The following is a 72,089-nucleotide window of genomic DNA, read 5'->3' as shown; positions in this document are numbered from 1 at the left end:
TCATTTTTGGTAAAATTAACTTTGATCCCATGGTTAAGATGATATGTAGGCCAATATACTTTTATATCAATTGTTTCTTTTCTGGCAATGATGATATGATAATAATAACTTTATTTATTTATTTATTTTTGATACGGAGTCTCGCTCTGTAGCCCAGGCTGGAGTGCACTGGCCTGATCTCAGCTCACTGCAAGCTCCGCCTCCCGCGTTCACGCCATTCTCCTGCCTCAGCCTCCGGAGTAGCTGGGATTACAGGCGCCCACCACCATGCCCCGCTAATTTTTTTGTATTTTTAGTAGAGACGGGGTTGCACTGTGTTAGCCAGGATGGTCTCTAACTCCTGACCCCGTGATCCACCTGCCTCGGCCTCCCAAAGTGTTGGGGTTACAGGCGTGAGCCACCACATCCGGCCGATAATAATAACTTTAAAAATAGTAAGCTCCAGCCAGGCATGGTGGCTCAGGCCTGTAATCCCAGTGCTTTGGGAAGCCAAGGCAGGAGGATCACTTCAGACCAGGAGTCAGAGACCCTCCTGGGCAACATAATATGATCCCATCTCAAAGAAGAAAAAGAAAAAAAAAATCCTAGAAAAAATTAGCTGGGTATGCCAGGGGCGGTGGCTCACCACTGTAATCCCAGCGCTTTGGGAGGCCGAGGCGGGTGGATCACGAGGTCAGGAGATCTAGACCATCTTGGCTAACACGGTGAAACCCCGTCTCTACAAAAAATACAAAAAAATTAGCCGGGCATGGTGGCGGGCATCTGTAGTCCCAGCTACTCTGGAGGCTGAGGCAGGAGAATGGTGTGAACCCGGGAGGCGGAGCTTGCAGTGAGCTGAGATCGCACCACTGCACTCCAGCCTGGGTGACAGAGCCACACTCTGACTCAAAAAATAAAAATAAAAATAAAAATAAAAATTAGCTGGGCATAGTAGTGTATACCTGCAGTCCCAGCTACTCGGGAAGCTGAGGTAGAAGGAACATGTGAGTCTGAGCTGTCCAGGCTGTAGTGAGCTATGATCGCACCACTGCACTCCAGCCTGGACCAGGGAGTGGAGTGAGACACCTATTCGGAAAAAAAAAAAAAAAAGACCACGTGTGGTGGCTCACGCCTGTAATCCCAGCACTTTGGGAGGCCAAGGCAGGCAGATCACCTGAGGTCGGGAGTTTGAGACCAGCCTGACCAACGTGGAGAAACGCCGTCTCCACTAAAAATACAAAATTAGCCGGGTGTGGTGGCCGGCGCCTGTAATTCCCAGCTACTCAGGAGGCTGAGGCAGGAGAATCGCTTGAACCTGGGAGGCAGAGGTTGCGGTGAGCCGAGATCGCACTATTGCACTCCAGCCTGGGCAACAAGAGGAAAACTCCGTATCAAAACAAAACAAAAAAAAAAAAATTAGAATATGATAAAGGTGGAATTTCTAGGGAAGGGAGGAAAATCATGTTAGAAAACTAGAGGTGTTGGTGGGAGAGAGGAAGATTATCTGTCTAGCACATACACCCTATAACACATACATTTCACCTAGACTTTTGGCTTAACATTTTTAACACTAAACCAGCAGGAGTCTAGAGAAAATACAAAATAATTTTCTTATCTACTTTACTCTAGACAAATTTAAAATCTTGCTTTTAGAAAAAAACAAGCAAAAACACACTTAAAAAATACATTTGTTACGTATATGAAAGAAATGGTTTGTTGACTTCATTTAATTATCTCTTACACATTTGTAAGAATATTACACTATCATAAAAATGATCTATGAATATGAAGGGTAAGTAATAAAAAGGAAATGCAAATGAAGAATAAATATGCAAAAACAGTCCATAAACTACAAATTAAAAATGCAAGTGTTTGTTTATTTATTTATTTTTTGAGACACAGTCTCGCTCTGTTGCCCAGGCTTGAGTGCAGTGGCTCAATCTAAGCTCATTACAACCTCTGCCTCCTGGGTTCATGCGATTCTCCTGCCTCAGCCTCCTGAGTAGCTGAGATTACAGGTGTGCACCACCACTCTTGGCTAATTTTTGTATTTTTAGTAGAAATGGGTTTTGCCGTTTTGGGCAGGCTGGTCTTGAACTACTGACCTCAGGTGATCTGTCTGCCTCAGCCTCCCAAAGTACTGGGATTACAGCATGAGCCACCACACCCAGACAAAAATGCTAATGTTTAAATACAAGTTTTGGCCTTTATAGTCAGCAAAGATTATAAAGAAAAATGATATCTAGGATGGGTATCAGTTTGGGGAAATGTTAATTCTCATAAATTATTTTTGGAATATAATTTCTAAAACAAATTATATTTGTTGGAGGCCACTCCACATCAAGATTTACAAGGAGCATGCACTTTAATATAGCAACTCTAGCTCTAGTAATGTGACCTAAGGAAATAGTTGTCCAAAGATATGTGTGTAGGTACGTTTCTTATAGTTCACGTTAACAGCAATACATTGTAAAACATCTAAATGTGAAGAAAAAGATAAAATAACTTGTAGGAACCTGTAAGGTGAGATGCTAGATGCCCATTAAAAATTATTTAATGCAGGTGACTTCCTGCTGCCAAGGATAAAAAAGAAAGAACAGGGCCAGGCACGGTGGCTCACGCCTGTAATCCCAGCACTTTGGGAGGCCGAGGCAGGCAGATCACAAGGTCAGGAGTTCGAGACCATCTGGCTAACATGGTGAAACCCTGTCTCTACTAAAAATACAAAAAATTAGCCTGGTGTGGTGGTGGGCGCCTGTAGTCCCAGCTAGTCGGGAGGCTGAGGCAGGAGAATAGTGTGAACCTGGGAGGCGGAGCTTGCAATGAGCTGAGATCGTGCCACCGCACTCCAGCCTGGATGACAGAGTGAGACTCCATCTCAAAAAAGAAAAAAAAAAAAAAGGAAAAAACATATAACGCAGGGATATTCTAAGTGATATGGGTGGAGTTTACAGTTTTTTTAAATAAAATGTACTTTACACACAAAAATAAGACATTGATTTTTTTTTGTAAAAATAATGCATATTTCCTCAGGGTTTAAAATATATGTAAATACCAAATACAGGAAAAAATTGAACCAAAAGCAAAATTAAAAATCTACTTCACCCTCACACATAACGATAGTGCAGTCTATGCCAAGATTTTGTTTACAAAGGCCTAGGAAAATTCAAAACCTGCATCATTCAACACTAATATCCCCCTAAGAATAGACATCTGATAGAAAGGAGGCATTCTCAGGGGCATAAATGTACATCCTTTGTGGAATATGTCTACGCTAATGCTGCCTTTGTAATTTTCTCAGCTTTAGCTCTGATGTTGTATTGAGTGTTCTCTACTAACCTAACTGTACAGTGCATTGTGGTGTTTAAGTGTCATTGTAGTACATTCTAACATCTAATTGCCACTTCAAAGTAATTGATCTTCATGAATTTTTTAAAATCCTCTAAAAGCTCTACTATTTAATGAATATTTGGATGGGACTGGTGTAGTAATTAAAATACTTAAAATTTTAATAAAAGTAAATGTTAAAATAACTATCCATGTTACAAAATCATTTAGAATATTCTAAAGCGTTAGTAACAATGTGTTCATCACAGGACACTAGCAGTCATGGATTTGATTGTTAAATGGGTCTATTTTAGTTTATATGCTAAAGTGATATGGCCAGGTGTCATTGACATAGCCAAAATTGACAATTAGTGTTCTTTACTGCTTATAAGTGATATGACTCCTTACAAATTTTGGAAACTTTGGGAGAACTGCATGATATTGAAATTTGTACCTAATGTTGATGTGGGGCAGGCAAGCCTCCAGATTAGATCTTAGCCCGGGATGGCTTTTGGTGAGCTGGTGGTGTTGGACAGCAACTTTTACTGAGGCGGTGGTGCACAGCAGCAGCAGAAATACTGTTGTGGAGCAGGGCTCCCGGGTAGGTGGTGTGCCCAGAGTAACAGCTCAGGGGCACTTCTCCAGTCATGTTTATATCCACATTTTTATTTTTATTTTATTTTAGATAGAGTCTCACTCTGTTGCCCAGGCTGGAGTGCAATGGCGCAATCTCAGCTCATCTCACTGCAACCTCTGCCTCCTGGGTTCAAGCAATTCTCCTGCCTCAGCCTCCCTAGTAGCTGAGATTACAGGCAACGGTCATCATGCCTGGCAAATTTTTTTTTTTTTTTTTTTTTTTTTTGTATTTTTGTAGAGACAGGGTTTCACCATGTTGACCAGGCTGGTCTTGAACTCCTGATCTCAGGTGATCCACTAACCTCAGCCTCCCAAAGTGTTGGGATTATGGACATGAGCCACCGCCCCGGACCTATACCCACTTTTAATTATATGCAAATTAATAGGCAGAATATGCAGAGATATTTAGAAAAAGGGTGGTAATCTCCAGGTTGTCAGGCCATTGCCATGGAAAGAGGCTGTAACTTCCAGTGTTGCCATGGCAATGATAAACTGACATGGCCCTCACTGGTGGGCGTGTCTTATGGAGAGGGGCTTTTGCTTCTTCCCTGCTTTAGCTAGTCTTTAATCTGGTCTGCAGTCCAAGCCTGCCTCTGGAGTGGAATCCCACCTCTTACCTCAATATGAGACACAATTATTAATATGATCATTCTTCGGCCTCATTTCAAATTTGTCTAATTGAAATTCATTTACTCTAGGTGGCACTGTACTAGGTATTTTCTATAGTTTCATCTAAAATGTATAGATATGAATACTTGGAAATAAAGTCCAGAACAGTACACGCTGACCTGATGACAGTACTTACTTCTCTAGAGATGATCAACTTAAATGGGACTTATTGCCAATGTTTTACTTTTTTTAATCAACAAAAACGTGTACTCATTTTATTTGATATATAATTAAAAATTGACCATGTGAAAATAATGGTATCAGTAGACAACACTATACCTGTAACAAGAAAAACCCAGAATCATAATTGAAAGCTATCCCCCCAAACTGGGAGGGAGCCAAGAGAGCAAAAAATGAGTTAGCTTGGCAGGTAGATGAGTTTGTTAGGACTTACATACGAAGCATTCCTGGATGGTAGCGGGACAGCTTTAGAGATTCACCCTACCTCTCAGCCCTAAGCTACTTTTAAGCAAATTTTCTGGCTCTTTGCCTACCATGTGTATGCAATGAGACTGTTTTCTTGTAGATTCTTAGATACCCTCTGGGAGGCTCGGGTTCACAAAAACACCTGCTCCTTGCCTGGGCACCATGACCTTGGCTCATTGGCTGGCCTTCAGAGTTCAGGCAGCAGACATACACCCTTAAGTAAACTGATGGGGGGCATATCACACTACAGTACCACACTTGCTTATCCATATTATGAATGGGTTGGAGAATTCTAAGCTGTCTTTTCCCCGGCTAGTGACTTCTCAGATCATATCTCATCCTTACAATTGCTATCCTTAAAATAGGGACAAGATTCACCCCACTCAGGCTTTTGTATTTAAAATAGTAGAGCTCCCAGAGCTCCTAGGACAATGCCCATCTAATATAAAATAGGCACTCCATAAAAGAGAGCTGAATTTCAACTTCTCTCATTTTACAGAGAAAGAAACTAGTGCCAAAGAGGGTCAGTAAGTTTTTCAAGGCCCTACAGTAATTTTTATGAGCTGAGGCTGAAGCCTAGGTCCCCTGGCTGGCTGCCAATTCCCTCCCACTAGAAGATCTCCCACCACCCCCTTATTGGCTCCATCTTTCCTCTTCCTACCTCATCTTCCACCCAAATGGCCCTTCAAGTGAAGCAAGCACTGATTCCAGGTCTTGGTTTTCTCCTTCTCTGTCCCTTTATGTGCTCCACTGAGGTGACCAAATTGCATTAGTGATTTCAGCTGGAGGAAATCACTCTGTGATGTGAGGCTTTCTGTGGGAGAGGGAGGAGGGATGCCTTATGGCCAATGGAGTCTAGAACACGATCTCAAGGTATACTACAGGTGGGAATCACTGTAGCCATTTTACCAGAGAGGAACCCAAGGGACAGAGTGGGTTGAGACAGGTCCAAAGATAAACACTATCCTTTTATGCTAATTATATTCTACCTTTTCTTTACACGTTAACCACCCAAGCATGCATTCATAAACACTCTATTGTATGCGTCCATAAACACTCTATTTTAGCTTTGCCTGTTACTTGAAGTCCAGGTAAATGGAAAAACACTTTACATGTTATCTTGTGTCTATGTTTGTGACATTTGTCCATGTTATCATGTCTAGCATGTTATTTTTGTTACTGTACAATATTTCAGTATATGAATATACTGCCATGTAGTTATCCATTCTACTCCTAATGGATGTTTGAATTTTTCTAGTTTATGAACATTATAGTGCTGCTATGAACATTCTTGTACATAAATTCTGGTGAACAAAAGCCTAAATTTCCATAAGATATTACTCAGGACTATAATTGCTAAGTTACAGGGTACAGATATCTTCAGTTTTAATAGATAATGCTAAAATGTTTTCTTTTTAGAAACTGTAAAAATACACTCTTCACCAACAATGTGTGTGGTTCCAGTTGTTCCACATTCTTGACAAAACTTGGTATTGTCAATCATCTTAGTTTTAGCCAATCCTTTTAATTTTAGGTGGTTGTGTGGTACTGTCATTTTGGGATTAATTAGATTTCTCACAACTACTGATGAGACTGAGCACCTTTTCTATATCTATTGTCCATTTTGATATTGGTTGTGTGTGAAGTGCCTGTTCAAGTATTTTGCCCATTTTAAAAATTGGGTTGTCTGCTATCAATTCAAAAAGGTTTGTGCATATACAGTATAAGAATACTGTGTCAGGTATATTTATTGCCAATACCTTCTTCCATGCTTTGGCTTGCCTTTTTTCACTTTTTTAATGGTGTCTTCTGAGGAACAGGTGTTCTTAATTTTAATGTAGTCAAATTTATTAATCTTTTCCTTTTTTGTTAATGTGGTTTTGTCCTATTTAAGACACCTTTTCCTACTTTGAATTCATGAAAATATTGTCCTATTATATCACCTAACTCTTTGTTTTACTTTTCACAATTAGACATAAATTCAGATGGGATTGGGCCAGGTATGGTGGCTCACACCTGTAATCCCAGCACTTTGGGAGGCCAAGGTGGGTGGATCACGAGGTCAGGAGTTCAAGACAAGCCTGGCCAAGATGGTGAAACCCCGTCTCTACTAAAAATACAAAAATTAGCAGGGTGTGGTGGCAGGCACCTGTAATCCCAGCTACTTGGGAGGTTGAGGCTGAGAATTGCTTTAACCCAGGAGGTGGAGGTAGCAGTGAGCCAAGATTGCCCCACTGCCCTTGAGCCTGGACAACAGAGCGAGAGTCCATCTCAAAAAAAAAAAATGGTGAAAGGTAGATTGATTGAAAGGTAGATTGATTGAAAGGTAGTCCATCTCAAAAAAAAAAAAATGGTGAAAGGTAGCAGTGAGCCAAGATTGCCCCCCTGCCCTTGAGCCTGGACAACAGAGCGAGAGTCCATCTCAAAAAAAAAAAATATGGTGAAAGGTAGATTGATTGATTTATTTTTCATGTAATTTCCCAGATGACTCAACACCATCTACTGAAAAGACCATTCCTTCCTCACTGCTTTGCCATATGGCTTTTTTCACAAGCTATATGGGTTTATTTCTGGGTTCTATATTTTGTTTCTTTCCTTTAGTTATCTGTTCTTATGCCAATACCATACTTACTTAATTACTGTCATTTAAAAATAAGTCTTAATATCTGGTAGTGTAAGTCTCTTAACTTTGTTCTTCAAGATTGGCTGGGCTGCTCTTGGCCTTTTGCATTTCTAGGTACATTGTAATGTCACTTTATCAATTTCCACAAAAAAAAAAACTTGCTAGGATTTTGATAGGGGATTGCATTGAATTTATCAGTTAACTTGTCGATTCTTGACATCTTTACAATATTTAGTTTTCCACGGACATAGTAATATTCACGGACATAGTGATCACTGCATTTATTTAGGTCTTTAGTTTTCCTAAGCCCTCCAAGTGCTCGCTCATGTCTTTCTAGCATAATAGCCAAAGTCCTCACTTTGACTTATGCGGCCCTAAATGATCTGTTTCCTGTTAACTCTTCTGACCTTCTCCCCTGCTACTCCACCCCTTGCTGAATATAGTCCAGCTATGGTGGCCTCCTTGCTGTTCTAGACCCTGGGGAAACAGCAGTGAACATATACAAGAAGCTCTCCCCTTATGAAGTTCCCCATTCCAATGAGGAAAACAGATAATAAACCATATCGATAAATAAAATACATAGTAAGTTACATGGTGATGTGTAGTAGAGAAAAACATATACAGTAGGGAGAAGAAATACAAATGGCAGGAGGTTAACATTTTGGACTGTGTGGCCAAGGAAGGTCTGAGAAGATGGCTTTTCAGTTCATATTTTAAGAAAGCGAGAGAAATAGCCATGTGGGTTCCAGGAGGAAGAGTCTCCCAGGCAGAGAAATCAGAAAGTGCAAAGACTCTAGGACAGCCTAAATAGCTCCTTGTGTTCAACGATTGGTAAGATAGCTACTGAAGCCGAAAAAGAAGAGAGCTAAAGAGCTAACAGGAAAATAGGTCAAGTAGGTAGGGCCTCATAAGGAAGAATGAAGACTTAGGTTTTTAATCTGGGTCACATGGGGGCCACCTGAACGCTTAGAACAGTGGGTGACTCTGTCTGAACTCTGTTGTAAAGGGATTACCCTGACTGCATGGAGGCAAGGGTGGAAGCGGTAATCCAGATGAGAGATGATGTTGGCTTGGACCAGAGTCACGTCAGTGAAATCATGGGAAGAGGTCAAATTCTGAATATATTTGGCAGGTAAACTGACAGGACTTGTTGATTACTAGAAGTGGATGTATTAGAAAGAGAGAAGTTGGGGTTGACACCTCAGTCTAAGCAACTGATTGAATTCTTTCAGTAGTTGTAGAACTATTCACATTTTCTATTTTTTTCTGGATCAGTTAGTCAGTTTTAGCAACTTTTATTTTCTAAAAGTTTATTTGGTCCACTTTTATTGGCATAAATTGTTCATCCCTCTCTTTTATGATATTTTAAATGTATGCATCATTTGTAAATAAAACTTATTTTTAGTTGAAAAGATTCTTTTCTTCTTTTTATTAGGCTACCGTCATATTCCAATATTCATTATTTGTACCTTTTCTCTTCTGTTCTAAGTAGGTTTCACTAGTGTTAATTTTATTAGTCTTTTTAATAACTGAATTTTGACTTCGTTGCTTCCTTGCATTGCATGTTTTCTATTTCAAATTGCTATTTGGTATTTCTTTGTTTATACTTTGTTTTGCTGTTCCAACATCTTGAGATAAGTGCTTCATTATTAATTTTTTCTTGTATTCTTTTCAATTGCATGCATGTAAGATGATAAACTTCTCCCTAAGAACTGCTCTAACTATACCTTGATAGACAGTTCTTTCTTATACTTCAGTTCAAACTATCCTTTTATCTCCTTTAGTTTGATAACAATCCCATTCAAGATCATTTATTCTTTGTTCCCTTCTTTCCTCACTTTCCCAGATTTTAATCATGCATTTAAAAGTGGAGAGCATATTATCTAAATACAGGCTCCTAGCTGCTAAGGATACATTCATCAATGAACAAGACAGACATATCCTGCTCCCTCATGGAGTGTACATTCTAGTGAGGAAGACAACCCAATTACAAATCTACAGGGTGGCTATAAAGTTGGGAAACATGAGTAAATATTTCACTTTATGTGACCATGTTTTATAATCAATTAACACCTGCACTTGACAGGGTAGGGGAAGGTCACCCAAAGTGAGTCTATTGGGATTGCATGTTACCCCATTATGCCAGAATGCAGAGGGACTTGTTCGATGATTAATTTTCAAAGATGGATTGGGTGATATGGCCACGTGGAATTGGCTGTGCATTCTCCAGCTCTTAAACTCATCAATTACTTCTTCTGAGGGATGCTAAATGCACTGGGGAGCCTTGTGAAAATCAGAGTCAAAGCACATTGAACCACACATTCTAACTAGGGAGAAGAATTTGAATATATCACATAAGCCATTGAATATAATGTGTCTTGGAGCATCAGTAAACAATTATATATATGTGTATACTCACCTAGATCCAGAATTTATGGCCACCACGTAGACTGATGAAGAGTCGATAGCCAGAATAATTAGATCATGCTGATTCATGTCCACACCTGTAGGAGTTTAAAGTCTTGTATAGAGGCCTGCCACCTCTGCAAGATGCTTGAAGTCTTTTTGCTCAAATTCTCCCTTTGCATGTTGGGGCTAAAGCAAATCTAAGACAAAGAATTATTGTTAAGGCTAAGTGTAAAGCATGTGAAATATAAAGAGTAAAGTGCTAAACAGAGAAAGTCTTTGATAGATACAATGACTGCGTAATGTATTGCTCTAACCAGGGCACCTTTGGGGGCAAATGGGGGTGCAAATAATTTCACCAATTGGCATAACCTTCATCACCTTGGTTAAATTAGGAGCTACGGTAACCCCATCAATAAATGGTGGTTTAGTGAGAGAGACAGAGAGAAGAGAAGAGGGGGTGAAGGGATGGAAGGAAGAGAAACAGAGACATAGATAGATTATTAAAGCTGACAGGAGCTTCCAGTATCATCCAGTACTTATTCTCACCCTGTCATTTACATGCCCTAAGGAACCTGTGGATCTATTCCAATGAGTAAAGTAAACCACAGGATTTTTTTTTCAGATAAAATATTATAGGTTTATTTAAAACTTAATTCTCACCTTGAGTATGCAAAATACAAACTCCACAAAATGTTCATTTTACTTTGTAGTTTACAAATATATAAGATAGATGTTTGCTTAAATTTATATTACATATTTATTAAGGCAAGGAACTATATAGAAAAACACATTTGTTCTGCTTAAGGCATACTTGGGAATAAACCATTGTACAAATTATTGCACATCTGAAACCACAGTGCATAACAGACTGTCTGCATAAAAATGCTAAAGAAGTCAACCAGGTATATTACCTGACTTAGGTCGTAAATGTAGATAGGAAGACAAATATAGATATTCCTTGTCAAAGTATGCAGCAGTTTGAAAACTTTGGCTTCCTTGATTGGTACCTTTAGAACCAAGACTCACCAAGCACCATCATTTAGGCTACTTAAACATGTTTTCTGTACCTGAATTTCTTCCTCTTCTTCTAACATCATAATAATGGCGTTTAGAAGGTAAAGAGAATACAAGGTGATCTTTTGTGCTTATATTGCATCAATACACAATTCAAGGGAATTCTGGTCTTCCCTCCCCCAACTCACGGATATAATTTATACCCTGATATCCACAACTTCCAGTCACCCCCTTGGCATTTTGTAAGTCCAGGAAAATTCAAGTCTGATTTAGAATTGGAATGATAGAAGATCCAGTCACAGACCCCATCTGTTCTTTGATTTTTGTCCTTTGGATTCTTCATTTTTCCTGATTATCCACGCACAAGATGACTCAGTTGGGAATTTGTGATGATTGTAGTGCTTTCTGGCTGGGCTCCTTCTCTCATCGGGAAGACAGTGTGAAAAGTAAAAATTACTGAATTCTCTTCTGGCAGTGTGGGTCATATCCACTGTTTGGGATTTAAAAATGCCTCTTCATGTGTAAGGCGAGGTGGTCCGACCTGGAAAATGCTCGGTCGCATTTTTGGCACTGGAATGGGCAGTGCCCAGTGTGTTTACGGTAGTGCCTGGTCAGTTCATCCGAGCGGGCGAATTTCCATCCACAGCTGTCCCAGACACAGTGGTAAGGTTTCTCACCTGTGTGGGTTCGCAGGTGTGCCTTGAGATGGGAACTCTGTGTAGGTTTTGCCGCAGCCCGCGTAATCACAAGTGTGGGTGGCGGCCCTTTTCGGGGCCACGATCGTCTTCCCCTCTTTGGCTTGGGCTCCTCAGGCATGCAGGAACCGGGTGGCATGAGCTCTTGGTAATGGAGCGGCGGGACTTGCGGCTGCATCTGGTCGGGCAGGAAGGATGGGTAATTGGGCCCCGGGTGGGGATGGAAGCCGGAGGGGGAGGGGGGAAGCGGCAGGGCAGGGTGACAGTCCCGGCTGCTCAGCACTTCCTCCAGACCCAGGGTCGGGGTAGTCCTGCTGGGGAGCTGCCGCCCCAGGGGGAAGTCGTGTGCAGCCGGCCGGTGGCCATTGCTGAGAGGGGGTCCAACGCCCAAGTGAGTGCACGAGGAGACCGCCTCCCGCTTGATCTTGGGGCATGTGCGCGGCGGCCCGCCTTTGTAGGGCGCCACCACCACCGGGTGGCTGCCGTCAGGGCTGCCTTTGCTGACGCTGATGACCGACGGGCGGGCACACTCGCTGCCAGGGGCGCTCAGCGACGCCTTCAGCACGAACTTGCCCATCAGCCCGGCACCTGGCGGCTGCGGCTGCTGCGGCGGAATGTACACCGGGTCCAATTCTGGCCGCAGGAGCTCGGCCACGAAGCCGCCCGAGGGGCTCACGTCGTTGATGTCCGCCAGGTTGAAGGGAGCCGTCGGAGGGGGAGCGGACTCCCTGCCATCAAGAGGTCTCCGCCCGTGCCGCCCGGCGCCACGCCCGGGTGTTTCCCGGCCCGGATGGGATCGGTGAAGCTGCAGGTGGGGGGCGCGCTGGCAGGGCCGCTGCTCGACGGGGACGACGAGGAGGAGGAGGAGGCTGACGCTGACGAGGACACGGTGGCGGCCACTGACTCCGGAGGATGGGTCAGCGAATTGGAGAGGATGAAAGTCCAGGTCCAGGAGATCGTTGACTCCTCGGTCTCTCTCCGAGGTAGGGGCGCCAGGTTGCTACCGCCGCAAGCCGCACCGGCTCCGCCGCTCTCCAGGTCTGTGGCCACGGTCGCCGCCGCCAGGTCATAGGGGCGGCCGGGAAGCACCGGGGGAAGTCGCTCCATGTGGGAGAGCTCCTCCCGCCAGCGGTTATTCGGGGCACCTGCTTGACGCAGTGTCTTCTCCCTTCCCGCCGGGCCAGACGCGAACGTGGAGAAAGATGGGAGCAGCGCGTCTCTGACAGCCATGTCAGACTCGCCAGGTGGCTGCCTCATTAATGTGGGGGCCCAGAAGGTCCTCGGGAGCCGGAAGCAGCTGGGGCACCCGAACCCCGAAGTCAACGAAGAGAAGAAACGAAGCCAAAACCCAAAACCCCAAATTGGCCGAGACCTTCTTCTTTGGATTAAATATAAATTGGAAGCGTCGTTTTTAAAAAGTTCCTTTGTATACAAAAGTTCTTAGAAAAGTTGTAAACTCAAAAATAGACAATCAGCAAGGCGAGTAAGTAGGTCCGGTGGCCGGGCTGCGCTCTCTTCCCCTCAGCAACGTCCCCCACCACTGTCAACGTCGCCTCGAGTGCTGCCGTGGGCGCAGGGGCTGTGGCCGGGGCGGTGGGCGCAGGGGCTGTGGCCGGGGCCGTGGGCGCAGGGGCTGTGGCCGGGGCGGTGGGCGGGCGGTGCCGCCAGGTGAGACTGGCTGCGGTGGCGCGGAGCTGCGAACTGGTCGGCGGCGCAGGGCGCGGAGTCCGGGGAGTTGTGTGGAGCGCGCGCAGCCGTGTTCGCGGGACCCGGGCGGGTGGGAGGGTGGGGGGCCAGAGGGGCGGGGAGGGTCACTCGGCGGCTCCCGGTGCCGCCGCCGCCCTCCACCGCCTCTGCTCCCCGCGCTCCCGCAGACACGCAGACACATTCCTTCTCTCTGGTGGGGGAACTGCCCAGGATTTACTTGACATATCTCCTTGGAGGATAAATTGTATTTAATGTCACATAATAGAAGTCATTACTAGTCTATGAAAAATATAAATATGGAGTAAATCAGAAAATCATCCGTTTTAAAAATAAAAGCTAACCTTTTCAACAAATGGTACTGGAGCGATTGGACATCCACAAACATAGAAAACCAAACCTTGACTTAATTCTCAAACTTTATACAAAAATGAACTCAAAATGAATCATGGATGTAAATGTAAAACTGTAAAACTTTTAGGAAAAAATAAAAATCTTTAGACTGGAAACAAAAACATGATCCATAAAAGAAGATATTTATAAACTAGACCTCATCAAAATTCAAAACTTTTGCTCTGTGAAAGACAAGTGAAGAGAATGAAATAACAAACTACAAAGTGGGAGAACATAATTGCAAACTACACACTTGACGAAGAGTTGATATCTAATATAAAGACTTCTCAAAACTGAACAGCAAAAAAAAAAAAAAATCCAATTAGAAAGTGGGAAAAAGACATGAAAGGACATTTCACTGACAAGAATATACAGATGGAAAATAAGCACATGAAAAATGTTCAACATCATTAGCCAGTAAGGAAATGCAAATTAAAACCACAGTGTGATATCACTACATGCCTATCAAAATGGCTAATGTAAAAAATAGTAACCACTAAGTGTTGGCAATGATGTGGTGAGACTGGATCACTCTCACATTGCTGGTGGGAATGTAAAATGGTGCAACCACTCTGGAAAATAGTTTGGCAGTTTCTTATGTGCAATTACTCTACAATCTGGCAATTTTACTATTGAACATCTATCCAAGAAAATAAAAGGATATGTTAGCAGAAGAACCTATACACTAATTTTCATAGTAGCTTTATTTGTAATAGCCCCAAACAGGAAGCAGCTCAGATGTCTTTCAAGGGTAAATCACAAAACACGTGGCATACATCCATACCACGGAATACTTCTCAGCAGTAACAAGAAGCAAATTATCAATACATATAGTGACTTGGATGAATCTCCAGGGAATTATGTTGATGATAAAAGCCAATCCCAAAGTTATATACTGTATGATAATATTTATATAACATTCTTGATATGATAACATTTTAGAAATGGAGAAGAGATTAGTAGTTATCTGGGACAGGAGAGAGGGTGGGAGGGAAGTGGGTGTGGTTATTGAAGAAGTCTATGTGGGTAACACCAGAGATCCTGGAGGTGATGAAAGTGTTCTGTAACATGACAATGGTGGTGAATACTAGAACCTACACATGCGATAAAACTGCATAGGATTAACACACACATACAAATGAAGTAAACCCAGGGAAATCTGAATAAGATTGGAGAATTTTATCAACCTCAATATCTTGGTTTTGATACTGTATTATAATTTTGCAAGACGTTACCATTAGGAAAAACTGCATAAAGGGTACATGAGGGCTCTATTTTTTCTTGCAATTTCGTGTCAATCTACAATTATCTCAATACAAATGTCAATTATACAAAATAAAAGTTAGACTTAGTGTCTTTCTTTTTTATATGTGCAGTCTCAGGTTATACCTGCAGAACCTCAGATATACTTGTGTTATGCTGCTGACAAAAAATGCCAAAGAACCCAAGGCCTTCATTTTAAAGATGAGTCACATAAAGGTTAGGTGACTACCCAAGCTGATAAAGCTTGTTTATATTAAGCATTTATCATAGTTTCTGCATTTCTATAGTTACAATGATGGGGAATTTTATGACAACTGTTAAGATGTCCAGTCCTGGGTTCAGACAACTTTGGGATATATCCTATCAGTACTCAAACGGTCTCACCATGTGATCTTAGAAAAACAATCTGTTTGCATTTTCTACTCATTAAAATTAGATAATTCATGCTGGCACGTGGGTGGGTGAGAGGAGACTCTCAAAACAATGCCTGTTTTCTGGCATATTAAGTGCTGAACACTAGAGCTAAAGGCTTTGAATACAAAGAGATAAAAGATACAGTTTCTGCTTCCATAAGCAGAGTCTAGGAGATGGAATAAAATAATATAAAGATAACTGCACAGAATAAAATGTGAAAAATAGGAAATACAGGGAATTGGTGGTTAATGAGGCTGGATATGTAAATGTGGCAGGTGGGGAAGGCACCTTTTTAGGAATCTGCACTTTGGCTAGGTTTATGTCATCAAGGGTAGTGCAAAAGAGTCTAACAGCCTGGTCTTTTTTTTTCCCCCAAGCGACAGGGTTTCGTTCTGTTGCCCAGGCTGGAGTGCAGTGACGTGATCATAGCTTACTGCTACCTCGAATGCCAGGGCTCAAGCAATCTTCTCACCTCAGCCTCCCAAGTAGCTTGGACTATAGGCACATGCCATCATACCTGGAATTTTAAAATTGTTTGTAGAGACAAGGTTGCCCAGGCTGGTCTCAAACTTCTGGCCTCAAGCAATCCTCCTGCCTCAGCTTTGTAAAGTGCTAAGATTACAGGTGTGAGCCACTGTGGGGCTGGCCTAGAGCCTGGTCTTTTATAGTCAGATGGATTTGAGGATGGAGCTCAGTGCTATCCCTCACCAGCTGTGTTACTGTGGGCAAAGTTCCTTATTTTTCTAATCCTCCCTTTTCTCATCTAAAAAAATAGGAAGATTGCAATAGAATAATTCCCTCTAGGGTGCCTGTGTCAGTTAATGAGATCGTGAATATGGACACGCTTAGCACTCAGTATCTTCCTGCAGCTTGCTAAAATAGCCACAGTGTATGCAAAAATGTAAATATCTTCTGTATAACTGGGCTACAAACGATGGTAGAAAACATAATCATACCACTCCAAGGTCACTTTACATCTTCATGTTTAAAGCAGAGACTATTCTGAAAGTGTCATTTGACTGATAAATTAAATTCTCTGATTTCAACATTCATATGTGCTCTCTGGCATGTTCTCTCCTCTTAAGCACTCCCTCTCCCTTTCCTTTGATTTTGCCTCAGAATTATAGTTGTCGATGAAAAGAGTCCAACTCTGTAAAATATTTGAAGAGATTTATTCTGAGCCAAATATGAGTGACTAATGGCCCATAACACAGCCTTCAGGAGATCTCGAGAACATGTGCCCAAAGTGGTCAGGCTACACCTTGGTTTTGTACATTTTGGGGACTCAAAAGACATTAATCAATACAAACAAGATGTCCATTGGCTCAGTCTGGAAAGGTGGGACAACTGGAAGCCAGGGGCGTCCAGGTCATAAGCAGATTCAAATACTTTCTAATTGGCAATTGGTTGAAAGGGTTAAGTTATTGTCTAAAGACCTAGAGTCAATGGAGAGGAATGTCTGGGCTAAGATAAGAGGTTGTGGAGACCAAGTTTTTATCATGCAGCCGAAGTCTCCAGGTAGCTGGCTTCAGAGAGAGTCTGTTGTCTCAGTAATTTCAAAAGGAAGGAGGGCATAATGAGGCACACCTAAACTAGTTTTCAGGTTAACTTTGGAATTTATTTTGCCAAGAGCAGGAGTTCATTCTGGTGGTTGGAGGGCTTAGAATTCTATTTTTGGTTTATATAGTCTTTGTGCAGGGGAGCACTTAAAAAGTGAAGGAGCAAGGGAATATGTGTCAGGTCTGGGTGCTGGTGGCTGGGCCCTGCTGGCCTCTGTAGGGACATTTCACCCCTTTGGGTCTTTGGTTTAGGCTTCAGTCCTGCTGCATCCCCTGCTGGGGTTGTTCGGTCCCCCTGGCCTTTGGACGCAAGTGAGCATCTGGGCCCACTGTCCACCTTCATGGCCTTTGGTCCCGATGCCCTCACCCTGCGCTCACCTCACCCCATCCCTGGCCACCCTCAGTCTCTGGCCTTCTGTGTCAGTTATCTATTGCTGCTGGAACAAATGCCTGCCAACTTAGTGGCTCAAAATAACAAAAACTATTCATAGAGGTCTGGAGGTCAGAAGTCCAAAGCGGGTCTCATGGGACTAAAATTAAGGTGCTGGCGAGACTGCGTTCTCTCTCTGAAGGCTCTAGGGAGGAACCTGTCTCCTTGCCTTTTCCTGCTTCTGGAGGCTCCTACCTCTCCTTTATTATCTGATTTTCTTGCCTCCCTTTTTGTTTGTTTGTTTGTTTTTCAGACAGAGTCTCGCTCTGTCACCCAGGCTGGAGTGCGGTGGCTCGATCTCGGCTCACTGCAAGCTCCGCCTCCCGAGTTCACGCCATTCTCCTGCCTCAGCCTCCCGAGTAGCTGGGACTACTGGCGCCCACCACCACACCCAGCTAATTTTTTGGTATTTTTAGTAGAGACGGGGTTTCACCGTTTTAGCCAGTATGGTCGCCATCTCCTGACCTCGTGATCCGCCCACCTTGGCCTCCCAAAGTGCTGGGATTACAGGCATGAGCCACCACACCCAGCCCCAACAATGTTAGACTTTGTTGGGATAGAGATCTTGGGTCTTGGAGATGGTAGACAGTTCCATTGGAAACAATGATGAACAAATGTCCTAATCTTTAGTCCTTCAGGAGAGAATTCTGGGAGCATTCCATATGCTTCTCAGAGTTCATGGAAGAATCAAATCCCTGTTGTCTGTAGCAGGGACCTTAATTGCACCCACTTAAGTTGGCGTTTCTCCTTCTTTATCTCATTTTCTCTAGTCCCTCATCCCTGGAAAGTGGATGCCATGCTGCTGTCGCTGCTTCTAGGGCCACTGAATAATGGGTACCACTGCTGTTGTTGCTGGCATAAAATGAATGCGTAAAAGACTGCATTTTCCCAAATCCGCTCTTCCAGTGCATTTGTATTAGTTAGTTGGTAGAGGCATCTGTTTGTCTGAACTTAGGTCACATGGCCCAAGTCCAAGTGCCAGGGGGCAGAGAAAACAGGTATCTGGCTTTTCAGGTTTCCCTAGTGAGAGAAGGTGCCTTGCCTTCTAGCAAGATTTACACAGTGGATGAATTGCCATACACAAAGGGGATGATCAGAAGTCAGGTAATTAGAAAGAATGAATAAATGAATACAAATAAAATGTCTAGTACAACTTCTGTAGATCTCAGATGCACTCGTGTCATTTGATAGATGATGCACAAGGAAAAATACTGTGGTGCAATGAGCAGAGTTGTCCAAAAGCGTCCCCTGCAAGTTCTCACGAGGTTGCCTGGACCTTGAGCCAGCTGGGTCATTGCAATGGACCGAATGTTTGTGTCCCCCCTAGAATTCATATGTTGAAATCTTAACTCCCAGTGTGATGATACAAGCGGTGGGGCCTCTAGGAGGTGATTAGGTCAGGAGGATGGAGTCCTGTCAATTTTCCTTTTTTTTTTGTTCTGGATCACTTGGTCTCAGGTCCCTCTTTTTAGGGGAAAATCTTTCAAGAACTTCATCAACCACACTGAAGTTTCAGGGACTCAGTCAAATCCTTCTCCCAAGGACATGTGTGTATCTTGGAAAGGCAATGCTTAACAACTTGCAATAAAGCACCAAGAGTGACTTGGTGTCACTTGTGGAGAATAAGTAGAAGTAGATTGTTTGAGGAGAGGGAGTGTCCCAGTTCCTTAAATTGAAACAGGGACACCCTGCTTGTTAGTAAGTCTGGTCCTGGTGGTCTTTCACCATCCTCCCTCCCCATGCTAGCAAGCTGGATGGTCCAAGAAGCCTGGACCCAGGGCTCAAGCCCGGGTTAGACCAGGCAGGTGCCTCCAGGTTTCCACCTAGTACCTCCTTGGGCTCGTCAGCCAGAGTTCCAGTGCCAGGTTGAATGCAAACACCTTTCTCCACCTGCATCACCTGAGGCTAGTTCTGCAGGATTTAGTAGGACTGACAGGTAAAGGGGAGGAGGGCTGGGAAAGGGCTAGCAGCTCTAATGCCATTTGTCATCATCTTGACTGAGCTGCAGCCAGGGTCACATTAGCCTTCTGAATTTCTTATGGAGCCTCCTTTGGGAGCTGAGACACATCAGCTGGGATGAAGCCATCAATGCAGATGGATCAAGAGGAGAGAGTGAGATACAGGCTGGGATGGGGAGCTGGCTGGACTTAGCGAGGTGGAGTTAAAGGCTACTGGGTGCTTCCCTCAACTCCTATATGAAGAAAGAGAGAGAGAGAGAGAAAGAAGAAAAGGAAGAAGAAGAGGAAGAAGAAGGAGGAGGAGGAGGAGGAGAGGTTGTTGCCCTCTTACATCTAGAAGAGTGCTTGGCACATATTAGGTGCTCAATACATGTGAGCTAAATGGATAAATTGAATGAATGAATGAGTGAACCAGACCCAAGCCTTTCTGAGTTATTTTCATCTTCCCCACCCTCCCTCAAACCTCAAACATGTATCCCTCCCCTCTAGCCCACAGGGGAAGGTCTGACAATGTCATTTAGTTGAAGGTGTGAGTGTCTTAATGGAAGGCCCCTACGAGAACACCAGAAAAGAGAAAGCCACAAAGGTCATGAGCTAATGGTGGAATTTTAGGACTGAGGAACAGAAGGTGAATGGGGTGGAAGCCTCTGAAGTGACCTAAACTGGGGCATGAAGATTTTGGAATCTGTGCAGAGGGCAGCCAGATCTGAGTTATGTCTGCTGACAGGGAGAGATTACTAATTACTAGTAAGTCTGGAGAAGCCCCAGCCAGTAGTAGGGCCTGGTTTAGCTCAGTGCCTGGTTTAGCTCTAGTGTTGCATGGAGGTGCCTCTGGGTGTATATCCATTAGAAGGCTTCCAGTTATAAAAACAAACCCAGTTCAACTGGGTTTAGACAATACTTACTGGCTTACAGAACCAAGAAATCTCAGCAACAGGATAGGTGGGACAGACATTGTGGGTTGCTGACCAAAACAGCTATTCTTCCCTCTTTCCCTTATTTACAGATATCTGATTTTGTTTGGGCTACAATGTGTCCTGGAAAGGTGACATCTCTCCCCAGCCATAGAACATGAACTATGACTGGTCTATGTCAATCATGAAAATCCCACTTTCCCGTGGAAGTGATTAGTGATTGGTTTAATGATGGGCACAAGACCAGTTCTGGCCAATGAGAGGTAAGGGGAAGTCAGCTGAGGAACTTCTGGGAAAGACATTCCTCTTGGATGAGAACAGAATTAGGGAATGAGTAAGCTTTACCTTATGTTTCTGTTTGCTTATTATCATGTGATGCACAGAGCTGCTGCAGCTAAATGTGATCATAAGGAGAAACACTGCTGACGCACTGACTAGTCAAAAAATGAAAGTGCCTAGATTATTTGGGATGTCACTGAGCCACTGAACCAGCCATAAAACTGCCTGCTCCAAGACTGTTAAGTGAAATAATATAACATTCTGTTATTTAACTCAATTTTAGCTGGATATTCTGTCACTCACAGCCCAAAACACCAAATCAATATGGGAACTTCAGGCACAGTATGATCAGGTTCTGGCTCTGAGCCTTTGGATTCTTTAGACTCTGCTCCCTCTATGTATTGGCTTCATGCTCAAGCTGGTGTCTCTTACAGTTGCAAGCTGGTTTCCAGAAGCATCCAGGGATACCTGTGTCTTGACTCTCATCTGGGAGGAAACAGCATGTTGATTCAACAAACAGCAAACAAAAGTCTGGAGCCAATTGCACGGTTGGGGGAATTCCATGTGCTATTAACTTCGCCTGATTTATGTACCTGGCATTGCCCTGATCAGTGAGTCAAAGAGATGAGAACACCCCTTGGCTAAGGCCAAGCAGGCCTAGTCCCTGGAGCTGGGGTGGATTCGTTCTACCCAATCAGCATAGCTATGCTGTGATACAATGGGAAGGGCAGTGTAGATTCTGGGGAAGTCACCACAATGTCCACCGCAGCAGAGAAGCACAGGGCTTGGGCTCTGCCTCCCCTTACCTCTTTGACAAGAACACCTCCACTTTGATTCCACATATAATTTCATTTTTAAAGGGCTGCATAGCTTCAACTTCTACTTTAGGGAAAGAGCAGAGTACCTAATGGTGTCCAGAATCCAGGTTCTAAGATCATACAGACTTGGAGTTCCAGTCTTGGCTCCATCAGTTTACCTGTCATGTGACCTTCAGGGAGTCACTTAATGCCCCCAAGCCTCAATTTCCTCACCTGAAAAATGTGGGTGCAAATAGCACCTATCCTTTTGAGTTGTGAGGAAGACTTGCGGTGAGCTTTTACATAACTCTTTTATAACAAGAGTTAGCACAGTGCTGGATACAAAGGACATCAGTGTCAGCCATCACCACTAATGACTGCTACTATCATTGTTGTATAAAACACAGGGCTTTTCTCTTTTTTTATTATACTTTAAGTTCTAGGGTACATGTGCACAACATGCAGGTTTGTTACCTATGTATACATGTGCCACGTTGGTTTGCTGCACCCATTAACTCGTCATTTACATTAGGTATATCTCCTAATGCTATCCCTCCCCCAGTCCCCCACCCCGACAGGCCCTGGTGTGTGATGTTCCCTGCCCTGTGTCCAAGTGTTCTCATTGTTCAGGTCCCACCTATGAGTGAGAACATGTGGAAACACGGGACTTTTCAAGGTGACTCAATGGATCCACAACACTCTGCTAAAACAATCAGGACAAGACTGTACCCCAGGAAGTAGGGGCTTAAAGACGTTTATGCAGAGTTTGAACTGAGATCTTCTCCGATGGCTTTGATGTCCTTTGAGCCACATCAGGCTGACTGTGTTGTGAGTGAGACCCAGGAGGCTTGAAAAGTCACTGCCTCCAGAGCTAGATGATCCAGCAGTGTTCGCAGACTGGCAGCCACAAACCTGCTTTATTCAGTCTGTACTTTTCCTCCTTTTTAATAGAGTCAATATTTTAAAGGAGATAAGTTGCACATCAAAATCCATTCTGATTTTTTTAGAAAACAAAAGACTGGGCCCCACTGGTCCTGCATTTCCCAGAATAACAAGTGCCTGGAGCGGGAGGAGCACCTCTAGGCAGTCACGCTCCCTCCCCCAGGTCTCACTTTCCTCTATTACCTTCCTAGTGTCTGTCTGATCTTCTGTGTGGCCACAAGGCTTCCCCAGGTTTCATTGACTCTTTTTATTGATGAGAATTTTTTTTCATGACAACCAAGGCCAGGGGAATTGCAGGTAATTTCCCAGCGTGTTCCTGGTCCAGTGCCTTCCTGACTGCACTCTCACTGGTTGTGGACCTTTCCCATGCAGTCCTCCTTTGCCTTGCTCCCAGTAGGCAAGTTCGCTGCCATCATCATGTCTTTACTGAGGCCCTTCTACATACAGGGCAGCCTGCTGGGCATCGTAGGCACTACAAACATAATGCCAAGAGGGTCCCTGCTCTCAGAGCTCCCTGTTAGGTTTTGAAGGGAAGGCGAGTGTTAAAGAAAGACACACACACACACAGGGGGTGGCTCAACAGCAACACAGGTATATTGCAAAAAACCTGCAGAAGTAGGGGATCAGCTTAATGCCAGAGCTCTCTGCCGCTTACAGGCTGGGGTACTTATAGGTATGGGCGGGAGGGGTCTGGGCAATATGGCTTGCTGCCCAGCAGGATATTGAAAAGATGTACTTATGATCAGGTGGTTTGGCCCTTTCTCCAGTGGGATGTGAATAGGGTTTTCCTTGGACCTTTGCCCAGCAGGATATAATAGGGATGTCCCTTCAGTTAGGCCCTTGCCCGGTGAGGTATGATAAGAATGTTTCTAGAGGTTTTCGAGGAAGCATGGCCCTACTGACAGCTTAACTTTGGACTTCAATCCTCCAGGACAGCAAAATAATTAACTCCTGTTGTTTTAAGCCATTCAGTTTGTGCTAATTTGTTACATCATCCCTGGGAAACTACAACACATGACGTGCTCCTTCCTGCCTCGGAGGTTGAGTACTTGCTACCCTCTACCTGGACCCCTCTTCTTCTGGCTTGTTATATGGCTGGTTCCATCTCACCGCTTCAGGTCTCCACTAAAATCTCATCTCTTCAGAGACAGTTCCTCCAACTATTCCAGCTAAAGTCTCTCCCTTAAGTTACTCTGTGCCACAATGTCTTGTTTAATTTTCTTTATAAGATTTATCACTTTAAAATTATTTTATGGATTTTTAAAGTATGCTTGTGCTGTCTGTTTCATCCCAAGAGAATGCAGCTTATATAAGAAGCACAACTGTATTCCCAAGACCCAGACATGTCCTTTATATATTGGAAGAATTCAATAAATATTTGTTACATGAACACATCAAGCAAAGACTCACAATGGTCAAAAAAATAAAAAAAACTTACACAGGGTCACACCACTAGGAAGCCACAGACTTTTTATTTAAGCACAGGCTGTCTGAGTCCAGAGCACAGGCTCATAACTATTATGCAATAACACTGTACTAACTTTGATGCAAGTGAGAAATAAATACAATTTGGGATGAGGTCCTATGAATAAGGGAGGCGACAGGAAAGACATTAATTCTACTTCAGTTATTGGGGTTGAGATATTACACAATCAGCTGGAAAATGAAGTCTGCTTTGTGGAGAAGCCCTGACCTGGAAGATCAGCCCTAATTTAAGGCCAGAAGAAATCTCAGTAGAACTGTGGGTAGCTGTCTTTGACCCCTGGTGCTGAATTTAAGGTTGGTGCTTGAAAAACCCGCTTCGCGGCTTTTGTGTACAAGATCTGAAGTCATTCCTCCTGGGTACTCAATTCCCCTCCACTACCTGACCTTGTTGGGGCAGCTCTTCCTTCATTGCTTTGCTTAATTCCTGAGCTGGCTTATTTAGTCCACTGGGCATCTTCCCTGTCCCCTGTCCAAGCTTCAGTCCAGTTTGGGAGAGAAAATGCCACTTCACAGAATATCTATAAATGAACTTATAAAACATTTGAATCTCTTGGTATATGATAGGATTCAGTTTACAAAGGCATTAGAGAGAAAAATAAGAAAATGTTCACCACTACTGGACATCGATCATTGATTTAACTTCTGGTTTTTCTTTCAACAGGAGAAAAGCACAGCAGTTGTTTTCAGAGAAGTTTGACAATATCTCCTTGCTGACAAAGCTCTTGCAATTTCAGCTCTTCCAAGTGCTTCAGATCCCCTGAGGGTTTGCTGGGACCCCTATTTGGTCTACATTTCAGTAGCCCCTACTATAGGCCTTGGATATAAGATCCCTTCACTCCCCCAACCCCCTGCCAACTGAAAGAACACCCAATGGTCAAAGCCAGAACAATTTGGTAACACAATAAAGTGGTATTAGATTATAACCCAAATTATGAAATAAATATCTATGAGACCATACAGATAAAAAATAAGTGACTCAATAATAAATAAATGAGGAGAGAATAGACAAATCTTATGTGCAGAATTTCAAATCATTTATGCAGCTACTTCTCCCTCAAGGAGGTAAAGCATTACTCCCCACCTCTTAATGTGGGCTGTGTCTAGTGACTTCCTCCCAAAGAGGAAGGCAAGGAAGGAAAAGATTAACTTCACAGTGAAGGAACCTTCTGTCAAACACTCCCTCAGCTAGATGATGAAGGCTACATCAGCAGTGGTAAGTCATGGTGATAATATGTACCCTTGATATGATGTGTTGAGAATAAAGTCTCTCCCTTTATGGGGTTACAACCTTATTACTTTGCAGTCTGTGATCTTCCTCAAAAAGATCCATAACCCCAGTCTAATCACAAGAAAAACATCAGACAAATCCCCATTGAGGGAGAATCTACCTGCGCAGTATGCCTCAAAATCATCCAGGTGATCAAAAGTAAGGAAAGTCAGAGAAACTGCCGCTGCCAAGAGGTTCCCAAGGAGATGTGATAACTAAATGTAATGTAGCACCCTGGATGGAATCCTGGGACAGAAAAAGGACATTAGGTCAAAACAAAAGGAACCTGAATAAAGTATGGGCTTTATCCAATAATAATGTATTAATGTTGGTTTGTTAATTATAACAAATGTAACATAAATGTAATAATACAGGAAGCTGGGCGTGGGGTATATAGGAGCTCTCTCCACTATCTTCACAATTTTTTAAAAATCTAAAACTATTCTAAACTTTAAAAATTTATTTTGAAAAGGGGGAGAACCTTATTATCTCAGCTTAACAAGGAGTCTGAAGTAGGCAATGGCAGAACTGGCCGAGTCAGTAAATTATACTATCAAATACTCAAACTCTTCTCATCTTTCCCCTCATCCATCCTTAGCTTGTTCATTTTTGCCCTCAAACCTGTCTTCTCATGATTACAAGATGGCTGCCACAGTTCCAAGCATCATATTGACATAGAGTCATGTTTAAAGGCACCAAGGACCATTTCTCTTTATATGTCTCTATCAGGAAGAAAAATCTTTTTCCAGAAGCCCTTCCAGAAGATTTCCTGTAGGCTCCACTGGCCAGGATCGGGGCACATACCCAAGCCCCAGCTGCAAGAGAAGCCGGAAGAGTGAGAACCAGGAATCTCCAACCTCCACAATGGGAAGCCATTAAGAAACAATTTGGGGATGGGGCAGGTAATGGTGTTGATTAGGCAACCATCAGTGTATACCACACATGGGTTCTCCTCAGTATGCCTGAGTTTTCTATTGGAATTTCTATCATCACCTTCTACCCATTGGGCTGAGTTATAGATAACTGAAAATGTTGGTCTCTCTCTTTTTTTTTTTTTTTTTTTTTGAGACGGAATCTCTCTCTGTCGCCCAGGCTGCAGTGCAATGGCATGATCTCGGCTCACTGCAATCTCTGCGTCCCGTGTTCAAGCAATTTTCCTGCCTCAGCCTCCCGAGTAGTTGGGATCACAGGCGCCAACCGCCACGCCCGGTTAATTTTTGTATTTTTAGTAGAGACGGGGTTTCGCCATGTTGGTCAGGCTGGCCTCGAACTCCTGACCTCAGGTGATCTGCCCGCCTCAGCCTCCCAAAGTGCTGGGATTGCAGGCGTGAGCCACCGCACCTGGCCTTGGTCTCTTCTTAAGAATCTAGATAGTTTTGAGGAGGTGCCGGCTGCTGTGCAGCGCTGCCCATATTTGAGTGTATGGGAGAGTGAGTGAGTTTGAGCGTGTGTGTGAGCTCGTGAGGCGTGAGTGCGCGTGTGCGAGGACGAGAGCCCGCCTGGCCGTCCCGCCGCTCCCACCGCAGCAGGAGCAGAACTCGCGCGTGGCGGGAGAGAGTAGCGGAGCCGGCGCCCAGGAAGCCCGCGGGGACAATGGCAGAGACACCGCTCCCCACCCCCAGCCCTGGTCCCTCGGCTCTCCTTCGCGGGGGGGATCCTCCCCGTTCCTCCACCCCAGCCAGCCTCTACCCTTCCGCCCCACTGGATGTCCCCGGCGCTTTCCCGGGGCCTCTTCCTGCTCTTGCCGCATCAGTCGGGCTGGTGCTGCCGCCTGGGGGCGTAGAGCGGGCGGATTCCCGGGGACTGCGGCTGCCCGTGCTTCCCCGGTCCCCACCCCTGCCCCCGGTCCCCCGACCCAGCTCTCCCGGCCTTGGAGGCTGTGACAATGGACTATGACTTTAAAGTGAAGCTGAGCAGCGAGCGGGAGCGGGTCGAGGACCTGTTTGAATACAAGTGCTGCCAAGTTGGCCAAGGCACTTATGGTCACGTCTACAAAGCCAAGAGGAAAGATGGGAAGGATGATAAAGACTATGATTTAAAACAAATAGAAGGAACTGGGATCTCTGTGTCCGCGTGTAAAGAAATAGCATTACTTCGAGAGCTTGAGCATCCAAACGTCATTTCTCTTCAAAAGGTGTTTGTGTCTCATGCTGATAGGAAGGTGTGGCTTCTGTTTGACTACACTGAACATGACCTCTGGCATATAATCAAGTTTCTCAGAGCTTCTAAAGCAAACAAGAAGCCAGTTCAGTTACCTCGGGGAGTGGTGAAGTCACTATTATATCAGATCCTAGATGGTATTCACTACCTGCGTGCTAACTGGGTGTTGCACAGAGATTTGAAACCTGCTAATATTTTAGTTATGGGTGAAGGTCCTGAGTGACGAAGAGTAAAAATTACAGACCCTGTCAGCACTCACTCTAGTGCCCTCAGAAATGCCTGTTAAGTCTTTACATGTGCTTTTAAAGAAGTTTCTCCAGTCCATTTTGGTGGCATCAAATTCAAATCTGAAATGGGCTTTGCCCAATTATTTAATTCCCCTTTGAAGACTTTAGCAAATTTGGATCCAGTGGTTGTTACATTCTGGTACCGAGCCCCTGAACTACTTCTTGGAGCAAGGCATTATACCAAAGCTAATGATATTTGGGCTGTAGGGTGTATATTTGCAGAACTACTAACATCAGAACCAATATTTCACTGTCGACAAGAGGACATCAAAACTAGTAATCCTCATCACCATGACCAGCTGGACAGAATATTCAATGTAATGGTATTTCCTGCAGACAAAGATTGAGAAGAAGTAAAAAAGATGCCTGAACATTCAACATTAATGAAAGATTTCAGAAGAAATACATATACCAACTGCAGCCTTATCAAGTATATGGAAAAACAAAGTTAAACCAGATAGTAAAGCATTCCATTTGCTTCAGAATTGCTTACCATGGACCCAATAAAGCGAATTACCTCAGAACAGGCTATGCAGGATCTCTATTTCTTAGAAAACCCACTTCCTACATCAGACGTTTTTACCGGTTGTCAAATCCTTTACCCAAAATAAGAATTTTTAACGGAAGAAAAACCTGATGACAAAGGAGACAAAAAGAACCAGCAGCAGCAGCAGGGCGATAACCACATGAATGGAACTGGCCACCCAGGGAATGAAGTCAGCAGTCACACACAGGGACCCCTGTTGAAGGAAGTGAGAGTTGTTCCTCCCACCACTACCTCAGGTGGACTTATCATGACCTCAGACTATCAGCGCTCCAATCCACATGCTGCCTACCCCAACCCTGGACCAAGCACATCCCAGCCGCAGAGCAGCATGGGATACTCAGCTACCTCCCAGCAGCCTCCACAGTACTCACATCAGACACATTGGCACTGAGCTGCATCGGAATCTTGTCCATGCACTGTTGCGAATGCTGCAGGGCTGACTGTGCAGCTCTCCGCGGGAACCTGGTATGGGCCATGAGAATGTACTGTACAACCACATCTTCAAATGTCCAGTAGCCAAGTTCCACCACCTTTCACAGATTGGGGTAGTGTCTTCCAAGTTGTACCTATTTTGGAGTTAGACTTGAAAAGAAAGTGCTAGCACAGTTTGTGTTGTGGATTTGCTACTTCCATAGTTTACCTGACATGGTTCAGACTGACCAATGCATTTTTTTCAGTGACAGTCTGTAGCATTCACAGTCTGTGAATGTGCTAGGGGTAAGCATTTGTCTTTGTATGTGGGGAATTTTTTCAGTGTAACAACATTATATGACCAATAGTATACACACAGACACAAAGTTTAACTGGTACTTGAAACATACAGTATATGTTAACAAAATAACCAAGACTCAAAATGAGATTATTTTGGTACACCTTTCTTTTTAGTGTCTTATCAGTGGGCTGATTCATTTTCTACATTAATCAGTGTTTTCTGACCAAGAATATTGCTTGGATTTTTTTGAAGGTACAAAAAAGCCACATAGTTTTTCCAGAAAGGTTTCAAAACTCTCAAAGATTAACTTCCAACTTATAAGTTTGTTTTTATTTTCAATCTATGACTTGACTGGTATTAAAGCTGCTATTTGATAGTAATTAAATATGTTGCCATTGATATAAACCTGTTTGGTTCAGCAAACAAACTAAAATGATTGTCATAGACCGTGGTTTATTTTTCCTGTTGGTGTTGCTGATTTGTGAGCATGCTTTAAGATGAAAAAAGCATGAATGATAACTTCTGTAAAAAGGTGTGGCATCCAATCCAAATATTTTCATCCTGTTTTTAAACCTGGTTGGTGTAGTGCTATTAAAATTTTGTTTAGTTAATTTTCCTTTTGAAAACTTGTTCGCACATTGTTTATGGTGCCCTTACTTCAGCAAAGGAGAACGAGTAGGAGAGCCTTAGAATTTTTGAGGAAAAAAAATCTATAACATACAGTGTACTGTATTTTACATGAATGACACAAGTATTCTGAATAAAAAATAATTGAACATTGTTAAAAACAAGGTATTATATAATAAATTTATTTTTCATAAATCAAAAAGAAAAAAGAATCTAGGTAGCATCTTCACTAGTCTTGCTCCCTCCAAATCTCTCTCTTTCGCTTTCCTGTGCTTTTTATTCATATTAAAAGGCTCTCCACTTCCCCTTCTTGTCTGTTATGGATGCCCCTTGTGTTAGATCCTAAGTTCCCACACTCCAGCCCCAAAATTTAGTCTTAAACTCACAAAATTTAGTCTTAAACTCATGAAGGCTTCAGGAAACCAACTTTTCTTTTTTTTCTTTTTTTTTTTTTTTAGATGGAGTCTTGTTCTGTCGCCCAGGCTGGAGTACAGTGGCGTGATCTCGGCTCACTGCAAACTCCGCCTCCAGGGTTCAAGCGATTCTCCTGCCTCAGTCTCCTGAGTAGATGGGATTACAGGCACCCGTCACCACACCTGGCTAATTTTTGTATTTTTAGTAGTGACGGGGTTTCACCATGTTGTTCAGGCTGGTTTTGAACTCCTGACCTCAGGTGATCTGCCCGTTTTGGCCTCCCAAAGTGCTGAGATCACAGGTGTGAGTCACCACGCCTGGCCCCAAATCAACATCTATGAGAGGGAAAGTAGATTCAAATAATGCAATTCTGTGAGCTAGGTTTAATTACTCAGGATTCTTTTATTGCAAGTGACAGAAACACAAGTCAGATTGAACAAAGCAAATCAGCTCATGTAACTAGGAAGGACAATGGTAAAGCAGGCTCTGGGAAAAACTGGATCCAGAAACTCAAACAAGGTTGTCAGAATTCCTGGTATCATCTTTGTCTGGCTTTATTCTCTCGTGTTGCAAGCTTTCTACATGTGAAGGGGACACAGCTGCCAGAAGTTCTGTGGTTACAACCTTATTACTTTGCAGTCCATGAGGAAGAGAGAAATTCTCCCTCCCAGCAGCTGTATACTCTTCCCAGCAAAAGTCACTCACCAAGCTGGTTTCGGTTAGATCAGTGACGCTATCCAGAGAAATGGGGAACCAGCACTAGGATTAAGGTAGGCTGACTGAGGCACCTCAGTGCAAAGTTTAATGAGGCACTCACTCTTGAGTGCATTTCATGATTACCCTAGTGAGTGGCTCCTTAAGAGTAAGGCACCTGGGGCCTCAGGTTCATGCAAGAGTGTGCACCCCCTTAACTGCTGTGCCCTAGGCTTCTGGCTTCAGCAAGAAGCTCAAGCCCTCTAGGAAACTGTGGTTGGCCAGACCTACGGACAGGAAATGACAAGGTCCTGGGATTGGGCATCAGAGTTACATGAAACAGGTATTGGTGGAATAGTGGTTCCTCTGCGGAAACGTTGAATGATGTTACAAGAAGTGGGAAAGTATGCTGGGCAGAGAAAAATAATAGAGGTCCACTAGAAAGGTATCTTTCTAATCCCCATTTTGTAAATGAAAAGAATGGGACTTAGAAAGTGACATGGATTGTCCTAAGTCATAAAGCTGGTAAACGACTGAACTAGGAGCTGTAACTTTCACATTAATGCAATTGATTCCAAAGCTCATGCTCTTTTCATTGCACAACACAGTGTGCAATATATGTGCAGGGAGGATGTCCTGGAGGAGGGGAATTATGAGTTTGGTTAGCTTTTGACAAAACCATCTGGGATGCAGGAAAGGGGTAGCCTCAGACATGTCTGTGTGATGAAGCATGGACAGCGTCTGTTTTCCTACAGGCTGTGCTCTGAGTGACAAGATCTCTTCCCTCTTCGCCAGCTTGCAGTTGGTGGGGGACTGCGTGTGATAAGGGCTGAGGAAGGGAGAGAATCCTTGTGCTGCTTCTGCCCACTTGTCCAATGACCATGTAGAGGGTATCTGTCCCCTGCCCCAACCTCACCAGTTCTGGTGGGATTTCCATAACAGATAGAAATCCATCTCAGCACAGCCTGGTGCAGCTCCAGGCTTTAGCACATAGCTAAAGTTAAATATACTTAAGAATACAAAGAATATCAATTTTTAAACCACGCATTTATAATAGTAAAAATGGTATACAATGCAAAAGAAAAATCTTAAAGACAATAATACACAAATGACTCCAGTTTGGGAATTGTTCACCTAAGTCTTCATGTGACTAACAGTCACCTATCTAGGCTTCACTCACCTCAAACGCCCTCTCTTCCTTATTTCTGCCCCTGCCCTTGCCTCCCTCCCCATTCCTGGTATCAACAGTTGTCACCCAAGGTGACACTAGAAGTGACATAAGGAGCCTGAAGTTGCCACCCATCTTGGCTCCAAACAGAATAGACATACTATTCTCCCAGGTGGGTGTGGAGTTAGAGTCACTGGGAAATCTGTTTCCCCTTGATGACAGTAGCCGGCAAATCACCAATGTCCACCACTGGATCCTTTCCTAGGGTAGTTGCTGTCAGTAGCCTGATGTTTGAGAGTCAGGTCAGCTTCTCCTAAAATCACAGTTTCCTCAGCTCAGGGCCCAGCCCAGATGCCCCCAGTCCAAGGCATGTGATTCCTAGGGTGGGAATGGAGGCAACACCTGGCTGGGGATAAACAGAAGCTGTGCTGCCCTCAGAGATTCTCCATTCACTCAGTCATTCAGCAAACATGCACTGAGCATGCTGGACTCTAGGAATGCAGAAATGAACAAGATCGTCATTAACTTGTTCACTCACACAGTCATTTATTCACTCACTAAGGCATTCTTCCCTTCCGTAGACATTTACCAGGGGCTTAGACACATTGCAGTTTTACAGATAGCTCTTACTCCCTTGGCTTTGTTTAGATAAACACTGAAGTGACAAAGTCCCTGAGAGATGATGTGATATCTCAAATTCACCCAGTTCTCAGTGAGTGAGCTAGGATTTGAATCCAGCTCAGGCTGACTCAAAACAACATTGCCAAGTTATACAATATTATTTCCTTTCCTCCTTCCCCTTCTTCCTGGAGTGGTTTCTGGAGATTGCAAACAGATAGACAGCCTCCTCCACCCAGCCTTTCCCAGCTAAGTTCAGAAAGGCTCCTGATCTTTGAAAGCCAAAACCTTCATCTGGCTCCTCCTGCTCCATTGTAGCAGATCACCTTTTCCAAGGATGCTCCAAAGATAGACCTCACACGCTCTTTTGCAATGTGATCTTGACCTTACCACTGCTAGTCAAGAGGCAGGTCAATGTCTTTACCCCCTTGAATCTGGGTGGGTCCTGGGACTCCTTTGGTGAAAGCCATGTCTAGACACAGATGCTATGCCAGATCAAAGTGTAGCCCTGAACTGGCCTGGCAGCTTTTGCTTCCCACCTCTCAGAGTCTCAAGTTGCCATGCAAGATGTTCAGGGTACTCTGTTCAGGCCATGTGAAAGAGTTCTGGGGCCCAGACACTGTGAGTATAGAAACTATCAGGGGTGACCAGCCCAGTCACGCCTTCAAAGGGCCCTAGTCCCTGACATTCTCTGTCTGTTCCCATATGAGAAACCCCAAGCGAGAATCACCCAGCCAAGCCTAGACAACCCACAGAACTGTGAAAATAATAATAAATTATTGCCTTGAGTCTCTGTGCTTTGGGCAGTGTGCTACCCAGTAACAGATAACCAAGCACACTCATCCTGCAACAAGGCGAGCCTGTAATAGAGAAAGGATTAGAAATAGCCTCCTAGCCCCCTGCCTCCAGTTTACGGAGATTTTGGTTTTGCTTTCCTTCCCTTTAATGTAGCCTAGGACAAGTCAGGTGTGGAGAAAGGAAGACATCAATAGGGCTTAGAAAGCCTGATGAGGCCTAGGCCGGGCGCGGTGGCTCACGCCTGTAATCCCAGTACTTTGGGAGGCCGAGGTGGGCAGATCATGAGGTCAGGAGATCGAGACCATCCTGGCTAACAGGGTGAAACCCCGTCTGTACTAAAAATACACAAAATTAACCGGTGTGGTGGCAGGCGCCTGTAGTCTCAGCTACTGGGGAGCCTGAGGCAGGAGAATGGCGTGAGCCCAGGAGGCGGAGCTTGCAGTGAGCCGAGATTGTGCCACTGCACTCCAGCCTGAGGGACAGAGCGAGACTCCGTCTCAAAAAAAAAAAAAAAAAAAATCCTGACGAGGTCTCATGGGGCAGGATTGCTCTTTGAGGCCCTGGTATGGGCATTTTTTGGCAGAAAATTTCAGGCAGAGTAGGAGGTGTCAGCATTTTCCTGCATTTCAACATTGCTCCTCTCTCTGGAATATGCGTTCTGTAGGAGCAAAGAATTGTCTTGACTTTATCAGTCAAGGTGACCAAGTAAATTAACTGACTGAAAGTTGCTTGGCCTGGCAAGATGGCTCACGCCTGAAATCCCAGCACTCTGGGGAGGCTGAGGTTGGCGGATCACAGGGTCGGGAGATCGAGACCATCCTGGCTAACACGGTGAAACTCCATCTCTACTAAAAAAATACAAAAAAATTAGCCAGACGTGGTGGCGGGTGCCTGTAGTCCCAGCTACTCGGGAGGCTGAGGCAGGAGAATGGCATGAACCTGGGAGGTGAAGCTTGCAGTGAGCCGAGATGGCACCACTGCACTCCAGCCTGGACGACAGAGTGAGACTCCATCTCAAAAAAATAAATAAATAAAAGAAAATTGCTTTGGCATAAAGTTACTTCATTATCTCATATAGAAAGAGGCCAAGAGGTAGGTGATTCTGAGAGGAAAGCAGCAGTGAGCATCCTCATCAAGCGCCAAGGACTTCCCTGTCTTTCTGCTCTGTCATCCTCTGTGTGTTGGCTTTACCTTCTTAGGCTCATCCCAAGACAGCTACCGCAGCTCCAAAGGCAATGTCCCTGTCAACCATGCTCAAGACAGGATGAAGGGGCAAGAGGTTGATGCTAGAAAGAGCATCTTCCACGTCTGCCTCATTGTCAGGTAGCAGAAGACTTCCCAGCAGCCCCCAGGAGACGTCCTTGCACTGCATTGGTCAGAAGCACATCACGTGGCTACTCCCAGATGCAAAAGAGTCTAGGAAAAAGAGTTTCAGGCAAAGGCCATTGAGACGCCTAGATTTGATTGTCCTAGACCACTAGCCCTCAGCCCTGGCTGTACATTACAATCACTGGAGGAGCTTTTATCTTATTTTCAATTTTTCTCTTAGAGACAGGGTCTCACTCTGTCATCCAGGCTGGAAAGCAGTGGTGCGATCATAGCTCACTGCACCCTCAAACTCCTGGGCTCAAGTAATCCTTCCACCTCAGCCTCCTGAGTCTCTGAGACTATAGGCATGCATGACTACACGTGGCTAATTTTTACTTTTTAAAAAATAGGTATCAGGTCTATGTTGCCCAAGGGGGTCTTTAACTCCTGGTCTCGAGCAATCCTGCCACCTCATCCTCCCAAAGTGCTTGGATTATAGGCGTGGTCCACCGAACCCAGCCATGAAAAGCTTTACAAAGATATAGGTGCCTGGGCCCTACTCTGGATTAACTAAATCAGAATTACCAAGAATAGACCCAGGTGTCACTATTTTTTTTAAAATACCCCAGATTATTCTAGTAAATACTAGTGTGTCTGGAACTGGTGGGTTCTCAGCCTCACTGACTTCAAGAATGAAGCCACAGACCCTCAAGACGAGTGTTACAGCTCTTAAGCAGGCACATCTGGAATTGTTCCTTCCTCCCATATGGACTTATTCATTTCTCCCAGTGGATTCGTGGTCTGGCTGGCCTCAAGAGTAAAGCTGCAGACCTTCAGGGCGAGTGTTACAGTGAGTGTTACAACTCACGTGGACCCAAAGAGTTAGCACCAGCAACATTTATTGCAAAGAGCGAGACAATAAAGCTTCCACGGCATGGAAGGGGACCCAAGAGGATTACCCCTCCTGGCTCTGGCAGCCTGCTTTTATTCCCTTATCTGACCCCACCCACATCCTGCTGAGTGGCCCATTTTACTGAGAGCTGATTGGTCCATTTTACAAATTGCTGAGTGGTCCGTTTTGATAGGGTGCTGATTGGTGCATTTACAATCCCTGAGCTAGACACAAAAGTTCTCCAAGTCCCCACTAGATTAGCTAGACACAGCACACATTGGTGCATTTACAAACCTTGAGCTACACACAGGGTGCTGATTGGTATGTTTATAAACCTTGAGCTAGACACAGAGTGCTGACTGGTGTATTTACAATCCTTTAGCTAGACATAAAGATTCTCCAAGTCCCCACTAGTTTAGCTAGACACAGAGCACTGACTGGTGCATTTACAAACCTTGAGCTATACACAGGGTGCTGATTGGTGTATTTACAAACCTTTAACTAGACATAAAAGTTCTGCAAGTCCCGCCAGACTCAGGAACCCAGCTGGCTTCCCCTAGTGGATACCTGGATCAGGCGCCAGGACCACCTGCCCGCCAGTCCCGTGCCTCGAGCTTGCACTCCTCAGCCTTTGGGTGGTCCATGGTACCAGGTGCCAGTGAAGCAGGGGGCAGCGCCCGTGGGGAGGCTCCGACCTCGCCAGAGCCCACCTCCGGGGGCTCAGGCATGGTGGGCTGCAGGTCCCGAGCTCTGCCCCACGCGGAGGTGGCTGAGGCCCGGCGAGAATTCTAGCTGGTGGGGGTGGGCGGCAGTGCTGGGGGACCTGGTGCCTCCTCCGCAGCTGCTGGCTCAGATGCTAAGCCCCTCACTGCCCGGGGGCCGGGGCGCTCAGAGTGCGGGACAGGCCGAGCCCGCGCCCACCCGGAACTCGTGCTGGTGTGCAAGCGCTGTGTGCAGTCCCAGTTCCTGCCAGCGCCTCTCCTTCCACACCTCCCAGCAAGCAGAGGGAGCCGGCTCCGGCCTCGACCAGCCCAGAGAGGGGTCCCCACAGTGCAGCGGCAGGCTGAAGGGCTCCTCAAGCGCGGCCAGAGTGGGCACCGAGGCCGAGGAGGCGCTGAGACCCAGCAAGGGCTGCCAGCATACTGTCACCTCTCACTAGGATTGAGAAGCACTGTTTTAAATCAATCATGATTCAGCTCCTGGAGCTAGAGAGGGACTTAACATTTCCTACATACCAACCTCCTCATGATATATATATAGGGAAATGGAGGTTCAGAGAGGAGAAGGATTTGTTTAATATCACACAGCCAGGTAATATCAGGTCTCCTTGATCTCATACGGTTGCTCTTTCCACCTGGGAAGCATTTTCTACATTGTGGAAAGAGGACACTATACAAGAAAAGTCGTTTGGCCTTGCTGAGAAGTTGTCATTCCCAATGGCTTCTCCCAAACTTGGCCCAGATCTAGGCTCCAAGCCAGTTTCCTCCCAAGAGGGGAAACATCCGTCTTCTGGGGGAAGCACAGTGCTTGCAAGCTGACACAGGACCGGAGCCAGAGGGAAACTGCATGAGGGATGGGATGGGGTGGGGAGGGGACTTCAGCTGCTGTCAAGAAAAAGAGCTGTCCTACATGAGATTTGTGTTTGCTGCAGAGCATCTGTTATTGCACTGTTTGGGGGAATCAACATCCTAGAAGGAACTCGAATAGCCATCACCTGGAGCTGAGTCTCCAGTCCCAATTCCCAGTCTCATCCCAGCCCTAGCCATCATCTTCCCTCCCCAGAGCTAAACAGTACTCTGAACTTGGGGTTTTTAGTTCTCATGCTTTTTAACAAAAAATTATGTGTGTATCCATACAATATGTATATTTTTTAACAAAAGATTATATATATCCATACTATGTATATATCATATTATATTCCATGCTCTTAAATTTTCTATGCAAGCCATCACATTGTATATATCCTTTGGCAACTGACTTTTCTTTCAGCACTGTATTTTTTAAAGCTTTGTCTATACTGGTACATGTAACCCAGGTTATATCATTTCAGCTGTTCCGCAGCGATAGTTCTGCATCTTGGCTGCATGTTAGAATCACCAGGTTTTAAACACCCTGATGCCCAGGCTGCACCCCAAACCACATACATCAAAGTCGCAGATGGGTGGTACTGAGTTTCAATGCTGTTGTTGTTGTTTTGTTTTTGTTTTTAACTCTCCAGGTGATTCCAAGGTGCAGTCAAGGCTGAGAAGAAATGAAATAAATGATAATTTGATGGTCCATTCTCCTATGATTGGCTACTTAGTTTGTCATGCATTACCTAAAAATCATGCAATAAATACGATAAATAAAAATATATAAAGTATAGTAAAACAGATACCCAGATACCTACCACATAACTTCTTAAATAAAATGCTGCTAATGAAGGTGAAACTCATCCCTCGTTCCTGACCTCACTCTTTCCTTCTTGACGAAACATAATCACTAAACTAAGTTTAGTGTTTATTATTTTGAAGCATTCCTTTATACTTTTACTACATGTATACATGCCTCTGGATTACAGAACTATACATACATATATGGCATTGTTAAAAATTATTTTAAACTTTTTGTAAATGGAATCATACTCTGTATTTTTCTAAAACTTGCTTCAAAAACATATTCGTGAAATTCATCCATGTTGATACATGTAGCTCTAGCTATTAATAATTTTTCTGCTATATTTTTTCATTCCATTGAGTTAAAAATAACCAATTTTAAGCCTATTCTATTGTTGAATATCGGCAGTTTAAAAATAAATATTTTCTTTTAAGTATCTTGAAATAGCCATGTAAGCCAGCAATGATTACATTAGGTTCATTACAGTTCTCACTTTTTTTGATATATATTTGAAAATTTCCAAAAGAACAAATGAGAGAGTAAGAATGATCTTGATCTTTTCCTCCTGTGTAACGAGTCACTGAGGTGTGGTGTAATGAGATATACATGAGTCTGGAGTTCTGGGTTAAATCTTAATTCTAACTTACTAGCTGTGTAAACACAAGTTGCTTTGTTTCTCTGAGCCTCACTTCCTTGTCTTAAGAATTGGAACAGATTCTACCACTGAGAGTTGTTATGTGTATGTCATGCTTGCAAAGAACTTAGCACACAGCCTGGCCACAGAAGGGGCTCAGCAGACGTCTATGGAATGAATGTTGGAAATGCTAGACATTAGTTCCCATGAACTTGGAAGTCGGATTGAGTGCTCCAATCCCTGAGGCCTACGTGAGGCCTCTCTGCCTACCTGCAAGAAGGTCTGGGAAAGTGAGAAATAGGCATTCTTAGCTTTTCTCATGGGAGGTGGTCCCAGCCTCATAAAGAGAGGGGTTGCTGTGGGTAGCAAAAAAGAAAGGCCAAAGTCCTCTTCAGTTCATTGACCTTGGCCCAGTTGGCTTCATTCTCCCTGGATCTCAATTTCTTCATCTGCAAAATGGAAGAAATAATTGATGGCAGCGCCCACTCCAGATGGCCTGCCACTGCCATCACGCTGGCTGCAGCTAGATGCTCCTGGCACCATAGGCTCAGTGGAGCCTGCAGGAGCTGGGGACAAGCAGGAACCCTGACCCTTCCAAGGTGGGGCAGGAGCTCCCTGGGTGCAGCTGCAGCCATCCAACTAGCCACTGCAGACCCAGGCCTCCTGCTCCCTGGGCAGGGATATCCCTGCCCTCCTGGGGACAGCTGCAGACTCAGGCATCCATGCCCTCAGAGGCTCAGAAGTGCCTGCTCCCACTGCCTGGCTTCTCCCTGCTGTGAGCACCCACTCAGACAGATCTCAGAGCAAAGTCTGGCTGGTACCATGAAGACGTCAGGAGGCAGATGGATTCCTGGGAGGAAGGAGAGGGGTCCCTGGCAATGCTCCACCTTCAGGCCAGGCAGGGCCTGAAGTCTGGGGGCCAGGCTGCCAGTCCCATGGACCAGAGTGGGACTTGTGGTGGCTTTCACAGCCCTGGCATGGCCACCCATGGACCAATCCATGGGCACTTCCATCCTTCTGAGGTTCATAAATGCCCTGGGCTCAGCCAGAGCAGGGAGAGGACTGAGAGGAAGGGATGACCACTGCAGACAGAAGCTACCCTCTCCAGGGCCTCCTCTCTGCTGAGAGCTGCAGACGTCGGAATGGCCTGCCTATGGAGAGGAGATACCCACTGTGGGTCTCCTCTGAGCTGTTCTAACACTCAATAAATCTCCTCTTCATTTTGCTCACCCTCTACTTGTCTACACACCTCATTCTTCCTGGATGCAAGACAAGAACTCAGGCAAAGGCACCACTGGCCACAGAGGTTTCTGGCCACAAAAGCAACACTCCAAAGACCCCATAACATAATGACTTTGTTTTTATTGTGAGGTGGAGCATAAATGAAATAATGTTCTACCACATAATAAATCTAAGTGGTAGAATCTGTTATTTCCATTCTTAAAACAAGGAAGTGAGGCTCAGAGAAGCATAGCAACTTCAGCTCAAATAGCTAATAAGATGCTTAAAATAAAGCTATAGCAATCATCACAGTGTGATATTGACTTAAGGATAGAGAATTCAATCAATGAAACAGAATAGAGATTCCAGAAATAAATCTCTACATGTATGGTTAACTTATTTGTGACAAATATGTAAAGGCAATTTACTGAGGTTTTTCTCAACAAACTGTGTTTGGTAAATCAGGTATCCATATATAAAAAACAAAAACTTAAAGACTCTTATTTATATCATACACAATAATTAACTCAAAATGGAGCATGGACAGAAAATGAAGAGCTAAAACCATGAAACTTAAATAGCTGGGTGTGGTGCCACATGCCTATAGTCTCAGCTACTTGGGAGGCTGAGGCAGGAGAATCACTTGAGGCTGGGAGTTCAAGGCTGTAGAGTGCTATGATCATGCCTGTTGAATAGCCATTGAACTCTAGCCTGTGCAACATGGTGAGACTCTGTCTTAAAAAAAAAAAACTTATAAAAAAAAATATTCAGGACCTTAGGTTAGGCAAAGATTTCCTAGATAGAACAGCAACAGAACAATCTACAAGAGAAAAATAATAATAAATTAGACTTTATCAAAATTAACACTTCTGTTCTTTGAAAGACACCACCAAGAAAACCAAATGACAAGCCACAGACTAGGAGAAAATATTTGCAAATAATGTATTTGATGAAGGATGCATATCCAGAATATATAAAGAACACTTACAACTCAAAAATAAGGCAAACAACCTAATTGAAAATTGGGCAAATATTTGGATAGGTATTTCACCAAAGAATAGATATTAAGCACATAGAAGATGTTTATATTATTAGTCATTAGGGAAACGCATATGAAAACATCCACTAGAATTGCTATAATTTAAAAGAATGATCACATCAAATGTTGGCAAGGATATGGAAAAACTGGAAGCCTCACACACTGCTGGTGGACATGAAAAATGGAACAGCCGCTTTGGAAAACAGTCTCATAATTTCTGAAAAATTTAAACATACACTTCCCCACTACTCAGAGATTTCACACCTGGGTATCTATCCAAGAGAAATGAAAATGTACATCCACACAAAGACTTGTATGTAAATGTCCACAGCAGCAATATTGATAATAGCTCCAAATGTCCAACAACTGGTGAATAGATAAATTGTAGCATATCCATACAATGGAATACTACTCAGCACTAAAAAGGGACAATCTACTGGCATAGGCTACAACATGAAGAAACCTCAAAAACATTGTGATAAATGAAAGAATCCCGACACAAAAAACTGCCTATTGTAGGATCCTATTTATACGAAATGTCCAGAAAAGGCAAATCTGTAGATAAAGAAAGAGATCAGTGGTTGACTTGGGTTGGGAGTAATAGCAGAGGTGAATGGAAATAGGTATAAAATAACATTTTAGGATCATATAAATGTTCTTAAAATGGAATGTAGTGATAGTTGCATAACGCCAAAATTCACTAAAAATTATCAAACTGTGTAATTACAATGGGGAGATTTTATTATACGTTAATTATAGCTCAATAAAGCTGTTTTAAGGATACTTATACAGTGTGACCATAAACAAGGGCCATTCTTCTCCCACCCTTTCCACTGCCCACTATCCCTACTCTTCTGGGACTTGACTTGGCCACCCTCAAACTTAGGCCTCAGGACCCCCAGTTCACACTTGGAAAAGCTGAGAGGCTGAGCAGCTGAGGAATGTGCTGACATTGTTGCCATAGCCAGCAAGCGCTGGCGTGGGGATTGGAACCCAGTACTTGGAACTCATTTCCAGGCGAGGAGCGAGGTGGGGCAACAGGGGACTGGAGCCTGCCATTTTTTCTACATAGGCCTCACCAACATAGCATTTTTGCTTTATAAAAGCATGCAAGCCAAAAAGAAAGCAACAGAGAAAGTTTGCTAGCAAGATGAAAATTATGATTTTACGTAACTTAATCACAGAAATGACATCCCATCACCTTTGTCACATTTGATGAGCTAGAAGAAAGTCAAGGTCCTGCCCCTGTTCAAAGAGAAGGGACCACACAAGGGCATGAATACCAGAAGGTGGGGATCCTTTGGGGCTATTTTAGATGTCTCTTCACCATACCAACTAACAGACATCTAAAAACTAAAATCTCAAAAGTAGCCCATGTTGTTTAGGAGTTCTACATCTGTTCTAAGGAAAGCTTCTGATGTAAACAAGAAGCCATGCACAAAGATGTTCATTACAACATTTCTTATAATAGCAAAAACTAGACACCACCTAACCATCTACTAATGCAGGAACTGCTAAATAGCTAATGACGTATCAATGCTCTTTAACAATAAAAAGTAGGGGCCATGGCATACTGTTGAGGGAAAAAACAATTTGCAGATATATATACATATATATATATGGTATCATGTTATTTAAAACTCAACAAACAATATTATATATTTCTATACTCTATTTACATACACATGTATATGCAGAAAAATATTTGAAGAGCACCCACCCAATGACAATCCTGGTTATGACTGTGGAGCCAAAGAAGGCAAACTGACTTGAGTGTGGTTGTCAAAGGGGATTTTACTCTTATTTGAGAGACCAGTTAATTTCATGAAACATGGCAGCTAGACTACTCAGGTTTAAATCCTGGCTCTGCAGCTTATTGGTTGAGTGACTTTGGGAAAAATACTTAACCTCTCTGAATCTGTTTCTTCTCCTCTAGAAGAAGGATGATAATAACGCCATTGTTAAATTAATTTTAGCCTAAGGCTGCCTCCTTACATATTTTAAGTTTGTCTTAAAGGTTTCTCTATACATAGTGAACTGTAACCTACCTGGATGAGTAAACAGAGTGTAACCTACTCTTGTACCAATCACTGAGTTTCAACCAATCAAAGGTGGCCAACTGTTCAAACTGGGTGCAAATAAGGCAAATGCCAAGCTGTAACTAATGCAGCTGTTTCTGTACCTCACGTGTGTTTTCTGTACATCTCTTTCCTTTTTCTGTCCATAAATATTATCTGACCATGTTGCAACCCCCAAGAGTTGCTCTGAGCCTATTCTGGCTCTGGGGGCTACGTTCTTTGCTCAATTAAACTCTGTTAAATTTCATTTAAGTTTTTAACTAAACAAGTATTTGTTGTTTATCTGAAATTCAAGTTGAACTAAGTGTCCTATATTTTAATTCGGCAATCTAATCCTGGCATGGAAAGACCCTGAAGCAATTTGAGGCAGAGGAATAACATAATCTAATTTAAGACTTAATAAATACATTTATTTATAAAATTTAAACTCTGGGCTACTATAAATGAGTTTAGAGGATTTTGAGGCATATAAATAAGTCCCAGGAGCATTTAGAGAAATTCATGATGCAAAGTCTCCATCTAACAGGCAGAGCAGTTGGTGCAGATGAGATGAGCCTGATGTCCAATCGGCCTGCAGGAGCCATGAGCTGTCTGGCACTTCCTTGACTGCACCTTTGCATGGTTATTTATATGTTATGTTATCCAGGCCTCTCATGCCCAGTATCTCCTTCCGTCCTGACCACATCCTTGCGTGGAAAGTAGGTCAATGGTAAATATGCAGTCGTTATGCAGATGTAGAAACCGAGGCTCAGAGAGGTGAAGTGACCTACCCAAGGTCACACAGGGAGGCGGCACAGGGCCAAGGTTACAACTCAGGTCCCTGCAACTCCAAAGCTCTTTCCCCTCTTCCTCACTGCTCTGGGTTCTTCAAGGCATCCAGCCTGCAGTTTATCCACGCCGGAGGCCTGCAGGCAGGTCTGGGTGTGGGGCGCAGGAAGGAGCCCCCAGGGACAGCTGCTGGCCTTGGTGCCTGTCTGTCTTAGCTGAAGCCTGGCGTGCAGGTGGCGGACCCTCCTCGCCTCCTGGGCTGTGAAGAAGGAAGCGGCGATGGTGTGCTGCAGGCGGCAGGCGCAGGCCTCCAGGAGCACCATGGACCCCGCCCCGCCAGGAGCTGCAGGGCTCCCGCAGCCAGCGGGGCGGCCGCGCGGGGACGCGGGGACGGTAGCAGTGGGCACGAGCGGAGCTGTGGACAGAGACGAAGGGGCTCTCCGGAGGCGGCTGGTTGAAGAGGAAAGGGATGAAGCCCAGGACGGTGTATGCCACCTTGGGAAAGGAGAAAAAGGTACCGTCAACTCAGGGCCCCTCTGGCCACTCCCCACCTCTAGAGGAGGCTTGCCCAGCTTTCCCTGCCTTCAACTGCAAAATGGGTACAGAAATAACCCGTTTCCCAGGGTTTGAGGAAGACCCAATGAGACTAGGAGTCTGAAACAGGTTCTTTTGCCAAATAAAAATCACCATACAAATGTTACTATCGGTAGTATCTTTGAGCAGAATATTTTAGAGCAAACAAATTGTTGACTCTTGCTGAGTCCTTAGTGAATACTTTAGATGTCCTATTCCATCCAATATGCACAATTCTATGGGTCGAGCCCAGGAGGAGCCTAATTTAAAGGATGGGAAGTGGCCGGGCACAGTGGCTGATGCCTGTAATCCCAGCATTTTAGGAAGCCGAGGCGGGTGGATTACTTGAGGTCAGGAGTTTGAGACCAGCTTGGCTAACATGGTGAAACCTCGTCTCTACTGAAAATACAAAAAATTAGCTGGGTGTCGTGGTGCATGCCTGTAATCCCGGTTTCTCGGGGGGCTGAGGCATGAGAATAGCTTTAGCCCAGGAGGGGAGGTTGCCGTGAGATTGCACCACTGCACTCCAGACTGGGTGAAATAGCAAGACTCTGCCTCAAAAAACAAACAAACAGAAAAGATGGGAAGCCCAAAGCCACACATGGGTTACATGTGCTGACCCAGGGGTCAGTCTCAGCCAAGGTGGGTGCCTGTGTCCTGCTTATAAGCACTGGGTCCTGCAGTTTCCATGGGTATGTCCAGGTGAGGAAGAATGGTATTTAGAGAGGTAGGGAAGAAAGAAGGTCACCATTTAAACTTTGGAACCAACCTGAGTTGGATTCTGCACTAAGCCAGGTGCAGAAGGATAGCCTGCCACACCCCAAATGGTTCAACTGAATGCAGGAGAAACTCCCAAACCTTTCAGAAAAGATGAAATAATGTCAAAGCAATGAGCGGGCCTAGCCAATTTATGCTTTCCCAGAGCGTCAGAGAGTGCCAGCCACAAAACTTGCAGAGTGAGGGCCCGCAGCTTGCGAGAAAACGCTGGAAGCAATGGTGGGGCATCTCAGGCTTTGGAAGGCACAGAGAATGATATTGCAGGAAAATCCTCAGAGACTGACTCCTTGGCCAGAGTCTTTCAGAAAAGTCGGCTTGAATGTTTTAGGAAACCCATCAGATTACCTCCCTTCCTCCCTCCCTCCCTCCCTCCCTTCTCCCTCCTCCCTCCCTCCCTTCCTTCCTCCCTCCCTCCCTTCTCCCTCCCTCTCTTCCTCCCTCCCTTCCTTCCTTCCTCCCTCCCTTCCTTCCTTCCTCCCTCCCTTCCTTCCTTCCTCCCTTCTTTCTACCCTCCCTCCCTCTCTCTCTCTCTGTTCTTTCTTTTCTTTTCTTTTCTTTTTTGGAGTCTTGCTCGCCCAGGTTGGAGTGCAGTGGAACAATCTCAGCTCACTGCAAGCTTCGCCTCCCAGGTTCAAGTGATTCCCTCACCTCAGCCTCTTGAGTAGCTGGGATTACAGGCATGCATTACCACGCCTGGCTAAGTTTTGTATTTTCAGTAGAGACGGGGTTTCACCATGTTGGCCAGGCTGGTCTTGAACTCCAGACCTCAGGTGATCCACCCACTTTGGCCTCCCAAAGTGCTGGGATTACAGGCGTGAGCCACCATGCCCAGCCCCCTATTTTTCTTTTTATGTATACACGAGAAAGATACGACAGAATAAACCTATGTTAAATAATAAGTGAACTGTTTTATACAAATACAATTAAAATTCTAAGTGATAAGAAATCATTGTGTCAAGATTGAATTGGCAGCATTTTCTGCCCTAAGGATACATAAAATAATGGTGTGACTTGTAATTGATGACTATCTGAGATTTGGTGAAACACAGTCAATCAGGGAACATGCTTAGAACATTGCCCTTTACTGTGAACTATGGTAAGAAATGCATTACAGGCATGGCGGCTCATGCCTGTAATCCCAGGCATGTGAGGCTGAGGTGGGAGGAGTGCTTGAGCCCAGGAGTTTGAGACCAGCCTGGGCAACATAGTGAGACCCCATCTCTAAAAAAATTAAAAATTAACTGGGTGGTGGTGGTGCCTGCCTATAGTCTCAACTACTTGGAAGGCTGAGGTAGGCAAAGTCGGAGGCTCCTTTGAGCCCAGGAGGTCAAGGCTACAGTGAGCTGTGATTGCACCACTGCATTCTGGCCTGGGCAACAGAGTGAAACCCTGTCTCAAAAAAGAAAAGAAAAGAAATGCATTTTACATCACCTCCAAAGCACAGATTGTATTGTAACTGAAGAAAATACTCACAAAGCCATACACTCCCTTATTGCCTACAACATAATCTTATAATTTTCCAGTCTATTCTATTTCATTAAAATCCTGTCTATGATGCCTTAAATTGATTAAATTGATTTTTTGCAGTTTGAAAAACATTTTCTTAGTGTGTAATAAGTACTTGATAAATATAAGCTGTTAATATTATTAGCTCAGGGTCTGACACTTTGATATGTTTTATGCAATGGACTTTTGTGTGAGATCTCACTATTAAAAATAAAAAATAAAAAGATCTGTGGCAAAAGAAAGGATTGAAAAACAGAACTCTTGATCTGATAGTAATGTATCTGATTATAGGTTGACAGTAAATATTTTCTATATCACTGTTAAAACAGTAAATGTTTCAAGCTTTGCAGGTCATACAGTCTCTGTTGAAACTACTCAACTTTACAGCCACAGACAATACATTGACAAATGGCATGGCTGTGTTCTAAAAAAAAAAACTTTATTTACGAAACAAAGAAGCCATTGGATTTGTCCTGAACGCTGCAGTTGGCTGCCTCCTGATCAAGGCCATTCCAAAGCCCTCCTCCAGTCTGATGTAGACAGATGTGAGCTATTAATAGCAGCCACCCTTTATTAAATATCTCTTATGTGCCGTGGAGCTTACTAGGTACTTTAAGACAATACCACATCGTAAGATGCACAATAGCCTCATAGGGTTAGGATTGATCCAATTTGTACAAATGGGGAAAATGGGGCTAGGACATGCTGCCACTTGTGAAAAGTGCCCTTGGGGGCAAGTCATTTTAAGGTGTCTGGGTGTCAGCATCCTCACCTGCAGTAGGAAGTGAAAATAGAACCCACTTCCTAGGGCCATTGTAGGTATCCAATGAGTCCCTCTGCCCATGGTGTGGGGCCCCATGGCTGGATTCAAGGGTTATTTCTTGGAGGCAAGTCAAATGTAATCACAAGTCAAGGGTTTAACAGACCCTCCCCCTTCCCTCAAGACAATGACTCCCTTCCCTCTTCCCGTCATCACACATCATACTTGACCGTGAGTGTGATGGGCACAGTTGGCAACTTCTGATTCCAGTCCACGGTTGCCTGTGCCAGAAGGAAGGCCACATGGTCTGTGGCCACCAGGAGCAGGGCAAGCAGCCCCAGCCTTAGAAGACAACTCAACAGTTCCTCCTGTGACAGCCTCAGCCGAGCCGCTTGCAGCAGCCAGCTGGGTGGAGGGGCCATGCGGTGTGTGGCCTGGGCCTGTGATAACTGCTGGGTCAGCTGTTGTGTGGCGCAGATATTGTCAAACCGCAGGTCCATCAGGTAGCAATGGAGGTACCATGCTGACTCCACGAGGAGGCCCAGCATAAACAGCCCTGTGACCACTCGCTGGGTCCTTAGCGCTGCTGCCCGGGCCAGGGACTCCAGGCCAGAGAAATCCTCCAGGACCTGCTGAGTGACCCTGAGCATGTGCAGGTAGAAGGCAGAGCCATTGTCCTGGGCTTCAAATGTCAGGCCCCAGCTGCCCACCTGGCCTGCAGGGCCCAGAGCCCTTGATGTTGTGTGCAGCTGGTGAGACTCTACAGGGATCCCTCGGTGACACACCTCAGCACCTGCCCGGCTGCACCCGCATTGGCCAGGATGTTGGGCACCACAGCAATGGCCAAGGTGGCAGTGCTGTAGGACAGGAGCAGCCGGCAGCCCTGCTCCATGTCCAGGGTGGGCACGCTGAGTGCACACAGTCAGTGGACTGAGGGCACCAGGCCCAGGCTCAGGAAGACCAGGAGGCCACAGACAGTGGCCACCATGGCTGAAGGTCCAGGAGGATAAAGCAGCAAGGATGCCAGCCGATGATAAGCCAGACCTGCAGCAGCGGCAGCCAGGGAGGCACACAGGAGGAGCTGGGTCAGCAGCTGGCCACAGCTGGCTGGAACAGGCTGAGAGAAGGCATCCCAGGAAGACTGCAGTGGGGCAATGGCCTTCCAGAGCCCCAAGTGCCAGGACCTCCACCTGCACACAAGGAAATTGAAGAGCATCTCTATCAGGAGGTGGGTGAGTGTCTGTCCACTGCCCCTGCCCCACAAACCCATCACCCAGCTTTGCTAACAGACTCCACCCTTTTAGTTATCCAGGTGGACCCATCAGAGTAACTCACTCTATAGCCACGTAGCACAAGCTGAACCAATCAGAGCCTTCCCCAAGATTATTCTCTCTGGAACTGTCAGAAAAGAGCCCAAGTCCCATGCAGTTCCTGAAGATGTGAGGATGAATGCCTGCCCTGCTTGAGTCCATTATTACAGTTTTGTGAAGGCAACTGGTCCAAGAGAATGAAAGAGTCATGGAGTGAGAAGTACAGGTGAAAGAAAGAGAATTAGTAAGAGGAGACAGAAAAAGTGAAACAATTTCACTTGAATTCATAGTCTTGGTGGCTTGCTGTATGATGCTGGACCTTCTGTTCTTTCTGGACTTCAGTTCTTTCTGGACTTCAGGGTCTCCTCTATAATTTAGGAGTGAAGAGGGTGGACTAGTGGGCCTGTGAGTAACTTTTATATTCCATCATACTTTATTCATTCAGCAAGCATTTATTAAGCAACAACTTTGTGCTAACCACTGGAGAAACAGAAGTGAATAAAACAGAAGTCCCTACCTTCATGGGGCTTGAACTATGATAAGACCGATGGCAGAAGAATAGTAAGGAAAGCTTGGATTCTGAACACATTTTGTTGGCAGAGTCAACCAGATTTGCAGAGGCTGATTGGTTGTGCAGAGAAAGAGGGGAGTCAAGGATGATGAGGAGCTTTTGTGTCTCAGCAACTGGAAGCACTGAGGTGTCATTTCCTAAGATGAGAACTCTGTGGTCAAAACAGGTTTGAGTGGAGGGGGACAGAGGAGGAATTCAGTTCAGAACTCTTAAATTTGAGATTCAGATGAGCCATTCCGTGGAGCTTTTGAGAATGTGGTTGGAAATAGAAGTCAGGAATTTAGAGGGGAGGTCAGGCTGGAGTTATAAAGTTGGGAGTCATTGATTTATAGATGGCTCCCAACTTTATATCCCCACCTAAAGCTATGGTGCACGATGATGTTCCTCAAGACAGTGTCCTGCTGGGGAGGAAAGACATCCAAGGACACGCCTCAAGCCACGTCAAGGTTAAGGGTTCTTAGATGAGGGAGGAACCAGCAAAGAAGACTGAGAAACCAATGTGGTGCTTAGGAAGCCAAGTAAACAAAATGTTTCAAGAAGGGAGTGATCAAGTACATCAAATGCAGCCAACAGGTCAAGAAAGATGAGGACCAAGCAATGCCTATTAGCTGCTTAGCGGACACTGTTGACCTTGGCAGGGACAGTTTGGTGGCTTTTTAGGCCAAAACCTAACTTGGGCTCTTTTCTGACAGTTCCAGCAAGAGACTGGGTCCCGGAGAGACTGGAAGAAGAAGAACAGGAGACGCAAATAAAGACATCTCTTTCTGGTAATTTCTGCAGTAAAAGAGCAGAGAAATGAAACAGTGGCTGGTAGCTACGGGAAACTGGACCAAGATAATGATGTAAAGTGAGGAAATCTATAGCATGTTTACAGGTGGGAGATCTCATCAAGAGGAGAGACGGTGACAAAGGTGAGACTCCCTGGAGTGGCATCTGTAGGGGTGGGGGGCAGAGGGTGAGACTGAGAACACGCAAGGTGGGGCTGGTCTTAGAATGGAGCAGGGGCCGTTCATCCTTAATAGCAGGTGGGAAAGCAGAGGAAATAGGTACAGATGATGGTGAATGAACAGGCAATGTGTGTGCACTTGTGAAAAGTATCCTCTGATATACACAGAACAGAGTAATGTTAAAGGGCATGAACTCTGGACTGCTTGGGCTCAAATTCCTGCTCCATCACTTGCCAGCTATGCGACCTTGGGTCCATATCATAAGCTCTCTCTGTCTCAGCCATCTCATCTGTAAAATGGAGCAATAAAAGCAGGCACCTCCTGGGGTCACTTTGTTCCTGGCACATGGTAAGCATCACATCAGCTATTATCTACCACTAGCGTCAACTCCACTGGGGCAGGAACTTTGTCCCTTTTGATCACTAATATGTCCCAAGTGCCTACAATAGTGTCTCCATGTAGTGGGTGCTCCAAAAATATTCATTGAGAGTAGCATGACCAATTGCTTCTGTTTGCTCAGACTGGCAGGAAGCAAGGTCAGCAGAGAAGGTGAGATGCTGGAGGAGGTGATGGATGCTTGAAGAGGAAGAAGGAAGTACAAAATGGTTGCCCAAGAAAGTGGGAGAACAAATGAACTAGGGCAATAACATATGTGCTGGGCAACACTGAGGCCCACTTGAGGTTGAGATCATACATTATGTTAAGTGAGAGCAGGCAGAAAGGTTATATGGGAATAGGGTTTTAATGGGCAGGGAGGGTAATGGGGAGGCTATCGCTGTGTTGGTTACAGGCATAGCTGCTGACTTGCTCCACCATCGTCAGCTTGAAGAAAAGCATGTGACTGGGTCTAGTTGATCCACGTACCTCTGATCCCCTGGCCACAGTGACTGGTGCGGGGATTGCACCTGACCGGAGGTGGGCCAAGAGAGCTTTCCTCGGGGGTTTGCTGCAACGACTGAAAAAAACAAAACAAAACTGCTCTTAGTTGCCTTGAATGCTAAGCTGGTAGGAGGGATGCCCGAGCCTTGGGGAACACCATGTAGTGTGAGTCGGCCGGGGATGAAGGCAGCACAAGGAAAACAGTGTTAGGAAACAGAGAGAGAGTCCCAGTGGCCTTGCTGGAGTACCTGGATCCAGACATGCCTGAAGCCCAAATCTATGCCGGACCACACACTAGAAAATGTCTGTTTTTCCCAAGGCAGTGTAAGATCAATCTGTCACTTGCAACTCAATGAGTCCTGACTAATACAGAAGCCTTTATCACGGGGAAATAATCCATGCAAAGCACCTTACACAGGGCCTGACACAAAAGAAGGATCCTATAAAACTGCACCTCTTGTTACTCTGATGACATGTATGTCAATGATGTAAAAGTTCACTCGAGTCTCCTCTGTGCCAGGCTCTGTGCTGACCCCTGTGGACACCAAGATGAATTAAGTCCTGGTCCCACTAAAGGAGTTCACAGTCTAATTCAGGAAAATTAAATAGATCATTAGAGTTTAAGTTCATTAAAAAAGAATTCTGAGCACGGTATGCCTGGGCCGGGACTGGGGTGGGATAGATGGAGAGTGACCCAGTTTTACCTGGGAGTCAGGAAGACTTCCTGGAAGAGGTGACATTCCAGCTGGGGGTGGAAGGACAAGTATCAGTTTGTAGGTGAAGAAGGGAGTTGGACATCCCTGACAGAAGGAACAGTGTGTGCAAAGGTCCTGCGCTCTGACCATTGGGAAATAGGGAGTTGGGAGGACCAGAACAGTGGGAAGCTGCAGTGAGGCCTGTGGGGCTGGAGTGGAGGTCATAATCTTGAAACCCTAAAGGCTGAATCATATGCAAATGTGCTTTATTGTGGCTGTGTGTGTGTGTGTGTGTGTGATCTGCCCCCATTTGGAAATAAATAAGTTTCACATTAAAATCTGGGTTTCCGTCTTTTCTTGAGAGATGAGAAGACCTGGGTTAGAGCTCCCACCTTTGCAACAGTTAGCTGGAGCTGAGTATCCACTACCCCCTTCCACAGGGGAGCAATCCGGCAGACTGCACCCCAGTAATCAATGAATGAGCCTGTCAGCACTCCCACAGGCGCATCCCCTTCCCAGCTCCTGAAGGCATTTGAATTTGGGACTAAACACCCCCTTCTACTATAGGCATGCTGCCTGAACGGCAGTGCTTTCAAGCAGGCGGTTGCTGGCCACCGTGGCAGGTGGAGAGGAAGTGGGGGAATCGCTGGGACTTGGGAATCCCTGTCGCTTCTGCTCTTCCACTTTTTAACGAAGCTCTCCTGGTTGCCTTGTCCTGCCCTTTTTGGGGTCCACCTCCCAGAGGGTTGGGCGAGCTGCCTCATCTTCTGCCCACAAGCAGGAGCGGGTGGAAGGTATGGGAAGAGAGAAAGACAGCCTTTCCAAGCAACTTCTCTAATCTTTGTAGGAAGGTAGAATTAGCCCCATTTTACAGAGGAGGAAACTGAGGCACAGAGAAACCATACAGCTCCCCTTTCCCTCCCACTCCCTAGTTGTGTGCCTCCAAGGGGAGCCTGATCCCTGCTCTTGGAACTGCCAAGTGCTGGGAGCAGTGGCTCTGGTCTCCTTCCCCAGCTCCCTTCCTGTCTTTAGCCTGACTTGGACCTGGCTTCAAATCTCAGCTCTGTCACTCCCTAGCTATGAGACCTTGGGCAGGTGACCTCGTCCCTCTCTGCCTGTTTTCTCCTCTTAAAAAAGGTTAATGAGACTGGGTGCAGTGGCTTACACCTGTAATCCTAGCACTTTGGGGGTCTGAGGCAGGTGGATCATCTGAGGTCAGGAGTTTGGGACCAGCCCCAACATGGTGAAACCCTGTCTCTACTAAAAATACAAAAATTAGCTGGTTTGTGGTGGCCCATACCTATAGTCCTAGATACTGGGGAGGCTGAGGCAGGAGAATCACTTGAACCTGGGAGGCAGAGGTTGCAGTAGGCTGAGATCGTGCCACTGCACTCCAGCCTGGGCACAGAGCAAGACTCCATCTCAAAAAAAAAAAAAAAAAAGGTTAATGAAAATAACAGCTAACATTTATTGAGCACTTACTGTGTATCAGGCGCCGTTTTCAACAATTTCCCTTCAAATTCACGGAACTCTTACTTTGAACATCCCTTTATGGTAAGGATGTTATTTTCGTTCTTCAGCTCAGAAAACTGAGACTCAGAGAGCTACGTCGCAACCACGCCACTCAGCTGTTAATGGTACTGCCATGATTGCTAACCAGCAGGCTGGCTTCAGCCTATACCAGTTAGCCACTGGGCTCTGCTGCGGCGGAGGGGATAGTTCACGGACCTCGTGATTACTTCATAGTGCAGCTGGTACTGCAAATAGTAGGTACTCAATAATGTAAATTCCCCATGCACACCCTCTGCAGTTATTGCCCTGCACGTCTGCTATCAGGCTGTTCTGAAAGCCAGTTCCTACCTGGATTGCCGACACCTCTCCAGCATCTCTGTACCCCATCACTCCCAGCAGGCTTCCCCTGAGCCCCCACTCTGTGGGATGGACCAGTTGGGGCACAGCAATTTTCCCTTATAAGGACATGTTGCCTGGGTCACTCTCAGGCCTGAAGGGGAATGTCCTGCGGCTTGGATAGGGGAAGTGACATTCTCATAGTCACACAGCGATTGAATGGAATACCTGTGGCCACAACCCTCAGAGGGCCTAACACCCTTCCCAGACCTCGCCCCCTGCAGGACGTTAGACCAGCCACCAGGTCTGCAAAGAACTAAGTACACGAGGCTGACCAGCAGCAGCAAACTCGTGTATCCACCCACAGGGGCCAGCCTGCTCAAGTTATGAACAAAGCAGGACAAATGCAAACAGCAGTGAATTGCAAAGTGTAGCCCCCCACTCCCTCCTGTCTGAGCAGTTGTCACTCATCTCCAATTGAGGGTCAAAGCCTCTTGAAAATGAGGCCCACCGTGACCAGATTTTCCAACTTTTCTAAAGACGCCAGTCATTCTTTTTTCATGTAAATGCCAGCATTTTTTTTTTTTTAATGAAAGACTATTGTGCAGACCAATCTTAACAGGTCTCTGGGCCCAAGCCAGCATGAGGACCATCAGTTTTCACCTTCTGCAGGAGGCCTTAGTCAGGCCTGCTGTCAGCTGTCTGCCTGCAAGGAGGTGTCTAGCTATTCCCCAAAACTGCAAGGGCCCTGGACTGGAGGCAGCAGGCCTGAACTCAAATGCCAGCTTTGCTACTTACTGTGCTGTGTGACCTTGGGCAAGACACTGTCCCTCTCTGAAGTTGTGCATCCTCTGCTATAATGAGGGGAATATAGTACCTACTTTAAGGACTGTTTGAGGATTCAATGAAATAATGCATGCAGAGTGTTCATTAAGCAATAAGTAAATGCTTATGCCCCGTTCCCTCCTACCTGCGCTGACAGCTCTGCTGAGTGAGCCCCTGTCTGCTCACATCTGATTGTTCAGACTTTTGATGCTCACCAGGCCACCCTGGCTTGGATCCCATCACATAGCAAACTTCAGGGCATTGTGCTGGTCAGACGAAACAGTCCTAGAAGCCAGCCACCAGCATTTGCCCAGTTTCTGCATGGGCACTAGGGAGCTGGTTAGATAAGGACCAGGCAGTTCATTTCCAGAAGGCCTCAGGTAGATATGTAAGATTTGGGAGCATGGGGGCAAAAGGAGTGAACAGGCAAAAGATATTTGCGGCTTTTCTCGGTACACGTAGGCAGTTACCTCTGTCTATGTAAGGCTGGCCTGACCTCAAGGCCCACAACATCCAGAAGGGGCTTCTGAATCATCAAAAATAGAATCAGCATTGTTGAGGGGAATTTGTGGATGGAGGATTCAAAGCCATAAGACACAAGAGGAAGAGGAAGAGGTAAGCCTTCAGATCTTCCTGGAGAGCCTGGTCTGGGATCAGAATCAGAGATCCATAGAATATTATTTTCAGTAGAGATGAAGTTTTGCCATGTTCCCCAGGCTGGTATCAAACTCCTGGGCTCAAGGAATCTGCCCACCTCAGCCTCCCAAAGTGCTGGGGTTATAGGCATGAGCTACTGCACCCAGCTGCATAGCCTATTAGAGTCATTGAATTCTTCAGCCTTCTTCAATGTTGCCATTGGTTTGAGATGGTTTGAGAATATGGAGAAGCAGCCAAAACCTTCCTATATTGCTGGTGCTATCCAATAGCAACTGTACGTGAGCCACCAACTCGAACCGTATGCATAATTTAAACTTTTCTAGTAGCCCTACTCACAGTCCACTGATTCAAATGTTAGTCTCATCTAAAAACACTCTCACAGAAATATCCAGAATAATGCTTGACCAAATATCTGGGCACTATGGCCCAGCCAAGTTGATACATAACATTTTTTAAATTAAAAAAATTGAATTTTAAAAAACAGATATTAATTTTAATAAAATATTTTAGTCGATGTAACATATCAAAAATATCCTTTCAACATGTAAACAATATAAAAAATTGACAGGATATTTTACATCCATTTTCTCATACTACAACTTTCTACTTATGACAAATCTCAATTTGAACTAGCCACATTATAAATGTTCAATAGCCACACACAGCAAGTGGCTCATGTGTTGCACAGGGCAGCTATAGACCATTTCCATCATTACAGAAAGTTCAGTGGGCAGGGCTGCTCTAGGCCATTAGAACCCGTGACCGCTAATGCTGAAATGGACCTCCCAGATCATGCAGTCCAAGTGTCATAGATTCAAGTGCTTTCACAAGCCAGGAAAGTGACAGAGTTGAAAGAGGAGAACCAGTGTAAGACATTGAAGAGTGGTGGGGACTGAGGCTAATGAATGTTTATGTTCCAACTTAAGATTTCCTCCACAAACTACTCAGCTCCAAACAATTGTTGTCAGGTGCCAATGAGGGTCTCATATAGCTAGATAGATCTGGTATTTTCCTTTCCAAGAGAAGAAGAAATCCAAATTTTTATGTGAAATCTCCTGAATTTTAATGACTAGCAAATAATAATTTAAAATTCATCAGGGGTCGGGCACAGTGGCTCATGCCTGTAATCTCAGCGCTTTGGGAGGCCAAGCTGGGAGGATAACTTGAGGCTCAGGAGTCCAAGACCACCCTGGGTAACATGGAGAAACCCCATGTCTACTAAAAATAGAAAAATTAGGTGGGTGTGATGGCGTGCACTCCCAACTACTCCGGAGGCTGAGGTGGGAGGATCACCTGAGCCTGGGACATGGAGGTTGCAGTGAGCTGAGATGACACCAGGCCACTGCACTCCAGCCTGGGCCACAGAGTGAGACTCTGTCTCAAAAAGCAACAGAACCAAACAAACAAACAAAAAAACCTCACAGGCAAGAGGACAAACAAAACCTGGCTGAGGGCTGCCACCAGATTGCAAGCTCTGATGTGGTGTCAGCCCTTTGTGCCGCATTCTTCTCAAAGCTTGTTTCTCCAGACCCCTCCCCATGCTCCTCCTCCCTGCCCTGCATCCGGGAGGTGGACCTGGACGGGCTGCATCAAAGCCCCTCTTGCATTCTGGCTCCTGTTGGTGCAACACATAAAATTTCATGTGTCACCTTGGCTGGGCCATGGTGCCCAGAGATTTAATTATGCATCAGTCTTGATGTTTCTGTGAGTATGCTTTGGCATGAGATTAACATTTGAATAAGTGGGCTTTGAGTAGGGTGGATCACCCTCCAGAACGTGAGTGGGTCCCATCTATCAGTGGGAGGCCTGAATATTGCAACAGACTGACCCTCCCTGAGTAAGAGGGCGCTCTGCGGCAGTCAGCCTTCAGATTCCAACTGCAGCACTTTCTTGGCTCTCCAGCCTACTGGTCTCCCATCAGATTTTGGACTCACTAAGCCTCCACAATGGTGTGAGCCAATTCCTAAAAGAAATCTCTCTTTCTCCTCTCTTGATGAGATGCACACACACACACACACACCCTGTTGGTTGGTTTCTCTAGAGAGCCCTGACTCCCCAGCAGGAGAGCTGAGGGACGGAGGAGAGGAAGAGCTCACCCTTTCCTGCAGCCACCAAGAGCCGGCTGTGTCCCTGGAACCAGATCCCATCAGGGATCTTGCTCCCTTGAGGCCTTGGGCTGGGAGGTGCTCCTCCACTCCCCCTCCCTGATTTCTCAGCACTGGGGTCCCACACTTTTCCTGTAGTCCTCCTACTCTCTGCTCACCTTGCAACTTGACCTTTTACTAAACTCTCCACAGATTAGCTAGTTTGCATGCTTTCTATTTCCTCTTGAGACCCACCTATGTGCTCTCATTTCTCAGATAAAAAAAAGTCAAAATCCAAAATAGTAGGCCAGGTGCAGTGGCTTGTGCCTATAATCCCAGTGCTTTGGGAAGCAAAAGCAGGAGGACTGCTTGAGGCCAGGAGTTCAAGACCAGCCTGGGCAACATAGCAAGACCCTGTCTCCACAAAAAATAAGAAAATAAGCCTGGCATGGTGGTGCACAACTGTAGTTCTATTTACTCAGTAGGCTAAGGTGGGAGGATCACTCGAGCTCAGGAGTTCAAGGTTACAGTGAGCTATAATTGCACCCTGTGCCCCAGCCTGGGCTACAGAGCAAGACCTAGTCTCAAAAAAAAAAAAAAACAAAAATAGTAAAGAGATCTGCTCAAGGCCACACAGCGTGTTAGAGATGGAGGCAGGATTCCAATGAGGCTTATTGAACTCCTTGTTTAGTGACTTTTATTTCATCTCTTCTTTTACACCTACCATCACCACCTCCATTTCTCCACCTACTTGACTCTGTATCTGTTTGACACCCATACTGGAATATGTCTATGTCTAATCTGTCACTCTGTGTACCTGTAGCTCATCACCTTTGCATGCTCCTGTGTTTTTCTTAGTGTATTTCCTCTATATTTTATTTAAATACTCCCCCGGTGATGGCCACCAAGGTGGCCTCAAACAACAGTGGCACAAACGTCCTTTGTCACTGTCTCCTTAGGGCCCATGGAATAGTGTTCTGGGTCGTAGGAAATACAGATAATGAATACCCCTAATTACTGCTAAGTTGCTGGTCGGGCTAACAGGGTTTCTGCTTCCTTATATCCCACCAGGACTTACTGTCCACTTTTCTTGTTTTTGCCAGTCTGATTGACGTGTTGTTGAATTTTATTTTAATTTGCATTTATTTGCAAATTATAAACACACAGGTTTGGGTATCTCTTCACAACCCTGTTGGCCATGTAGATATCCCTTTTTGGGATGATATTTCACAACTTTTGTCCACTTTTCTCTTGGGGGTTATGGTAAATGGCTTCCAAACATGGCAGCCCACTGTCCCTTCCCTCCCTGGTGGATGCTGCCCCTGCCATCAAGGGCTGGAGTCTATTTCCTTCCCCTTGAACCAGGCCAGTCCTGTGAGCTACTTTGACCAATAGAATTTGGCAGAATTGACGTTCTTAGACTTCCACATCCTGCCCTTAGAGGCCTTTTAGCTTCAGTTTTTGTCCTCCTTGAAGACCACTATCATGTAAAGAGGTCCAGGATAGACTCCTGGAGAAGCCACGTGAAGAGAGGCCCTGAAGTGTCAGTGGCCACTGCAGAGCTTCCAGCCCTAGCAAAACTCCCAGCTCATGGGGCAGAGGCAATGCCATCCCTGCAGAGCTCTGTCCAAACACAGAAACGTGAGCCAAGAAATTGCTGTGTTTCAAAGCTGTAAGTTTGGGGATGGTTTGTTATGCAGCCACAGAGAACAAAAACAAGGTTTTGTTTGTCTTGTCTTTTCTAAGTTGAGGTGCTCCTCATATCTTGTGGACATGAGCCCTTGGTGTAATCCAAGGAATCTGAACCAGCCCTGCCACCTCCTTGCTCCCATGCCGCCATGAGCACACTGTAATGGTGCTGCCTTCTACCCACAGATCTTCTTTTTCACTAAGAATGGCAAAGCCCTTCAGGCTTCAAGGACTGAGCAACATCCGATCAGAGCAAGCTAGGATGGCTTCTCAGGAAAGCTGCAGAGAGACCTGGTAACCAGAAGAGGCAGAATCTAGATATCCAAATGCCACAAAGTTCCAGCTCAGAGCACCCAGCTAAGTGAGGCAATCTGCTCATCTGAACCTCTGCACTTGCCGTCCCCCTGCCTGGAAGGTTCTCCCCAGAGGCTCCCCATCACTCCTACCTTCTCCCTTCCTCCCATGTTGCCATAAGCATCTGGCTGACTCCTTTAGGTCTCAATCCAATGCCATCTCCTCAGAGAAGTCCTCCCCAATCACCCTGGCTAAAGTAGCCTCTGAGTCAGTTTATCATCTCGATCAGTTTCATTTTCTTCTTAGTCGGCATCATGACGCACAGTATTTTATTTATTTGTTTATCTTCCTATTGCCTGTCTCCCCTGCCAGTGTGTAAGTTCCATGTGGGGGGGACAATGAACCAGAACATGACAGGTTCCCAATAAATGTTTATTGAATGAATAAATGGAAGAAGGAGTGAACAAAGTAATGAACGAAACAGACCGCAGATCAGAGGGCGAGATGGCTTTCTCATTAATTCTGGTGCAGATTCAAGCAGCAAATATTTACTGAACACTCGCTATATGCCATAAATTGTTCTAGGAACTGGAGTTTCAGCAATAAAAAAAGTACCATTTGTATTTTCATAAATTTATATTCTAGAGGGAGAGGAAAATAATAAGAAAATAATTTATACAGTGCCCTAAGTATTAAGGAGAAAATACAGCAGAGTAAGCGGGTGGAGGGTAATGAGGATGATATTTTAGACAGAAGGTTAGGAAAGCCTCTCGTGGGAGGTGACATCTGAGCAGGGACTTGAATAGAGTAAGTGGGGAAACCAGGCATATATTTGGAGGCAGAGTGTTCTGGGCAGAGGGAACAGCATGTGCAAAGGCCCCGAGGCAGGAGAGTTTGAGTAGATGGCTAGAGAGTGGAGGGAAGAGCAGAAGAAAATGAAGTCAGAGAGGTCAATTCTGTAGAATCTCCAGCCCAGAAATTTGGGGCTCTGAAGCTCTCTTATGTTCAGAAAGGCAAATCATCTCCAGGTCCAATGTTGATGAACATTCTTTATTTCACAGTATTTTTTAACAGAAGTCTTTGAAATCATGATTCATCTGGTTACAAATCCCACCAGTTTCTCTTTGAATGAAACTCTCGCCTCCAGTCCCATACAAGCGCACCTCCCGCCAGCCCCAGTGGGTTGTAACTGTGATCCAACAGAGTGCTCTGCTTGGAAAGGAGGTAGAGCTCAACCTCCAACTCAGAGGGCCTCTCCCACTGCTCTCAGGAAAACGCCCATGGTTCACTCGTGCTGTATCAAGAATGAGTGCAGCTGGGCACTGCCTTCCCAGCTGGCCAAGTGCTCCTAGGGGAATCTCCACCCTCAGAGGCTTAGGAAGGGGAAGAGTGATGATTCAGGGCCCCTGGGCTGGTGTCTTTTCTGATACTGGGCTAACACTGGGCCATTCCATTCAGCAGACACTTCCTGAGGACCTGCGCTCTTCACTGGGATGCCAGAATGCTTCTGCTTAGAACAAAGAGGGATTAAACCTTTGAGGGCAGACACCACTTTCATCCTTAGGCTCATGGGGACGTCTCAGTTTCACCCATATGTAGAAGGGGACAATCATTTTGCTTGCCTGAGGCATTTCACCCTCGCCTTTTATAAGGCCCCAATTTATCTTTTGACTTTTCTCTCACCCCTGACAAATGGGGCCTTTGATAATTAAACATGCTTACCGCTTAAGGTGGGGTGTGGGGAGGTCAAGGCCACCTGCTGGGACAGGAAGCAGCTGACTGCCCTGCAGCCACAGAGGCCCCTGGGGGCCACATGCAAGAAGGTCCTGGCTGGAGGGGTCATGGGTCACCCCATGTGAGGGCAGGACCCAGGCCTGGCCTGATCCCAGAATTATGGCCAAACTGACCCAGATGAAACAGGAGAATCCTAAATCTCTTGGGTCGAGATGTCAGCTGGGGTTTTTAGAACTTCCCCTGGTGTGCTCAGGAGCCCAGAGAAACAGCAAAGAGGCTTTGCACAGTCTCAAGTCCTCAGAAAGCCATTTGTCCCTTTCCCTGTCTCCAAGGATTAAAAAAGAATCTCTGACTGCTGGTTATCGGCAGGGGTAAAACAACTGGTGCAGAATGGACACCAACTAAGCAAAAACACACACTGCTTGTGAACAGCTGGAACAACTGGTCTGGAATACTGTATCCCAGGAAAGTGATCTTGAAAGACAAGGTAGTCTCTCCAGTGTAATCAAAAGTAGTCACTGGGGGATAATGTTAGCTGTGCCCATGGGAATGGATAGCCTCCCATCCCAACTATACGAGACAAACACTGTGCCACATTTGCTCAGTGTTGACAAAACTGGGCTCTCTTGCATCCTAACGATAAAACAGGTCACTGATAAAGGAGCGTATTTCTCAGGCAGCAGATCTGAGAGATATCTGGGCCTTGAATTGCATGAGAGAGAGAGAAAGTGTCCTAGATAATGGCTCGTGGACCCAAGTAGACCACTGGAGGTCACCCTTGCTTGCTGCATATTGGATTACAGAAAAGAATTATTTGATTGTTTTGTAGAGTCCTAGCAACAGGTGATGGTGACAGCCCTTTGAGATGGTTCAGCCTCAAGGGAGTCTCCCAGACGGACTCAGAGGGTCCAAAATGTGTCCTTGGCCAAGGTGCGTGGCAATGCTGTGACACTGATGGAGTGCATATCAGCCCAGTCTGGGAAGGTGCCCAGCTGGAAGATGGTCTGTGCCTAGGTATTCATAGCCAAACTGAGAAACAGGAGACCCATCAAGTTCATCAGGAGGCCTGTCCACACCTGAAATAAAGCCCAGACAGAGGGAGGGGTCAGCACCTGACCCACCATACAGATGGGAACATTCAGACTCAGAGACAGGAAGTCACTCACCCGAGATCACACAAACAGGAAGTGATGGAGCCAGGACACAGACCCAGGTCGGTCAATGCCTGAACCCTTCAGTCTTTACACCACCCTAGGCTGTCACTCAAAAACTTGCAAATGTACCCCTTCATTGATGGCCTGTAGGTTCCAGGCACTGTATACCATGCAGTTGTCATAGGATTATGCCATTTAACCCAGAAAGCAACCTTACAAAGGTGATTCTTATTAATCCCCATTTTATAGAAGAGGAAAATGAGACCTAGAGAAGTTGACTTGCCCAAGGTTACCTAACTTGAAAATAATCTTGTCTGATCATTAAACACCCCTATCCCACACACATATACACAAACACACACACACGCACGTACAAACACATATATGTACACATATATACAGACACACACTTCAGGTTCAGTCCAATCAGGGAGTCTTAGTCAAGGCTACCGTTGTCCTATTGGGAAGCATTTTTCTTCTGTTGGTGGCGAAAGTGCCCATCTCCTCCCCACCCTGGCTGGCCTCTTGGACCGCTCAGTCCACCTTGGGCTGAAAATCCCTGTTTTCCCACCTGGGTCTTCCGGCTGCCCCGCCTTCACATAGCCCAGCCTGAATCACATGGTGAGACAGTTACTTCCTTTCCAATTCTCTATCTGTCGATTCCTCCCAGAAAAAGTCTCTCTCTCTTAGGGGTGTGATAGGAAAATAAATCTTGGGGCCCCCAAATCACTAAGCTGAAGGGAAAAGTCAAGCTGGGAACTACTTAGGGCCAAAATGCCTCCCATTTTATTCAGTCATCCCTCTGCTCACTGAGATGAATGCATATCTGATTGCCTTCTTTGGAAAGGCTCATCAGAGACTCAACAGAATGCGACTATTTGTCTCTCATCTACCTGTGACCTGGTAGCCCCTCCCCTCTTTGAGTTGTCCCGCCTTTCCGGACCAAACCAATGTTCATCTTACATATGTTGACTGATGTCTCATGCCTCCCTAAAATGTATAAAATCAAGCTGTGGGCCAGGCTCGGTGGCTCACGCCTGTAATCCCAGCACTTTGGGAGGCCGAGGCGGGTGGATCATGAAGTCAGGAGAACAAGACCATCCTGGCTAACACGGGGAAACCCCGTCTCTATTAAAATACAAAAAATTAGCCGGGCGTGGTGGCGGGCGCCTGTAGTACCAGCTACTCGGGAGGCGGAGGCAGGAGAATGGCGCGAACCTGGGAGGTGGAGCTTCCAGTGAGCCGAGATCACGCCACTGCACTCCAGCCTGGGTGACAGAGTGAGACTCTGTCTCAAAAAAAAAAAAAAAAAAATCAAGCTCCATCCACCTTGGGCACCATCCACCTTGTGCTCCATCCACCTTGGGTGCGTCTCATCAGGACCTCCTGAAGCTGTGTCACAGGCGTGCATCCTTAACTTTGGTAAAATAAACTTCCTAAATTTACTGAGATCTGTCTCAGAGTTTTAGGGTTCACAGGGGCCACAGTGGCTTCAGCACTTCTCTGCTCCTGTCAGTTGCCCTTTTAACAAGGAGAGGCCCAGAACCTTTTCCAGGCAGCTGCTATCAGGGAGAGCTTAATTCTTTTGTTTTTGCTGATTTGCATTTATTTTTAGACTTACCAGCCATGGCGTATATTAATAAAACCAGTTTTCCATTGATGCATGCACTGGAATACTCTTAAGGTTTTTTGTTTTTTTTTTTAATGTCAAGCTGATTTAGTAAAGGTGTTAAATAAATATTACCACGGAAGGGTGGGGGACATACTGTGTGTGCTGTCCTGCATCTCTTCTAAGGGCACAGAGGTGGAAGCCCCGGCACCTTCGGAGGATTAGAGGGAGCCCGGCCTACACGTTGGGGAAAGTGGCGGAGGACTGAGTCTCCCTTTGCCAGGGCTCGAAATTCCTGCTGGTCCCATGTTAGCTACGTGATTAACACCTAACTCATTACTCTCAGGGGCAAACCTGCAGATGGGCCATCCCTGCCTGGGACTGGCTGACCGGGGGTGCCCCTTGTACCCCTCCACATCTCTTGCAAGTCTCTACCTCTTGAGGACTCTCCATTTCTCTGGCTGTCTTTGTTCTCCAAATGTGTGCTGTTCGCATTGCTGCCCTCTTCGCTGTCTTTTTCTCTAAGTATCCTCCCTACTTGCACACTTGTCCTTCCCACCCTAACAATCCTCTCCAGCCAGCAGCCAAAATGATCTTTTACAGACAGAAGTGAAATCACGTCATTGCCCTGCTTAAAACTCTATCAAGGGCCCCAACTGTGGTTTGAATAAGATAGGAAGTCTGTGCCCCGCCCCCGCTGTTCCCTGACCCCGCGTCTCCAACCTCACCCTTCCCCAATGCCACTGCAGCCACCCCAGCCTCCTGGCACTCAATTTCTGGAGCACTCATTGCTGTTCCTCACTTCCAGGCCTTTGCACTTGCTGTGCCCACCGCTGGGACTGCTCTTCCCCTTTTTCGTTTCAAGCCTGGCTGCTTCCCATGTCACCTCCTTGGAAAGGGCTTCCCTGCCACCTCTCTCCCCCGTCCTCTTCCACTTCCTCATGTTTTATTTCCTTCTGAGCACCTAGCAATATTGAAATTTACATAATTTAAGAAAATCTGCTGAACTTGTTGACGTCTGTCTCCACCAATAGAAAGCACCCTCCTTGGGGCCGGGCGTGGTGGCTCACGCCTGTAATCCCAGCACTTTGGGAGGCCGAGGTGAGCAGATCACAAGGTCAGGAGATCGAGACCATCCTTGCTAACACGGTGAAACCCTGTCTCTACTAAAAGTACAGAAAAATTGGCCGGGCGTGGTGGCTGGCGCCTGTGGTCCCAGCTACTCCGGAGGCTGAGCCAGGAGAATGGCGTGAACCCAGGAGGCGGAGCTTGCAGTGAGCCGAGATCGCACCACTGCACTCCAGCCTGGGCGACAGAGTGAGACTCTGCCTCAAAAAAAAAAAAAAAAAAAAAAGAAAGAAAGAAAAAAAGAAAAGAAAAAGAAAAAGAAAAAAGAAAGCACCTTCCTTAGAGGCAGATCTGTGTCTCTCCTGCTCTGTAGTGCTCCCAGTGGCTGGAACATAGAATGCACTCAGTAAATACTGCTGAAATGAATGAATGAACAAATGAATGAGCGTCTCTGTCTCTCTGTCTCCTCTCTTCCCTATTTACTCTGTGTCTCCCTTTCTGCCTCTCTCTCACTCTTGCTCTCTCTCCCCATTTGTCCTGCAGGGGTCTTGTGCCTGGAGGGCCTGCATGCTGAATCGGTTAAGCAGGACGCCCTTCTTGGCTTTGACAGCTTTGGAAGGATTATTTGCAAAGCCAGTGGAGAGGGAAGAGGCTGCAGGAGTCAGGAACGGGGAGGGAGGAGCTGGTTCAGCGGGGAGCTTCCAGGAGAGGGAACACATTGCCAATGGCTAGGCCCTGCTGAAAGCTGGTGGGGTCCTCCCACTGCTACAATCCTCAGCTTCTGTCTCCTCCCCAGCTGGCTGGGCACTGAGGCCCACCTCTGAGTCCCAGGGTGTGTCTGCTACTTCTCTCTCCTGAAGATTCTGGGCCCAAAGTAGGGTCCAGAGGGAGGGGGAAGTCCCTTGTGCTTGAAGCAAATTTTGGAAAGTAATCAGTAAGGCAGTGTTTCCTGAAATTGTCTAAGTGTGAGAATCATCCCATAGTCTCTGCTAAAATGTATGTTCCTGGCCCCACTCAGAAAGACCTATTCAGAGATTGGGGAGTGGGTTCACGGTGCAGGAGTCCTGCATAGAGGCCTTGCCCCCCACCGCCGCTGTCCACCTACCTCCCAGGGCCTCTGCTGGGAAATGCCCAGACTCAGCATGTCTTTGACCAGCAAGTGTCCAGTGGCAAAGGCGATGGAGTTGGGGGTCGTCGAGACTGGGAGCATGAAGGTAAAGGAGCAGCTGACTGTGCCCAGAATCATCAGATACGGGGGCTGCATTCTCAGACGGATGGCCTGGGCCCAGGAGAGGCGGGAGAGAACAGGAGAGAGACCAACGCAGAGCGACCACAGCAAGAGAGAGAGAGAGGCAGTTGGAAAGAGGGACACAAAGATGTAGAGACAGAGAGACAAAGACATCCACAGAGATTGGCAGAGTGGCAGAGAACAACAGGGCCAAGTAAGAAGACGGAGTTAGAGAGACAGAGAGAGAAAGGCAGTCAGAAAGATACATGCATAGGCAGAAACAGACACAAGCAGGTAAGAAGAGAACCAGATAGAGAGAGAGGTGGAGAAAACATTCCCAGAGTTGGTGACATTCAAAGGCCACATTGTGATTTGATCAGGGATGGGCTGGGGTGATGTACCTAGAACACTCCTTCTCCAATGTGAGAGTGCAGAAAAGCACTTGGAAGGCTGGTTAAAGCCCACGTGGCTGGCCCCACCTCACCCAGAATTGCTGATTCAGTAGATCTGGGGTGGGACCCAAGAATCTGCATTCCTGAGATGTTCCCCTGTGCTGCAATGCTATTGGTCTAAGGCCTGTACACTGAGAACCAGGGCTTTAAAACACTTCCCCTGCCTGCTCCTTCCCTCAGCCAAACAATCTCAACCCAGAGTTGGCCTCCAGATACATCTTGTTGGGGGCATCCCTAGATTTCAGTGAGAAAGGAGCTCACGAGAGCATCTGTTGGCATCTCTCCCAAATTACTAAGACTGCTTGTGTGAAACCCCCCTGTGGGCTGGCCTCAGTTAGTGGGCCACCAGTTTGTCACCTCTCCCGCCTACAATTAATATTGATCACCTCTCTGGCATTTTACTTAAATAGGATGCTTTTGGTCCTTCTCGGGAATTTTTGCAACCAAAAGCATATTTATTTTCTCAAAAAACACTAAAATCACCCTCTTGGGTGTAAAATGTTTTTTGATTTTGATGATAAGCAAAGTTTACAAGAATGTGTCATTTGCAAGTGTCTTTTCCAGCAAAAGCTGCCCCTTACAGACTTGGCTGGGTTCTACGCTCCCTCTTCTCCCGCATACTGCCCATAGCACTCCCATTTCTCTTAGTCTCCTGAGGACTCCCACCCAGTACTGCTGTAAAATGGTGAGCCACTTTGGAAGGCAATTTCCTCATATCGAACAACATTTTAAATGCACATGCTCTTTGACCCAGGAATCTCAGTTATAGGAATTTCTCTAGATGTAATCAATGACACATAGACAAGGCTCAGGTGATGCAACGTTGTTGAATAACAGCAATGTCTGGAAATACCTATATTTCCACTGGGCAGAGCCATTGCTTAAATAAACCAACAACTGTCCATTTATAATGGAATACTCTCCAGTCATTGGAAAATAACACAGTGTATATCTGTGTGCTAAAACAGATAAATTGATGCATAAAATAAACAAACAGAAACCAAAGACAAGGTGCTGCAGATAAGTGTGCTGGGGCCTCACTGCGTGCCTACAAAGCATTTACTTGCAACCTTAATTTATCAGTGTGGGTTATATTAAGGTAATTATATGGTCTGGTCTTTAATCTGTTTAAATATAACACTATATGGATAGTTTCTTTTTTAAAACTCCTAGTATAAAAGTTACCTGATCATGTACATACTGATCTTTTCATACAATCATGGTTTCATTTTGCTATTTGCATCTCTTTTTACAGATAAGATTGAATTATAGCTTTCTCCTTTCTTGCTCTCCTATCTGGTTTTGGGGCCAGGGTTTTGCTAGTTATAAATTGAGTGGCCATTTAGTGTATTTTTCTATGCTGGTGAACAGTTTGCTTGAGTTGGGAACTCTCTGTTCCTTGCAAATTTGCTAGCTCTCACCCAGCAAACCCACCTGGGGCTGGTGATTTTGTTTTTTGTTTTTGTTTTGAGACAGGATCTGGCTCTGTTGCCCAGGCATCTGCCACGAAGCCTGGCCAATTTTTGTATTTTTTGCAGAGATGGGGTCTCACCATGTTGCCCAGGCTAATCTGGAACTCCTGAGCTCAAGCAATCTGCCTGCTTCAGCCTCCAAAAGTGCTGGGATTACAGGCATGAGCCACAGAGCCTGGCCTGGGGCTGGTGATTTTTAGCCCAGTAGTTATCAATGGGTGGTGGGGAAGGATTTATTCCCCCAACAGGGGATATTTGGGAATGCTAGGGGATATTTGGATTGTCATGATTTAGGGAGGCGCCAGTTGCCTCTAGTGAGCAGAGCCCAGGGATGCCGCTACATACCCTGTAGTGCACGGGACAGCCCAGATGGCCCTGAGGTGGTGGCAGGCTCGGCCTTACAGGCCTGAGGGTGCAAGATGTTCAAAGAACACTTTAGAAGGAACACATTTCATGAAAGATAAAGCTGGTCGAAAGTGCAAGCCTATTGACGTGTTCGATTTTCCTGATAATTCTGATGTCTCAAGCACTGGCGGGCCGGGGGAAAATGAGAATGATGAAGAACCTTATGAGACCTTTGTTCAGACAATTCTGGAAATGAAGCAAGTGAAATCGAATCTGTAACAATTAGTGCAAAAAAGCCAGGAAGAAAGCTCAAGCCCATTAGTGATGACTGAAAGCCCATTAGTGATGAAGAAAGTGATACAAGAAGGAAAGTTAAATCAGCAGAGAAAATAAGTACACAATGACATGAGGTTATTCCAACTACAGCATCTTCAGAACTTTCAGAGAAACCAGCTGAGTCGGTCACTTCTAAAAAGACAGGCCCCTTAGTGCCCAGCCCTCTGTTGAAAAAAGAGAACTTGGCAATAGCAAGTCAGTCAAAAACTCAGAAAAAATGGAAGATGTCTTGTGACAAAAGGAAGAAATCAAGAAGTAAAGCCGTAGGCTCAGATACTTCCAACAATGTGCACACTTGGTGTCTAGAAGGAATGAAAACCAGGGACATCATGGAGTTGAATATTGTTTTGCCTGAATTTGAGAAAACCCACCTAGAGCATAAGTGAAGAAACTCAGTCACGGAGAGATGAAACAGTTTGCCCAACGTCACACATTTTCATCCAGGCACTGATAGTCTTCCACTGATTTTATTAGACTTTGGAAAGTGGACAAGATTTGATAAAAGGAAGGAGCATTGGGAAAGCTTTCTGTCCATGGTTTCTGTGTTAGACTGTATTGCCTGGCTCCTCCTGCACGAGCCTCTGAATGTTAGCCAGGCATACATTTGATCCAGTAGTTCCCAAGACTTGAATGGCTTGATGAATTTCAGCATTTATAAGGCATATTCTTCTGTGGATATCACCACTAATTATTCATTGTGCATTGTATTTCAGAGATTTTTATTTCCTACGTTTTAAACTGAAACTCAGAATCTTTTACACATTCATAGTTTCAGAGCCAAAGCAAGTCATCTAGTTGGCCAACCCTGGTTCTTCACACTCGCTCAGCGTACTTATAGCCTCAGTCTCACACAAGATAGGCTGGTACATTTTATTATATGTCACTTATTTTTGTATAGGTTAGAGCCTCAGCTGAAACAACTACAAACAGAATATGATGAACTTAAAGACAGAAAGTCTTCCCTTAGGAATGCATCATATTTCTTATCTAATTTAAAACAGCTTTATCAAGATTATTCAGATGTTCAAGCGAAAGAAGCAAACATAAAGGAAACGGTAACTCCAATTTTACTTTTTACTGTGCTTCAGAAGATCATTGCGGGAGGGCATTTGCATGCTAGAGTATCAGAAGCTTTGGGGCAAGACAAATGCAGATACGGAATTACAGAGTCCACCTAAAATAGTATCACTATAAACCAGTGAAACTTCATTATATCAGCACTTTTCTTAGCTACTTAATGAAGGCTGGAGGAATAATGTCCAGAATCGCTGATTTGTGTAAGGTATTTTCACTCAGACAGCTGAATTTCATCAAGGGAAGTTCATATTCTGTGTATAAATCTCAATTAAAAAATCACACTCTGCTTTATTATAATTTTTATTCATATAAGACCACTCAGCCATGTTTGAAAGACCAACCTCTTCTGTTTTGTCTAGCCCATGCTCACAGCATCTTTTGCATATAAAAAACAAGCTATTTTCACAGATAAATGGTAGGTGTAATTTTAGAAGTTAAGAAACAGGCCAGGCGTGGTGGCTCTCACCTGTAATCATAGCACTTCGGGAGGCTGAGGCAAGTGGATCCCTTGAGCCCAGGAGTTCAAGACCAGCCTTGGGTGACATGGTGAAAGCCCACCTCTACTGAAAATACAAAAACTAGCCAGGTGTGGTAGTGCAGGCCTGTAGTCCCAGCTACTCAGGAGGCTGAGGTGGGAAGATCGCTTGAGCCCGGGAGATCCACGCTGCACTGAGCTGTGATCGCACCACTGCACTCCAGCCTGGGTGACAGAGCAAGACCTTGTCTCAAAAAAAAGGTAAGAAACATTAAAAAGGAATATAATGTGAAAACAAATTTATTGTTTTAATACATTTTGTAGTTGCTTCTGGATTTTTACTGCAGATTTTGCTACTGTTACACCATCTGCCTCAGATTAATAGAAATGTTTCAGTTCTAGGGAAAAAAATGTGTATTTGTATACCCTTTATAATTTTATACAAAATATGTGTAATAATTATATGTAACGTATACATATTTTATGATCAGATTTGTATTCCTCACTTCTAAATTCAATGTTAAGGTTTTGACGCTGATCTAAGTGACTTTTCCTGAGCCTAAGGTTTGTTTATATATTAGAAATCATGAAATGGAATGCTTCTAAAGGTATTTTGTAAATTACCTAACTAGTCCAAAGCTTGTGATTTGGAGTTTGGTTACTAAGTTTGGGGAAGTTACCTGTAACATTGATTTAGCTTGAGCATAATACTTTGGTTAAAAGCGAGGTTTAGCGTCTCTGCATTGTCTGGAACACACCTCTACACCTCTGGATGAGCATCCTGTTCTTGGGGTGACCTCAGTGCTTTTTTGCTCTTCTCTTGTAGTAACTGTCCCTCCTGCTTTATTGAGTGTAGATATTTGGGCATATGTCTTACCTCTAAACCAAACATGTAGTGACAAATGTGAGTTCTTACCCTTTATCCCTCCCTAGAGCAGGTGCCCAAGGGAGCTTGAACACATTAGCTTGTTGAATATTTGTATAAAATTCCATTATCATTTGTGTGGTAGTCATGGCGTGACAGCTTTTCTGCTGTCATCTTGAAAACATGATATTAAACAGCAAACTATCAAAATATGATAAAATTCTGTAAGGGGAATTTAATCATACACCCTTAGATACAATTTGCAGCTGGAAGTTTGACTTTGTTAATTATTTCAAAATCATAATTTGGCTATTGTGTTCTATTTTATATTGGGTTTGTATTCTAATTTTAACTTTAATTATTAAGAACATTTGGATTGGCAACCTTTGAGACAGTTAGTTGATCGTCCTAACAAATAATTTCTCAAGATGGTAAAAAAAAAAAGAAAAGAAAAGAAAAGAAATTCTTGGTAGGCAAAAACTGTGACTGTGACATTTTACTAAGCATTTTTTTGTTTTGTTTTGTTTTTTGTTTTTTTGAGATGGAGTCTCACTCTGTCGCCCAGGCTGGAGTGCAGTGGCATGATCTCAGCTCACTGCAACCTCCGCCTCCCTGGTTCACACCATTCTCCTGCCTCAGCCTCCCAAGTAGCTGGGACTATAGGGGCCCGCCACCAGGCCAGGCTAATTTTTTTGTGTTTTTTTAGTAGAGACAGGGTTTTCCTGTGTTAGCCAGGATGGTCTCGATCTCCTGACCTCACGATCTGCCCGCCTCCGCCTCCCAAAGTGCTGGGATTACAGGCGTGCGCCACCGCATCCGACCAGCAATTTTTTTAATCTATTGCCTCTTAGAAGAGTCTTTCCTGTTATTACAATCTACCATATGATCTCAATTTGTAAGAGGTATTCACGCTATGGAAAGCAAACAGCTATCCATTTCTATTACGTGTCAAGTGATATGACAGATTTCAGCCTTTCCTCTTCTCTCAGCCATTAGTGTAAAAGACTAGTTGTAAAATTTTTTCTCTATAGCCCATTCAGATTTTGATGACGACCAAAGGTCTTAGCCAAGCATTGAGCCATAATGTTACTGTTAGGAAATTGGATCAATTCAAGGTCATTTGACTGAACACACATCACAGGATCAAGGCTTCCCAACACCCTGACTTTGACTAAATAGCACGACTCTCATTTAAAGTTACATACCTTTGGGCTGGGCACAGTGGCTCATGCCTGTACTCCCAACACTTTGTGAGGCCGAGGTGGGTGGATCACGAGGTCAGAAGATCAAGACCATCCTGGCTAATACGGTGAAACCCCGTCTCTACTAAAAATAC

The 72,089-nt window shown here is 45.2% G+C and overlaps 4 pseudogenes; 2 read left to right on the top strand and 2 right to left on the bottom strand.

The window, feature by feature from the left end:
• Window positions 1-10,997: 10,997 nt before the first annotated feature.
• Window positions 10,998-13,135, bottom strand: LOC129050430 (Krueppel-like factor 4; annotated as a pseudogene).
• A 13,933-nt stretch (window positions 13,136-27,068) lies between these two features.
• LOC100448805 (cyclin-dependent kinase 8-like) lies at window positions 27,069-28,677 on the top strand (annotated as a pseudogene).
• A 14,716-nt stretch (window positions 28,678-43,393) lies between these two features.
• On the bottom strand, window positions 43,394-65,767 carry LOC100441460 (osteoclast stimulatory transmembrane protein-like; annotated as a pseudogene).
• A 2,257-nt stretch (window positions 65,768-68,024) lies between these two features.
• On the top strand, window positions 68,025-68,722 carry LOC100444392 (centromere protein U-like; annotated as a pseudogene).
• The last annotated feature ends 3,367 nt before the right edge of the window (window positions 68,723-72,089 follow it).

The sequence above is a fragment of the Pongo abelii genome, chromosome 16 (genome assembly GCF_028885655.2).
Source record: "Pongo abelii isolate AG06213 chromosome 16, NHGRI_mPonAbe1-v2.0_pri, whole genome shotgun sequence".
Taxonomy (NCBI): Eukaryota; Metazoa; Chordata; class Mammalia; order Primates; family Hominidae; genus Pongo; species Pongo abelii.
Note: the sequence above shows the minus strand (reverse complement) of the source record. Positions and strands in the feature narration are given on the sequence as shown.